Source organism: Felis catus, chromosome B3, assembly GCF_018350175.1.
Source record: "Felis catus isolate Fca126 chromosome B3, F.catus_Fca126_mat1.0, whole genome shotgun sequence".
NCBI classification, from domain to species: domain Eukaryota; kingdom Metazoa; phylum Chordata; class Mammalia; order Carnivora; family Felidae; genus Felis; species Felis catus.
Window position 1 is genome coordinate 141,115,476 of NC_058373.1, and position 71,278 is coordinate 141,186,753.

The 71,278-nt window shown below is 51.3% G+C and overlaps 3 long non-coding RNA genes across 3 annotated transcripts; 1 reads left to right on the forward strand and 2 right to left on the reverse strand.

Moving 5' to 3' along the window:
- Nucleotides 1–21,518: 21,518 nt before the first annotated feature.
- LOC123386202 lies at nt 21,519–32,629 on the reverse strand. The gene is made up of 4 exons (XR_006599978.1): nt 26,193–32,629; nt 25,520–25,695; nt 24,072–24,288; nt 21,519–23,391 (listed from the first exon to the last, which is right to left on the reverse strand). It is a non-coding gene; the product is annotated as an uncharacterized LOC123386202 (long non-coding RNA).
- A 51-nt stretch (nt 32,630–32,680) lies between these two features.
- Nucleotides 32,681–44,979, reverse strand: LOC109501021. Its single transcript, XR_006599977.1, has 7 exons — nt 44,337–44,979; nt 43,047–43,106; nt 41,468–41,558; nt 35,415–35,777; nt 34,957–35,121; nt 34,037–34,311; nt 32,681–33,349 (listed from the first exon to the last, which is right to left on the reverse strand). It is a non-coding gene; the product is annotated as an uncharacterized LOC109501021 (long non-coding RNA).
- Nucleotides 44,980–55,191: 10,212 nt separating this feature from the next.
- On the forward strand, nt 55,192–56,618 carry LOC123386365. The gene is made up of 2 exons (XR_006600155.1): nt 55,192–55,423; nt 56,418–56,618. It is a non-coding gene; the product is annotated as an uncharacterized LOC123386365 (long non-coding RNA).
- Nucleotides 56,619–71,278: the final 14,660 nt, after the last annotated feature.

Sequence of the window (71,278 nt, forward strand, 5' to 3'; positions counted from 1 at the left end):
CCTCCAAGGGAGAGCCCTTTGAACAGAGCTTGGAGAGACAAGGAGGGTTCAAACAGAGCCGGGCCGAGGGCAGCCAGCAGCCACACGGGCGTGCACAGTGGTTAGACCCCCCCCAGAGTGTCCCCCAGGCGGTTTGGGGGTGCCACAGGAGGTGGACTGAACCCTCAGAGGAGGTTTGAGGAGGACCCTGAGTGTCGAAACTCTCCCCTCCTCCCCCAAACCCGAGGTCAGAGGTCAGAGACCACAAGCCCACTTTTAGTTGAGCTGCACAGTGCTTTAAAGATATTTCTGAGGGGCCCCCCGGGTGGCTCAGTCGCTTGAGCGTCCAACTTCGGCTCAGGTCATGGTCTCGCAGGTCGTGAGTTCGAGCCCCGCGTCGGGCTCTGTGCTGACAGCTCAGAGCCTGGAGCCTGCTTCGGATTCTGTGTCCCCCTCTCTCTCTGCCTCTCCCCCACTCACGCACACTTGCAGACACTCTCTCAAAATAAATAAACTTTCATTAAAAATAATAATAATAATAAATCAATTAAAATCTGCACTTTTGCCTTTTCTGAAAAAAAAATTTTAAATGTGGCCACATTGGGGTCCCTCCCTGTCAGCCTGATCAGTCAGCTGCAGCCCCGGGCTGTCCCCCTGCCCACCCCCCTCAGGGCCTGGTTCCTCCAGTTCACCACAGTCCCCTGCATCTCCCAGCGTCACCCACAAGCACACCCTAGGGGACCTTCCTTCTTCTTGCATCATTTTGTAAACAGCATCCCCTGGCCAGCCTCACTGGGGGTCCCTGCCTGGCCCCGAAGACATTTAAATGAACCCAGTCACTAACTTCACCTTGGAGCCAGGGCGGGGGGGTGGGGGTCCACACTGGAACCCTAACTTGGATGGAATCTGAGGCTGCCTCCCAGACTCCGAGCTCCCCGACCCTGACGTGAGTTTGCCTTGCCACGGACAGACTTTAACTACCCCTCGGCCGGGTACATCAGCAGGGCCACCTCCTCAAAGGACATTTTGCACGTCCACCCCTGGCCTCTTCTCCCTCCTCCAGCCCACCCCACTCTGCCATCTCACTCCTCTCTCCCTCTCCCCTCCCAGACCCAGAATATTTGGTTGGGTTGAAACTTGGCACCAGAGTCCTGAGCCTTAAGGCAAACATTTGTCCTAGAATTTGCTAGAAATCGCTTGGCTTCTCTTAGCCGGGTAATGGCAAAACCAAACAGCCACCCCCTTCCCTGCACCTTGTCAGCACCTCCTCCCGCCTCCCCAGCCCCCATGCAGCTTGGCTGATTGGAGGCTCCCGGAATTTCCCCGGGAATGACACAAGAGCCTCTCCTGACACACAGCCCCACAAAGTCCTGGAAAGCTCAGGAGTCGGTGAGTCACTGGCCAGGCCTGCGGACCACAAGGGGGCCCACCCGTCACCCGTCAGTCACAGAGGTCGATGGGCCCCCACCACCTGCAGAGAGAGCTTCTTTGTGTTACGGGGGGGGGGGGGGGGGGGGGGGGGGGCGGGGGGATCATTGGAAAGCTTTCCTTTAAAAATTTTTTTTTAATTAAAAGTTAAATAAAATAATTAAAAAAATTTTTTTTAATTTTTTTTTTCAACGTTTTTTATTTTTTATTTTTGGGACAGAGAGAGACAGAGCATGAACGGGGGAGGGGCAGAGAGAGAGGGAGACACAGAATCGGAAACAGGCTCCAGGCTCCGAGCCATCAGCCCAGAGCCTGACGCGGGGCTCGAACCCACGGACCGCGAGATCGTGACCTGGCTGAAGTCGGACGCTTAACCGACTGCGCCACCCAGGCGCCCCAAAAAAAATTTTTTTTAATTAGAAAGGGGGCCCCTGGATGGCTCAGTCGGTTAAGCATCCGACTTCGGCTCAGGTCACGATCTCACAGTTCATGAGTTCAAGCCCCACGTCGGGCTCTCCACTATCAGCACAGAGCCGGCTTCGGATCCTCTGTCCCCCTCTCTCTCTCTGCCCCTGCCCCCCACTCTCTCTCTCCTCTCCCTCAAAAATAAATAAACATTAAAAATTTTTAAGAAAGCTTTCCCATGACCAGTGTGCATTGGCCGAGCTCAGTTCTCGCGGTCCCTGGCCGGTGCCTGAGAAACTGATGGAGGACAGAGGCTACCCACTCCCTCACCAACCAGTTCATTCGTGCATCCACTCCCTACTTCTTCATTTACTGCTGCCTAAATTATTCCCTTCCTTTTCTCCTTCACTCGGTCATTCCCTCAGACTTGTACTAGTTTATAAATAGATGCAGATACAGGCGTCGATATAAATATCAATGCAGAGCCCTGGTCTACTTGCTCATTAATTCACCCGCCATCCACACATCTGCTCGTCTGTTTCCATTCTTCCGTCCAATCGTCTGTCCACTTGTTTATACGTTGACTCATGGTGTGAGTGCAGCCACAGATACGTCCATCCGTCCACTCATCCATTGATGGCTCCATCCACTCGGTCACTGCATTCATTCGTGAACTCACACACGGGAGGGAAAGGGGAGTTCACAGCACAATAGGAAAAAGAGCGGTGAGGTCGAGGTGTGCAGGGGCAACAGGAGAGCTCCCCCCGAAGGGCAGAGCCTCCGAGGATGTGGGGGACTTACTGGGGCAGAGGTAGGATGAGGGGAAACCGTCACTCAGGGTGGTGAGCGGGCACCTGAGTTGGGCAAAGGGAGTCCCCACCCCAGCTGGCAGCTGCCCAATTAGCAACGACAAAGGCAGGAGGCTGAGTGGCGTGGCTAAGGTCAGGAAGTCTGGAGCCCCGAGATCCCAGACTCACTTCTGGAACTACCTCTGAGGTGCTGTGGGGCCTTGGGTCACCTACCTAACCTGGGTGAGCCTCCCAGAAAGGCAGGCTCATGACCCTCATACAGTTCTTTTGGGGACTTCATGGCGTAAACAAAGGATGCCCCAGACACGGGTGTGCTTGGCCCTTGTCCGTGAGCCGGTCGGCCCTCCACCGGAACAGAAGTCCTCTGGAGGTCCAGAATCCACAACTGGCCAGGCCTGGTTCCCTGCTGTCCACCCAGAGCCTAGGTAGGGCTGGGACATGCAGGATGCTCAATAAATATTTGCTGAGTGAGCGCACGAGCTAGGAAGGGATCCTAAAAATGATCGAGTCCGGGCCTTTTCAAACTTGGCTACTTTTGAGACACCACCAGGCCCACCAGACAAGGTTCAGAGCCACATCCCGCTTGACCCAAGCACCTCACCTCTATTTTTACCTGTTTCCATATGGGGCTTTTCTTGCAAAATTTAATTTGAAAATTTAATTCCCCCCTCTCTCTCTCCAAAAAAAGTTGAAAACCGATGGTCTAGTCGTCTTCTTTTAAAAATAGAAATCAAAATCCAGAGAGAGGAAGCGAGGGCCCCCAATCACCCACCGGCTTGTGGTGGGGCCCGAAGGAGAACCCAGGCTTGCAGACCCCCCTCCCCCGCCCCGTCCAAGGAGCCTGCCCTCCATCGCAACGCCCGCCTTGCCCCTGGCTTTCCCTCCAGGCTTCAGGGGCCACCTGCCCTCCGTCCCCACCCTGCACAGGACCCTTGTGGTTCCAGACAGAAGTGGAAATCAGGGTGGAAAAGGATATAACCGGGCCGCGTGGGGGAGGGAGGGGAGGGCTCGCCAGGTACACAGCGTCTCCTCAGGTGGAGGACTTAGCTGGAGACTCCACGGGAGAGCAGCTAACTCCATATGGCCGGGGTGCTGGGTTTTGAAACCCTATACATTTTTTTAAATCTATAATTATGTGGCACACACCTAATTAAAATGGACTATAATTGTTGAAATATTTTATTGAAGTCATTTTTTTTTTCCAAACGACAGGTTTAACAGATGATAAAACTTGTCTTGTGGTTAACTCGAGCTGCCAAGATCCCCGGGCAGAGAACAGGGGTGCGGCTGTCCAACGGCGGACAGTCAACCCCATATGAATGCCAGCATTCTTTGCTAAGCGCTCCTTCTGAAGGCTTCTCTCGGGCCCCATGCCAAGCGCTCGGGACGGAGACAAATAGCCTGGGTGGGTGTTTTGTGCACAAAGATGACTGAGGTTTGCTTTAGCTCCATGGAGAAATCCTTTGAAATTGTGCTCCCGGGGAGTGAGCGCAGCTAAGATCAGAGGGAACTGTTTATTCAAAAGCACAAGGAGGGGAGTGTGATCTTTACCCCCCTACCCCAGCCAGCAGCACTCTCCTCTAAAAATCCCAGCGACCAATGGGTAACGGGCCCTCGGCTCGAGGGCCGTGGTGCCTCACTTTTCATCAGGGGAGGGACGGATGCTTCTCAAATAATGCCTCCAACAGCAGCTGCAATTATAGACTGTCTCCCAAGTGCTCCGTGTTTTATATGCTTTGTTTCTAATATTTACCACCCACTTTATAGATGAGGAAACTGAGTCGTAGATTAACTGAATGGTTTCAGGGCTCACGGCGCAGAAGCATGGCCCGGGTCCTAACCCCAGCGCTGTCTAACCTGGAAGCCAGTGTTTCTCCACTACTGTGTTCTGACTCAGACCCTGACTCAGAACAGCATCTTCATTATTAAAAAGAAAACTGAATCAGCCTGAAGGAGGGAAGAGCAAGAAAACACACTCCAGGATCCGGGGGCTCCTTTTCCCCGGGTGTTCACTCTGTCTACTGGCAGGGGGGCGGGCGGGCTGGAAGAGGATGGGCCCCCCACACATCCATGAGCCCAGAATAAGGGCCGGGCTGGGGACCACGGGACCACGAACGGGTCCTGTGGCCCAGGTCTGATGCTGATCAGAGAGTGAGCAGGAGAAAGCAGGGCCCGCTTTAGGAGCCACACGCTGTTCTCGAGATTGACAATCTGCTCCATCCTGCGTTACTGTCCCAACCCAGCGGCGAGGTGGCTGCTGTCACCCCCAGGTTACAGACAGCAAGTGAGTCAACAGGTGAGTGCGACCTGATGGGGACACCGCTAAAACAAAGCTCCAAAATCACCGGGGGGTGGGGGGGAGCATTTTCATGGAGTTTCTCCCGGTTTTGTGGCTATTTTTTCTTTAAAAAAAAAAAGTGTATTCCTTCTTACTCCTCTTACTAGCTTTGTACTGTGTTTTTGTCTGCTTTCCTTTGACTTCCTTATTCGTATTCACGCAACTCATTTTTATTGACCACCTATAATGTCTGAGACCCTGTGTGAGGTGTGGGACTTTCCGTTCACGAAGGCCGGCAGAGGCAGGGGCGGGTGGGGGGGGGGAGGGGGCGGGCTGTGGGCTTCCAGAATGTCTCTGTGTTCCCTGAGAGAAACCCCAACTCCCGACTCGGGGCTGCGTGTAGATGCAGGGAACAGCGTCAGGTGGGGGCCTGGCTCAGCGCCTGCGAGCCCTCCCCTCCCAGCCAACCCCCCCAACCGCTGTGGGGGAGGACAGGGCCCTGAGAGCAGGACTCACTCTGACAGCTGTCGAGGAAGGGGGGTTGTTTGTACAAAGCAGACTGACTGTATCTAAATCCCTCCCTGGGGCACTGGTTCCAAATGAAAATGTGGCAGGTTTGATCCCTGCCACCCCGCCCCGCAGGACTTTCCCTCCACCCACCCCCACCCCGTCCTACCCGTCCTGCCCGGTGTTACCACCATGATGAACACTTCCAACTGCTCCTAACCCCCTGGTTACCCAACTGTCCCTCCCCCTCCTCCTTCACTGCCGCCCCACCTGTTGGATCTGTCCATTTCCATTTGGCACAGGGACGCGTGGGCGGTGCCCTGCCCTCCAGCCCTCAACCCCGGGAGAGCAGCAAGGGGACAATTACTTCCCAGAATTCATTAATCAACCGAGCGCCCAGGCCAGTTGTCTGGTATCATTGCCTCATCAGCCCTGAGAGATAGATGTCTCAGGACGCCCATTGACGAAGAAACTGTAGGTCATGGAGGTCACTGCTCAAGGTGACAAGTGGCCCAGCTAGGGGTGGGGTGGAATTCACACTTGGAGCCGCTTGTCCTATTTACAGTAAGAACGGCTGCCCTTTGGAATGTGCTTCCTGGCCTCTGGACACTCTGCGTGCAGGAGCATCGCACCCAGAGGACCCACAAGGTCTCAGGCACCATTGCCCCACCGTCTGCACTGGGGCAGCGACGTCGGGAGGTGGGACCACTGTGGCCTGAGAGCCCGGCAGGCACTCAGCTGTGAGGTGGGACGGGACGGCTTTGTATCCCTCTCTCTGCCCCCACTTCGGAGACCCAGGTAAGGAGGAACGGCCGGTGACCTGGCAGCGGGGGCCCTCAGCCTGGTGCTGTGGACGTTTGGGAGCCAGATAGCACATCGTCAGGAGCCGCCGCCTTGCACCCTGCAGCCCAGCAACACCCCAGCCTCCCCCACCACCACCTCCTGACCGAAAAGTAGCGACAACCAAAAATGTCGCTGGACATTGCCAACTGGTTCCCATGGAGAGGGCGCAAAATCACTGCCCACCCCCTCCTTGGAAACCACTGCCTTACAGTTTTCTGTTTCCCTTAAAGAAAGGCCATGCCATTTCCCCCAAGGGCATTTAGAAATCCAGAGTAGCTAGTGCCCAAAAAGTAAGTCAGTAGCACAGAACATGGCCCAACAAACACTAGCCAAATGTGGCGGTATTATGATGATGATAACGATGATGATGATTCTGTGACTTGTAGGTGAGAGCTCCATCACCAGCTACTGGTGGGTAACAGGACCTCGCAACCCGAGTCCTGTGGCTGCTGCACTGGACACACTGAACAAGTCTGTTTGTCTGTGTTCCCATCTCTAGAATGGGAAGCCCAAAGGATGTGACCCTCAAGGACCATTTTAAATCTCGCATTTCCAGATTTCCCAGGTTCTGCCATTTTGGAACCAGTGTTTCACACAGCAGCAAAGTACAAGGGCCCTGGGCTCTGTCCACCTGGGCTCAGATCATGGCCCGAGCACTCCCCACCTAGGCAGCCTCCAACAGGCCACTCAATCTCTCCATGTGTCTTTCTCTTCATCTGTGGAACTCAGAGATAATCTCTGCCCCCATATGTTTGTCACAAGCATCAACGGAGGGGTGATACATACACTTGAACAGTGCCTGGCCCTAATAATAGCCCCCTAAGAATTAGTTATTACCATCAGAAACACGCTGGCAGTATTTAAAACACATGACCCGCAGTCCTGATCACAGATCTTCCAAAGTGAAACTATGCGTGCACATTTTTTTTAAGTCTTTCCCAAATGATTCTGAAGTAGTAGGTCATTGGTCTAGAATCTAAGAACCAGTGAAAACTGTATGAAGTTCTCTGATGTTAGGAATGTTTCATTAATTTTTCGAGCATCCATGTGGCGGGGGGCCCAGAGGGGTACAAAGGTAAGAAATGTCCTCTGTCCGCAGGGAGCCACCACCTCATCATGCAAGGTCAACTCATAAGCCAAATGCATAGCCCAAGTAGGCTTCTGTGGCCATGGCCACCAAGAAGTTAGGGATATGTGCTCAGACATGGTAAAGGAGAGAGTGTGACCTACAGGACTGACACTTAGGGTTATGCTGGTTGTTGACTGCACTAAAGTGTCCAGGAGAAGTGACTTTATCTCATTCAACAAAAGCCACATGGGACCAGTAGAAGGCCTGCAGGTCACTGTTTAGAAGCTCAGAGTATCCATCAGCACCAGTTTACCTGCCCCCTTCTATGGAGGACGTTTCCCGAGACCCTACAAAAGGAATAGTCCACTGTGCCATGTTCTAGTAGAGTTTTCCCTTTCCCACATTCAAATTGCATTTGAGTTTGGGTCAATGCATCCCCAAGAGATTATGAGCCCTTTGAGGGAAGGTACTGGATCTTTTTAATTTAATTTAATTTTGTTTTTGTTTGTATTTATTTATTGGTTGGCTGGTTGGCTGGTTGGTTGTTTGGTTGGTATTTCCAGCACTGAACATACAACCTGATACAGAGTAGGTGCTGAACAGATGCTAGTTGACTGAGTGGATGAAGGGATGGATCAATGGATGGAAGGATGGAAGGATGGATGGATGGATGGAAGGATGGATGGATGGAAGGATGGATGGACGGATGGATGGATGGATGGATGGAAGGATGGATGGATGGAAGGATGGATGGAAGGATGGATGGATGGATGGATGGATGGAAGGATGGATGGATGGATGGAAGGATGGATGGATGGATGGAAGGATGGATGGATGGATGGAAGGATGGATGGATGGATGGATGGATGGAAGGATGGATGGTTGGATGGATGGATGGATGGATGGATGGGTGGATGGAAGGATGGATGGATACATGGTTGGATGGATGGATAATTTGATAAATAAACACATGAATTCCAACTAATTTACAGGGTCTAGGTGAGCACTGTGAGAAGGAACTACAATGCCAATCAAGAGACCTGGGTGCAAGCTGAAGTGACTTCTTGGAGGAGGAGGAAATGTGCCTTGAAGGGTAGACTTGGCTTTGGTGGGCACGGACACAGTGTAGAGGGAGTGAAGGGAACATTTTTCAGCAATCTCATGCACAGAAAGTGAGATCAAAGAACTAGAAGGTGTAGGGAGTTGTTAATTAAGGGTTCAAGAAAAACATAGTTTGACAGTCGCCATGGAAACACGATCTTCATTTGCTATCAGTCACAAAGTCAACATTTTCATAAAATCAACATAATAGTAAGAAGACACACGTTACAGCATCTGGGGGAAAGTCAGTCCTTTGCACTCTGGATTTGGTTATCTCATCCACAGTTTCCTATGAGCATTGAGGAAATGGAGGGCCACGTGTGCAAGAGACAGAGGAGCCCTGGGTGCCAGGGGTGGCCCTGAACTCACTGTTTTGCAGGTGCGTTACACTAGTGATGCTCCTTCCCGACCTGACAGACCTGGGCTCTGACTCATCTTGCTGCCTGACACTAGATAAGTTGGATTCACCTCTGGGCCTCAGTTTCTTCATGCATATAATGGGAATACAAATCTCTATTCCTCGGGACTCATGGCCCATTGAATCAAACGTAATACAACCGTTGACTTTGAAGGCCATTAATCCATTTTGGGTCTCTTTCTCCAGAACGTTCCATTAATGTCCACTCGACTGAGTTCAGGAATCCATCTCCAAAAGTCAGAGGTAACCATGTGTATTAAAACTGCTGGAATTTCCTGTGAACCATTTGTCCCACCCATCCAGGGAACCTGCCTTTGGATTTATCCAAAAGGCAAAATGTGTGCCCAACGATTTCCACCGCAGTGCTGCTCTAACAGTGAAATGCAAATTATGTTGGCGATAGTGAGGTACGTAAGAGAAACACCCATGATATAGAATATTCTGCAGAATGCAAAAGTATGAGGATAAAGCAAAGGCTTTTTAATAACACAGGGAAGGTGTGATGTAGATGTCGCTAGGAAGCTTCAAACAAAATCCATAATCAATTTCATCTTTGGGTTATTTTCCTTACTATGCAGATTTTTCTTTTGTTTTCTGTAGATGGCATCAAAGCGGAATGCTGGGACTACTTCCTCCTTCAACCCCAGAGCAGACCCAGCTCCCAAGTGCCCTGTGATCACAGCTGTGAAGAGCATGCTCTTGGCAGGACGCCACAAGGATGACAAGTGTTGTCCTTGACTTTGTCACACTGACGTGTTGTAACGCCCAGAGACAGTTCAAGGCACTGGGCACCGTGAGCAGCACGTCCACACGCAGCCTCGTGCTAGGTGCTGTGGGGAAGTGGGGACAACAGGTGCACCCTGGCCACAAGCAACTCCCACTGCAGTCAGAAGAAGGAGTGATCTGTAGATGCCATCAGCTCTTAGCGGACCCTCTCTGTGCCCTGCCTCTACCTTGCCTGAGCTTAAGTCTCATCTCGGATGCTTGGATGCGGATCCTTGGATGCGGCAGCCAGGCCAGCTGGCACGACCAGCTGTGTGAGCCCAGGCAAGTGACATGACCTCTCTGTACTTCAGTTTCCTCGTCTGGAAAAGGTGTACGGTGGGATTCCTTGGTGTATAAAGCTCTTAGAGCACAACCCTTGGCAAATGCTATGTGAGGGCATTTTTTTTAAGTTTATTTATTTTGAGAGACAGAGAGAGTGTGATCAGGGGAAAGGCAGAGAAAGAGGGAGAATCTTAAGCAGGTTCCACGTTGTCAGCACAGAGCCCATATGGGGCTCGAACTCACGAGACCATGAGATCATGACCTGAGCCAAAATCAAGAGTCAGACACTCAGCTGACCGAGCCACCCAGGCGCCCCAGTGAGAACTTTCTATTAATATAGGTTCAGAGGCAGCTGAAGTAAGATTGTCTGACTTCAAATCACACAATCCTACCACTCGACCCCACTGCCAGATGTCCACAAATAACTGTGAACCAAGTCTCTCAGAAGGGCTGGAAGAGAGGGTCCAATAGGATACTACAATGCCCGCCCCCTGGGGGCGGGGACAACAGGAGTGCTGGAATCTGACAACTTTGGGTTCCACCTCTGCCTCTGTCACTCGTGCTGGTCTAACCCTCCTGCCCCATCCCTCTACACCTCAGCCTCTGTGTCCAGAAGCTGGGGCTAGCTTCCACCCACTCATGGGGAAGTCTCCGTCAGCAATAAGTATGCATCAGACAAAGCCCAAAAATTGTGTTGTTAACCCCACACTTAGAGGCCACAGGTGTCGTGGGGACGATCCCGTGAGAGTATGTGGCACGTGCCCACATTAGGCATCGCCCAGCAGGTGAAGCTGACTCTCTCAGCTGTGAAACACTCAAAAGAGGAAAGAGCCAAAAACAGTTCCCTGGGGAAGCAGGGGTTCTAGACGGCATTGAAAGAAAACAGGACTTTGGGCCACCAGAGATGAGGAGCTGGGTCCTTCCGATCAGAGGGGCGGCTTGGGCGATGACCATCTCCACAGAGGATCTTCAAATGGTCATATTACAGAGTACCCTGCACATGTCTGGGCTAGAGCAGGTGGTGGGAGAAAAGAGGGAGGGAGGGAAGGAGGAGGGAGTATGGGAAGTGTTTGCGTCCAGCCCTTTTCCCAAAGCCCCATCTGTGGCCAGCGCTATGCTGACACGGCTCCTCCGCTGCCTGACCCCACACAGAAGGTCCCTTGTTCCCCAGCCTGCTCTGCGTGATCTCTGGGGAACATGATTACAAACCTCGACACTCCCATTTCACCCTTTCAAAGGGCACTGTTCCCACTCAGACGTCTGCTTCCCTCCCCTCTGGGACATAATGCACCCCGCTTGCCATGGGGAGATTTAGTGTCCCCCACCCCCCCCCACCACCACCACCACCCTGGAAGGAAAAATGTACCTTGAGATTTTAATTCCTATTCATGTCATTTTACAATAGCTTCATTCATTCCTACCGGCTCTATGATTTTTTTGCTTTTTAATTTATGGAGTACATTCGTAATGTATGAATTAGGGAAAGGAAGTGTTCTTAGAAAGGTCCCGGGGAGTGAGCTGCTTCATGTCTGAGGACTGAAATGTAAGTGTCAAGGAAAGAAGAGTGATGTGGGGGGCAAAGAGAGATGTGCTCTGGCCCAAACTGGCCCCCAAAGTGCTGTGTGACTTTGGGCAAAGCACTTAACCTCTCTGGGCTATTATTACACGACTCTGTCTCAAGAGTGGCTTCCCACTCTCATTGAACGGTGTCTTCGTCAACCATCACGGCAGCCCTGTGGGTTAGGCACTCATTGTCATAGTCAATACGGAGAAGCATCCTTTATGGGAACTGACCCCAGACCCTATCTCCCTCCTAGGCTCCTGCTGGGAAGAGAGCAAGGCTGAGCACCCCCACCCCACCCCCACTCCACTGTCCAGCTTCAGCTGCCAGGGCCCCTCATGGGCAGAAGCATAAGTGAAGAAATCCAGTAAGCCTGGGGAGGCCTGCGTTTCGGCCTCATAAAGCCCTCTTCCTAAACAGCTGGCCACAGCTGTCCAGAGCTAAGTCTTACAGTAAATTGGCCCACAGCCCTGAAAACTGAGGGGCTGGGGCACGGGGACCCGGGTGGGGAGAGGGAACAAAGGCCTTCCTCGGAGAATGGAAAGAGGCGGCCAATCCTGCTGCCCACTGGCTCTGAGGCCTTTCCTCTCAAGCCTCAGTTTCCCCAACTGTAAAGCACCGAGAGCCCTTCCCCCGCCATTGCACAGTGATGGTAAGGATGGGACTGTGGACGTCAGACCCCCAGGTCTAGGCCTGGCCAGGGCTGCATTCTCAGTGGGCTCCCCTCCAACGTCCAGCCCAGGCTGTCTCCCCCGCTCCCACTGCTGTAAAACTCATCCCCGCCCTCCCCAGCCAGACCCCCAGGGACATGCGCACCTGTCTCCCCTGTTTCTGTCCACACGGCCGCTCTGTGGAGGGCCACCGAGAGGGCCCTTCAGAAAGGTGAGTGAGTGCTTTTCCCAATTTGCAGCCTGTTGTTTGAGTCTGACGTCTCCCCTAAACTCCCCCCACAAGTCACAGCACAGGAGCAAGAGCTGGGTGGCTGGTCTAAATGTTCGCAAAGGCCAAGTATCGGGGCGCAGAAGGAACAGACTTAGTCCTTCCTGACGATGGTAGAAAACCATCCGTTTGTGCTGACCCGAGTTCCTCTGATTTAAACGGGCACCTTTGGGGAAGTCGCTAGTCTAATCAGGGTTTTCCCGGTTCCTTTTCTCCAGGAAAGGTCTGAGAGGTTAAGAGGGAGAGGTCGTTCTGGCATCAGGGGAGCCCAGTCCCCGCATCAACCATCCTCGGTGGCCATCGGCCTTGGCCAGCTTCTGCCGTTCTCATAGCCTGTTTCTGAGGTCCGTGGCTGCCTCGTTCTCTTGTTCTCTTTCACAAGGTCCTCCTGGCCTGGGTCTGGGCTCTCTGGGTCCTGCAGCCCTCCATCGGCAGCTGCCCACACCTCAGGGGGCTTGGGTTCCCACCCAAAGCTTCCCAGACAGGTGCCAAGCAGGGGTGCACAAGACCGAGGCTGAGAGATCCCTCGAGAAGCCACTCTGTGCTCTGCAGCCCCAGGGCTTCCTCCCGTGCCGGTCATGGGCACAGAAGCAAGGCATGGTTGTCTCGGCTGGCCCCTCACATTCATCTAGGGCTGTTCTCACACTCCCACCCACTGTCCACCTCTCCCCAAAGAGGCAGAGCATTCTGGGTGCTAAAAGTCAGGCCTTACGACACCACGGGAGAAGGAAGAAATGGCATCGACCACGGTGGCCTTGCAAAGGAGACATTCTCTTATAAAGGAGACATTCTCCGTCATCCAGAAGATGTAATGCCACCCTGAAAGGTAGAGCCATTCGTCCACACTCACACAGTCAACAAATGTGACAACCAGGCATCTCCCCAAACTCTGTTACCTCCTGCCTATGTCATGGACCACTGCACATCCATCATGGTGTCCCCAACACAGCACAACCCTTCCCTGCGTACTGGGGGGGGGGTCCCCCTTCTGCACAGATGCAGGCACTCTGCATACCCCCTATTACATCAGAGTTAGCAGAAAGTGACCCAAATGGAACGGCACACACCCCATGGGCAGAAAATGAGATGTAAAATCCTATCGGTCCCTCTGACAGTTAAAGTAAAATTTTATGCGAGCAATATACTCTCGCTCTGATTACCATGCAGTATAATTTTATTCTGGTTTTTCTGGGCCTGCTGAACCCCCTGCTCTTTTAAGTGTTCAAATGCTCTGCTTGCCAAGATAAATGATTATAATTGACAGGGCATTGTCAATCTATAGCGAAGCCGATTTCATTAAGCATGCCAAGGGCCAGCTCTGGGGGCAGGTAGCTGAGCGGAGAGGGGTTTTGATCTCACCCTCTCCCTGTAGTACAGTCCACACTGGTACCAAAGGCTGGAGGGCAAGAGAACAAAGGAAACGTTATGTCTCTGAATTCAAATCTTTCCCTTTGAAATGAGGCGTCCGGAATGGCCAATAAAACTGTGGAAATGGATTTCTGGCTGCATTTGATGTTAAGCCTTTAGTGTCAAGGGCTAGGTCTATCGGTTGCCTTTTCATTCCCCCCTTTCCATTCTCTTCTCCTTTGGCTCCTCTTGGATCCACCTCCCCTCCCCCCCGTCTCTGGGCAGCCTTGTGGGGGCTTGGTCCTTTCATAAATAATGTCTTGCGTTGGTGGATGGGCCGTTAAGTCGCATTTCTGCTTTGACACGAGAGGAGCAAATTAAGTCTTAAAAGAATAGAAACTTGCTCTTGCGTCTGTAATAGGATTCGTCTCGTATAAATTGATGATGACCCAGACGTCTCCCGCCTCAGACTTGAATACTGGGTATCAACGCATCTCGGGGTACAGAGTCACCCTCCTTTTCCACTGAGCCATCACATCCCACATCCCTGCCATCCCTTTCCACCTGGAGAAGAGGTTTGGAGAGAAAATCCCGGGTTCAGAGCCTCCTCCCTAATCATCTGTGACCGGATATCCGTGACCAGGGACGAGCTTTCATCTCGAGCAGTGAGTCTAGCCCTTGATAGGGAGAGAAGGACATAGCCCGTCCACGGTGACTTCCTTTCTGTCATCAGGCTGAGGGGCATGATGTGAAACAGAGCTCTGAGGACCCAGACCACAGTCAGTTTGGGGAACCCCCGTGGAACAGGTGGGTAGCCCCACCCAGCCTGGTTATATCCTTGAGCCAGATCAAATCATTGACCCCTTTTACATAGTGGGTTGTGGCTTCTGATAAGAGAGAGGATCAGCAAAGAGAGGAGAATAGCAAATAGGATATGGGATCCAAAACCAGTCTCCAGTCCTGACGCTGCCCCGACAGGGTGATGTTGGGCTACTTAATTCACCCTGTGCCTCGGATGTCTGCCTGTAAAATAAAGGCAGTCATTCCTCCCCTGTCCTGAGTTCTAAACGGGACAACTCCAGGAGCATTGTTGAAACGCCAGACCATGGAGTTCAAGTGAGAGCTCGCATCATTGCAAGAATATCATACGCGTTAGAGTCAACCCATCTTCATAAGTTAACGGGGGAAGCATTGTTTCCTTCTATTCTTGGAGCAAGGAAACTGAGGCAGCTCCTCTTTGGCTTGTAGCAGCCATAGAGCCAGCCAATGGCAGAGCTCCATTCCCAGCAATAGAGCCAGTCAGGCATGCTGGAAACCACCAAGAGCTCTAGATAATAACATATAAAACATCTTCTGAAATGCTGTAAACAGCTGGTAAGACAGCGGGAAGTTAGGTGGGAATCTAAGTGGAAGTGAGAAGGGGAGGAAGGTCTGTGAAGCCACACTTGCCCTGAGGGCAACTGGTATACCTGCAGAACTTGATCTGGCATCTCCAGACCCTCGGAGGGGACAGAGGACAGAGAGAAAAACCTACTCAAGGTGGGGAGTCCAAGAGGAGGCCTTCCTTATGAAAAGTCAGAGTCTCAAAGTGGGCTAGGGCAAAGTACATGGAAACAGAGAAAGAGAGAGAGAGAACAAAGCCTTGGTGCTGAGCAAAGTCCTAATTTAGATTGTCAACCAGGGACCTATAAGACAGCCCAGCCTCCCTCGCTAACCTCATCTTCCTTTACTGTCTGACACGTCATCACCCCCTGAACTACTCTGACACACTTCCCCAGCTCCTTGCCCTCCTCTCTCCTGCTGCACCTCCCACTGGCTGAACGCTCATTGGCTGGAGTGTCCACCAGATGCCCCTCTCTACACACATCCCTCCCGCCACACACCTCAACTTCACTGCACATCGGCCCCTCCCCATATCCGTTAAATCCTTCTAGTCAGACCCCTGGAAGGAAATCAACCTTGTCTGCTTAGGTGTTAGGATATCTATCAGTAAATCAATCAATCTGTCAATCATAGGCACGTCTTCGAGAAATGGCTCGTTCTACATTTTTATGGACTCTAACCGTGTCTGGGAGATAGGACTGGTCATAGGTGCCAGTGGGGAGGGGACCTCATTGGGGGGACACTGGCTCCTGGCCCTAGCTTCTGTCTTTGCTGGCCGTGGCATGGTGATGGTCCTTTTCTTAGACCCTCTGGTGGCTCTTCTCCTTTCACGGAGAGCTAAGCCTCAGATGCTAGGAAGGGACGGATGGCCTGGCCCGTCCCCTGGCTGCTGTGTTGACCTCAGCCAGGCCCAGAGCCCAGAGGCAAGGCCCTGTAGGGTCCTAGTCCCCCAACTCCCAGCCAGCGTGCCATGCACATCACACCGACCATCCCCTCCCTGTCGCTGGACGCGTGGGGCACTCAGTGGGAACCTGAAAGGGATCGGGGCGAGGAGGGGAGAAGTGCTTTATGCATCATCCTGGACTAAAAATTGTTCTGGGGATTTTTCAAACACCATTTATGATTGGATGGATCTGTAATTTCAATCTTCAAACTCTACCATTTTTTGTTTTTAACATGTAACGGTTTGGGGCACCTGGGTGGCTCAGTTGATTGAGCACCCAAGTTCAGCTCAGCTTATGATCTCATGGTTCCTGGGTTCAAGCCCCGCATCAGGCTCTGTGCTGACAGCTCAGAGCCTGGAGCCTGCTTCCGATTCTGTGTCTCCCTCCCTCTCTCTGCCCCTTCCCCTGCCTGTGCTCTGTCTCTCTCCATCTGTCTCTCTGTCTCTGTCTCTCTCTCTCTCTCAAAAATAAATAAACATTTTTAAATTTTGTTTTAAAAAAGAACATTCAGAGAAGAGAGACCACAGGTCTAGGAAGCCCTGATGGGCTCAGGACCAGGAACACCACGTACAAGAAAGCAGGAGTGGAAAGTGGGTTTCAATGACTCTTGGGTGTAGACCCTTATTTGCCCATCCCCCACACACAGAAAAAAGTGACCAATATCTACTCCCACTAAAAAAAAAAAAAGTGGGGGGGGGGGGATAATCTTTCTTAAAAAAAAAAATAAAAGGGGAAAAACTAAGAATGTTGATATAAGCCAACCAAATGCCACTGCATGTAGTTGGAGGAATAGAAACTATAGATATGTGATTGAAATTTGCAAACACAACTAATAAAACAACTAAAAGATTGTGTGTGTGTGTGTGTGTGTGTGTGTGTGTGTTTATATATAAAATGAGGTGGGGGGAAAGTATGTGGATGATGGTCCACATGAACAGATTCTTTATCTCTTATATGACATGGGGTCAGCACATGACCTCTAAACTTGATCAATCAAAAATAGGAGTATTGACACATTTAACATATGTAGACATATGGGGTTTATCACCAAGACAAACAAAAACAATCAAAAAGAGCCAACAGAGGGGCACCCCTGTGGCTCAGTTGGTTAAGCGTCTGACTCTTGTTCTCAGCTGAGGTCATGATCCCAGGGTCTTGGGATCAAGCCCCATGTCAAACTCTGCACTGACAGTGTGGAGCCTGCTTGGGATTCTCTCTCTCTCCCTCTCAATAAATAAATAAACTTTAAAAAAATAGAGTTAACAGAATTTTAAGTGCTGACTCAGGAGTAAAGGACTAACATGAAGGGTTGATGTGACAAAATGCTATTACTTTTTATTAGAAATGTGTCTCTGGATTTGGTTTTGCTAATCATATGTAGGGATTTGACAGGTACCTGTAGATATCATTTTTAAGTAAGTTTGACTTCGTGTTGCAGTCACAGGTGGCTTGAGATGGGGATGTGCCAATTGTACTTTTATGATTCTTGAGATGTTATCAGCTGAATGTTGCTGATGCGTTTGTCACTTTTGCGTCGAAATGATTTTACACTAAAATCTAGATTTCTCTGTTTCACTCTATTCACAGATCACATCCAGAAAGCAAGCTTTACGTAGAAAAATAAGTAAATGTGCTGTTTGAAAGCACATTTTGATGTATGGATATACCCCCATCGAAATCCCACCACTAAGGATTCGTTCACCCATCATTTATTGGGTGCCTATGAAGAGCAATGATATTTGCAATGCTGCAGGGGCTGACAGACTCCATTCCAGAGACACACAGGTTTTCTTTCCCAAAGGGAGAGAGACGCAGAGTTTAAGCACCCTTCTGCACACCCCCACCCACACCTTGGTTTTAATCCACCGTTTACAGAAAGGACTGAAGCCAGGGGGAATTTTAGACACAGCTGTTTCATTGTTGCTAGCTACAGCACCTAGGAAAGTCACCTCTCTGATCTGGACCTCAGTTCTTTCCAATTACGTTTGAATGACAGAGTTTGGAACAGCTGGATTCTGAAGTGCCCGACCTTGGTACGTTGAGCTAACTGGTCAACCCAACATAGGGGAGGGGAGGGCTGTCTACCGCTGGAGGCAGAAGACGCAGATCGTGTTATTACACAGGACTGTCTGGGCCTCAGTGTACAACCTGCAGAATGCCCCTGAGGCGTCAGGTGAGGCGATCCCGTGTGGTGGAAAGAAAGAGTGCAGGCCTGGGGGGGCTAGAGACCCAGGGTTTAGTTCCAGCTCCGCCCAAACTTTGCTGGATGATCCCGAACAAGTCATTACAGCCCCATGGCCCTCAGTGTCCTCACCTGGAAGATGAAAAGTTCCAACTAGACAATGCCCGAAGTCCCTTCCAGCTCTAACATGCTCTCATTACATGATTGCGTGACCACCAAATTAAATTAAAATCGGAGCTTTTGCATCACCCCGTGTGTTGGCGAAGACAAGTTAACACGCCCGTGTGTACATGAAAAAGCCTCCGACGCTGGGTCGCTCAGCTTCTTGTTGTTGTTGGGGTTTTTTTTTGTATCCTTTCCTCAGCTTATCTGCCCGTGATCAAGGGCTCCTTCTCCAAAGCAGGTGCTTATCTGCCTGCTGAGGCCAAGGGCACACCTTAGTAACCCAAAGCTTGTGAGGCAACCCAGGCGTTTCTGCCACTGCTAAGCCACCACCTCTGGCTACAACAAGGCGTTGCCTGATAAACAGACTTGCTATATACATGTCTGCCTGGGAAGCAGCGACACTGCCTGCCAGCCCGCTCCTGCCAAGGTCTGCACACAGCCATCTGCAGGGGAGTCTGAGGACAGGGAGACATGGGGGGTGGCCAAGATGCCAGGTCTGGGGATAGAGTGGGGGGAGGGGGAGATACGGCTTCTGTGGAGGGGGGAGCTTCCTAGGCACCTGGACCCGAGGGCAGGACACAGACCTGCTAGCTGAGGGAGATGGGGTCCTCCTGGAAAACTGAGGCTGGGTTTGATATCAATGCACCAGGGAGAAATGGCCTACAGATCTGGGTGTTTCTACATCCCAGGACGGCTCGTTCTCTCAAGGAAAATTTCCTGGGAGCTGATACTCACCGGGCACACTGAGGACACAGGTGAATCTCTCCATCTGGGTCTCTCCCATCAGAGAGTCCCCCGTCTGGTCACGAGAAGAAAGGGGCACACAAAGCAAACAATCATGGTATGTTTTATTCTTTCCCGGATCCGGCGAATATAAAATGAACGCCTACTATGTGCAGGTGCCATTCTCTGTGCTAGGATAATTCAAGTGAACAAGGAAGATGTCTGATGTCTCAAGGCCACCTCACTGACTTTCCTCTGCCTTCTCCCAAAGGTAACGGTCATGGCTGGTGGAGTGCTTGCCATGGACAGGACGCTTCGCTGCAGTTCCACATTTGTTAGCACCGGTCGCCCCAGCGGTAGTGATCATCACGAGCGATTACAACCCTCCCTATTTCTCATCTGAGGACACTGAGGTCAGAGGGGCCCGAAACCATCCTGACAGTAGGAGACACTGGCCCCCGGTCTGCTAGTCTCCACAGCCTGGCTTCCTTTTGCCATGTCGTTCTGCCGCAGCTCAGTCTTCCCAAATCCAGAAATGTCTTTCTCCCCGCCCTTGTTCTCAGCCTACTCATGCTCCTCTACCCCACCCCCCTGCCCGTCCCGGGAACAGCATCACGTTTGGTCAGTATTTCAGGGGAGGGGGGGGGGGGGGGTGTTGTGCTGCAGTGACGACTCTAAACATCCGTGGCTTAAAGCAACACAGATTTACTTCCCGGTGACACTCCGGCCACATGGGTCCACTCGCCGCCATCATTCAGGTGTCCGGGTTGATGGAATGTGCATCCCCAAGCGTTTCCCCGGCCAGCAGGCAGGAGCAGTGGGGGGCGGGGGGGGGGGGGGCCGCCCACCACCACCTGTGAAGTTTCTCTAGCCCAGAGGTGACATATGTCAGCTCCACTCCCTGCGCATTGGCCAGAACTGGCCACATGGCCACCCTGAACCTCAGGAGAGGAGACTGGACACTGGAAAGCAGTAGAGACGTCTCCCAATGTCATTCTTCACCCAGGTTTCCAAGCGGGACGCCCTAGTCTTCAGGGATTGCCGATTGCTTTTCCTTCCTTTGTTGGGAAGTAGGGGAAACAGACCTGACTCTGGACTTCCCTCCCTCAACCCTGAACTGCATTCTGTCCTCCACCCTGTGGCTGCCCGCGGATCTCCCTGAGCCACAAATCTCATTGCATTGCTTCCCTGCTCTTAATTCTCTTATGGTCCACTTGCGGCACTCATGATCGAGTCATTCCACCATCTATCCTCCCAGGCTCCCAATTTTCCCACATCCTCCCCATCCTCCGTGCACCGAACCATTCCTGTCCCTGCTTCTTCCCCGATTTTCTATACCTGCACATCCTCTGGGAGTGGCCTTTTCCCTAGCTCATCTGCAAAACTCCTATTCATACTTCAAAACTCAGCTCACGTGTCACCTCTCGTAGGAAGGCTTTCGCAGCTGCCCCCAGAAGAGTCCAGAATCTCTCTTGCTGCTGCCTGACATTGCATTAACAGCAGTCCACTCCCTTGAGTCAAGCTGATGTTTCTCCACTCAGTCCTCTTTCATAATGGAAAAGTGGGAAGCACCCACAAACAGCAGACCAAGCCCTGAGTTTGACCTCAGGGCTTCGCAGACCTTGCTCCGTAAGCTTAGCAAAGTCACCTCCTGCTTGCGGCTACCCCGGAGTGGAGGGGCAATGGAAGTATCTCTCCCTCTGCATGATCACATTCTGCCAGGGGCTTTGCCTGTCTGAGGACCCGCCTGATCCCAAGGTGACAGAGCTGGGAATGACTTCACCCTTCAGAAGGGAACCCTCCGTGTCCACCCTTTGGGGTGACTGCCCCTAGCATATCCTGAGACGTTACACAAAGGGCAGAATTCCCATGGCAAAACTTACGCACACAGCGGGGCGATCTAAGGTGAGAAGCGAGTGGTTGTTCCATCGCAAACAAGCCCCACGATGGGAATAAAAGCTTTTCTCCTTAGACGCCTAGATGTGGGGGAAGCCAGAGCTATGGGAAGGTTTCACATTTGTCCACACAATTCTCAGGCAAATTGCCTTCACCGAGATAAGGAAACCGAGGCACGGGTGGTGATGGGGCCCACTCGGGGCCCTCCTGTCATTTCAGATCCCGGGCAGAAACAAGCCACGAGAGCCCTCCACGTTTCTAGGTCTGTCACCCAGAAGCTCATTGAAAGGCAAGCCACGCAGCTTGATGACAACCCAGGAGTGTGCGCGTGGCTGAGAAGTGGCAGGATCGTGCAGAGGAATCCGCTCAGCCACCGAGGGAAATGAGCCGGATCTATATCCGTCCACACAAACAGATCTCCAGAAATACATCACTGGGGCAAATAGAAGTGGGCTGATAACGGTTCCTCACAGTAGGATATAGGAGACCGCGTATGTAAATATGTAAATGTTTAATCACGAAAACAGTAATACATAGTTTGGGGGAGATGGGCGTAATTTTAAGTGGATGGGAAGGAAGAACATGAAATTCATAATAACGGCCACTTCTGTGGAAAAGGAAACGGACCAGGATAGGAATAGAGCTGGGGGGCGGGGAGGCGCGCAGCTGTAGATTTATCTGTACGGTCCTTGAAGTTTTTAAAGTGTCCTCGTGCATTACTTGCAGAATGGTTCAACTATGTACATGGAAAAAATAACTGAAGGAAATATGAAAAAGCATAAGTAGGTAATTCTGGATGGTAGGAAATTGAGGCGATTGTTTTTATTTTTTTCAAATTTCAAACAAAAAAAAAATACTGTGTAAAAAAGCCTGGCTTCAGATCCCACCTCTGTTGAGATCATAAGAAGCTATGAAGCTCTTGGGTGCCTCCTTTCCCCCTGTGCCTCAGCTTCCCCCCCGGTGACCGCAGGCATCGGGTCAGACAGGCAGTCCGGCTGCTCTGGTTCTCAGCACTGTGAGCTCGCGCAGGGGCGGCCCAGATCCCTCCCTAACCAGGTGGTGTTTCCCAGCCGGACGGAAAATAGACCAGATGTTTCATGCAGAAAAATGTATGGATTGTGCACAGACGAGGCAAGAAAGGAAAGAAGACAGACAGAAGAAGAAGCAAGCAATTGAAGATCCATGCTGAGAAGCAGCCGCAGAACCTTGCTGAGACAGGACATAACTCTACCTCTCTCCTACCTGCACACACACACACACACACACACACACGGCAAGGCTGGAGAAGTGATAGCTCAGACCTCAAGCCTGTCTCTGCTGAATGGCCTCCAACAAGTTCCGCGAGGTCTCAACCGGGAAACCGGTTCAGCCTATGGGCAAGTACCTTCTTCTAGGCTCCCCCGACCACCTGTAGCTCTGCCTCCCCAGGGTGAACAGCACAGAGCAGGTCGCACTTCCCCATCTAGCAGAATCGAGACAGCGTAAGCCACTCCTGGGTGCCTATTCTCACGCCACCGCACGATCCGCATCCCACCCATCTTGCCATGTGAAACACGCCAAGACAGTCGTAGTCTGATCCAATCCCAGTGGCCACCAGCCAGGGAGGAAGGAAAGGAAGCGTGGGCCCCCAGTCCCCAGAATAACGAATATCAGCTCCCTGGCCTGCACGGCTGGCACCGGGCTGAACTCCCACGTGCGTTTTCTCACTGGTCCTCCCGGCTCCAGATGTCCCATGCAGAAAACCAGAGCAAGGAGTGCCCTGTCCCATCCTGCACCTGCCAGGCCAGGCCAGGAACCCGGCCCCTGTTCGAGGGTTTTGGCTCCAGACGAGGTGGCCACATTCACACCATTGCCATTCAGTACATTCTCAACGTTCTGAGGCAGTAAGCGGCGATCATCCAACCATGAAGATGTTTGGAGGAAGAAGAAAGGGTGCTTCGGGGTCGTCGAGCCAGCGACTGCCATCTCCCGCCTTCGGCATCTGCAGAGGGATTCATGGATGCCCACCTCACAGTGCTCCGGAGAGAAGCAAGCGAGAGAGCGCGGGTGTGAGAGCCCCGGAGCGAGAAGGTGCTGGGCCAACTCCTCCCCCTTCAGGACAGCCCCCAGCACAGTCCACAGTCACAACTGCCCCGGCCCGTCCTCTCCCGGCGGCTAAGACAGAGCAGTGGGTTCCAACGAGAAGCAAGCTTAGCGCCCCGCCGCTGGCCGCCTCGGGTCTAGTCCTGCCTGCGGAGTTGCAGGATGTGGTCAGCTAGAACAGCAAGACGCGTATGAAAGAGCTTCCCAGAGGCCTTTGCAGCAAAGCCACAAGTTGGGGAGATAATTTGTTGCCTTTGCCCTCTTTTCGCGTGCAGACTCTTACGGCTACCAAAAGGAAAAAAAAAAAAAAAAGTCGTTTTCTTCCAAAATACTCTTCCTGATCATGAAAGGGCAAGCGTGGAAATTACGAGGCCTGAGAGGCAAGCTGCTGTGCCAGCTTGGAAATCTCACCAGGACACCGGACAGTGTGCATTGAGAAAAGAATCCCAACCCGTTTAGGAGAGCACGAGGCAGTTCTTCGGTAAAGCGTAAATCATCTGGGCAACGGGAAAAACCAGAACAGCTCGCCAGGGCCGCTGGGACCTCAAACCCGCCCTGCAAACTAGCACTTTGACGGGCTTCGTGGAAATGAATCCAAAACATTTTTTAAAGGTCCCTCAAAGCACAAGGGGCTTGGAAATTAACAGAAGAGTGTCGTTTAAAAAAAAAAAAAAAAAAAGCACCCTTGGGGCTTTTTACCAAACCCGAATGTTTGCGAAAACAAAAACAAGTAACTATGGTCTGGTAGCCCAGCCATTAACTCTACAGCTCAGAGTGGACTCTGGGCGCCCAGAGGGGGCGCAAACACAACCCGTGGCGCAGCCCTCCCGGTGTGGCCGCCCGTCGACTGAGATGTCGCTACACGGGGAAGTGGCCCACACCGCACCTCTCGGTCCCTCCTGCGTGCCAAGCAGGGTGACTCTGGGGAGCAAGCGATCCCCGTGCGGCAGAAGGGCAGGCCTCACCTGTGCGGGCCCCATGCAGCCTCCTCCCCGGGGGGCTTTCCATCAGCAAGCGAATGCCTTCTCTCCTTCTCCGTCCAGCCTACAGCACCAGGACTCATTTTGTAGCTGGCTCCCAGGGCTCTTGAAAAGTAGCAGAAGTGGGTGGTGGGAATGGGCCGAGGGAAGGCGGGGCCAGGATCACAGTGGCCTCAGGGAGTTCGGACAGTGAGCAGGACCCCTGGCAGGGAGCAGAGACCTTGAATTCAGAGACTAATCCAGAGGGACATGGAGGGGATGAGACCCCACCCCACCCCCCAACCTTACTACCCCCTGTGTTGTCCACTGTGAGAGCCTGAGGGTTGCATGTAGGTTTACTGAGCAGGCCGTGGTCCTGGGAACCATGTGTCCAGAGGGTGGCAGAGGAAGCGAGGGAAGCAAGACGGGGCAGGGAGGAACTTGAACTGCGATTCGGTTGCACGTGGAGGGTCAGCTGATACCAGGGAAGTCCCAGACCCAGGCTGGACCGTCAGGGATGCGCCCCATGCAGGCAAAGAGGCTGGGCTCCTGTGCCTGACACTAACCACGCTGCTGCCCCGATGAGGGTGGGTGACCTTGGGCAAGGAAGCTTCTTTGGGCCAAGGGCAATGTCCAGAGATGACCTAGCCAACACTCTGGGCACCTGGGCAAACAGCTGAGTGCCCCTGCCCGGAAGCGGGACTGGAACACCTCACGGCTGCATCACCACCGCTTGACGTCTTGCGCTGCCTGGACCATTAGCTTCAGATACTAAGCTCACTCTCCCTGGGAACAGCTGCTCCAGGGTCCTGGCTGGTCTCTTTTCCTGGGAAAACTCCTACGAGGGAGGTTAATAGGACACACCATAGCCACGGCAGCTGCCCTGGCTTCCTGGCCACGTGTAATGCTCACCAGCCCCTTGTTTACCACCCATTCCGCTCCCCTCTCGCTGTTGGCCAGCTCTCTCCCAGCCCAGGTGGCTGGCCTGCAGTGAAACACCCCCTCTCACCAAGACTAAAATGTACCTTCAGGAAGCAAGGGAAGTAGGGCTGGGCAGAGAGAGATACTGAACTCCGATGAGCCCTGCCCCCATCCTAATTAGGGATCTGACCCTGGCAGAGCTGACCTGCAGGCTTTGAGACTTCAACGTCTTCTGGAATACTCCGCTGATCTTATAATTAAGACTTGGGCCTGATCTACAATGTTCTGCCCTCCAGGAAGACAAGTCTCCTTATATGCTGCCCTCTGGCTCTCACACTTAGCCTTTAATTGGTGCTTAATCACCCTTAGCCTCCAGTTGTCTCTGCAATGCATCGGTTGCCCCCAGCAACAAGCGTCCAATTCCATAATACTTCTAATTACTACCCCCTCCCTCCCCACCTGAGAAATTGCACCTGCCAGGGCAACCCTTCCTCCAATATCCCATCCCATGTCACCACCAGCAAAAGGCTCACCCGTCGCATTGCCGCAGCATGCCCGCGTCTACCCATATGGCACCGACTACCAGTGATGGGCTTTTTATTGCCAGTGGGTCAGCAGGTGATCTGGCTCCAAAATCCTATCCCAGGGTCCATGTCCTAGGACCTCTCCATCAACACTGGTCACCTGATGGACTCCCAGGTAATGGGCCCTGGAATGAAATGTACATGTGGGAGGCGTATTGAGGGGAGTTCTCAAGATCCACACCTGTCACAGAGCGAGTGCAAAAGGAGCGAGCAGAGCAGCGAGCTGAACTCTGATGCAGTCCCGATGAAGGCTTCAGCCAGTCCCATGCGGAGCTCTGAGTCTGGGATAACCCATCAGATGCCCTTAAGAGAGAGAAGGATGCCAGGCCTTTGTATCCCCACATGGCACAGTCACTACGTATGGGATACCCGCCCCCCCCTCCCCCGCAGTGGGGAGGGGAAATTTCAGACAAGGCGGCTTCCTTCAGCCAAGAGATTCCCAGAAAGGGACACAGCTCCGAGCCAGCATTGGCCAATAGCCCCAGTAGCCAGGAAATGAGTTCTTTGCTCCTAAAAGGGTTTATACGTCATCAATCACAGCGTCTGCTATGACATCTATGCTCCCCAGGAGATAAGGCAAAATTCGTCATGTAGTCACACAAGTAAGCATAGAATTACAAACCCTGTGAGGTGCCATGAAGGCACTGGGAGGTGCGGAAGTGTGCACAGAGCCACAAACGTCCAGCAGCGAGTGTCTCTGACTTCATCTGGAGGGTCAGGAAGGCTCCCAAGGAACAGAATGCATGCTGGGCAATCCCTGAGGAACGAGTATACACGACATCAGTGAAATCAGGAGGGGACAGAGGCAGCCAACAGAGGAGCAGAGAGGTGTGAGCCAAAGTCAAGGTCCAGGAGGGTGGAGGTGTTCTTGAAGAACGATAAGACGGCCCAGGTAGCTGGCCAAGGGGCAAGGGAGACCCTGGCCTGAGGTTGAGGCTGGAGAAAACAAAGAGACAGAGCCAGATCATAGTCATACAGGTCCTGGGACGCCACGGTGGGGAGTCTGGTCTTTATGTAATGAGCTACTGGGGCTTAATTTAAGAGGAGCGTAAGCCGATAGGCATATGGCACACTGGTCACTTTATTCGGGGTCTCCAGAGTACCTGCCACTGCTGACTTCAACACTTAGAAACGTGGATCTGCTCTGTGGCCACCAGTGTGTGCTCTGGAAGTGACCTCAGGTGACCTTAAGTAGCCCAGGACACGGTTGGGGGACAGGTCAGTGGGAACACTGGTCGGGCAGGCACCCCGGAGCAAGACCAGAGCATTCCTAGAGCAGCCAAGGGGAGGACAGAGGAGTGATCGCCACTGAGGTCCGGCTTGGGTGGGGCTACAGTTCTGGAAGGATGCATGCAGGCGGAAGAGGGCCTCGGGGCAGCTCATGGGCAGAAATGACAGTGGAGAAATGTCTTGGATGACAAGAGGGCCATGTGGAGTGCCAAGTCCCATCAAGCGGGTGGATTCTCTAGAGGAAGGAGGAGAAGGCGGTGGGGGCCAGTTCACAGAGCACATTGCACACCAGGCTTGAGCCGCCTGTCCGTCCTTCCCGTCCCTGAGAGCTGAAAGCCATGGCATTAAAGAAGGCAACTGGGGCATGCTCCCGGACTCTTGTGGTTGGCAGAATAAGGGCCCTAAAGATGCCACATCCTAACCCCCAGAACCTGCGAACACATCACCATAGATGGCAAAAAGGGGCTTTACTGATAGTACTGAGTTAAGGACCTTGAGATGGGGACGTGATCCTGGCTGATCTGTGTGGCTCAACACAGGAGTCAGATTCTGAAAGCGATTTTAAGATGCCGCCTTTGCTGCTGGCTTTGAAGATGGGAAAAGACGCTACAAACCAGAGACCTGGTGGCTTCTAGAAAACAGAGAGGTCAAGAAGGCGGATTCTCCCCCTGAGCCTCCCAAAGGGACAACGCCTTGCTGGCACCCTGTTTTAGTCCAACGGGACCCACTTCAGACCTCTGGCTGCCGAGGAGAGGTGAAGGATCGGGGGGGGGGGGAACACTAGAATTCGGGCGGCAGAGAAGGACAGGACTCTCGGTTTCTGGGCATTCATGCAGAGGACGAGACGAGGAGACTCGGGGGCTGGCCCAGAGGAGGGCTCTGTGCCTGTTACAGGCCCTCCACCAGGGTCCCACCTGCGTTCTCCCCTGCAGGTGCAGACCTCTGAAGGCTTCCGGCACCATCAACCTGTGTGGCTCATTCAACCCTCTCAACATCTTCCCTTTGCTGAGCTACGTGCACTCAGGAGCGAAGGAAGTAAAGTACAAGTCCTAAGACAAAACTTTCCCCGCAGGACGTACCAGGGCCCTTGCTGCAAAGTCACGGCCCTTGAGGACGTCAGCAACCTGGTGCTGCGAGCCCTGGCTGTCCCCACCCAGAAGGACAGAGGGAGGGAAGGAGGGCAGGAGCACAGACTGGTTTTGCCTGGCGAAGCTCCCAGCAGTGGAAAGGCTGAGAGGCAAGGAGGCTACGTGGTGACCATGACCCCAGCCCTTTGCCCAGCGTCCCCTGGTGCAGGGTCCCTGCTCGTGCACCTCCTCTCTGTTCGGGAAGGGCCTCCCTCCAACGAGGGTTGGCAGCGTCGCTCAGCTGGTGCCACGGCTCTTCAGTAGCCCGTGCCCACGTCGGCTTCCCTGGTGATGTGCCTCCCGCTTGCTCTCCAGCCGTCCTGACTCGGGCCACAGCGGAGTGACACGGGCAGCACTGTATCACAGACTTCTCCAGGCGAAACGCGCTCCCCTGCCGTCGGCCATGCCCCCCTGTGTGTGTGACCAGATGTCAGCGTCCCCCCCTCCCCCGACCCCGCTAATCGCCTTCCTGTAACTGTCCTCCAATTTGCTTTTCCTTCTGGTGCCCCCGCGCCCCACTCTGAAGTGAGCACAATGCCTGAGGTGTAGGGAGCAGTGCAGGCTTCCTTCTCCCTTGATCTAAGCTCTGAACCCCTCGTAACGCAGCCTCAGATCCCATTAGCTTTTTATGAACTGTCGTATCATCCTGTTGACCTATATTGAATAAGATCCCCCAGGCACCTGCCTCGCGATTCTACAAAGCTGCTTCGCCCCATCCTGACCTCGCGCTCTGGTTATATGAACCGACGTGTGGGGCACTGCATTCATCCACTCTCCGTGGCGCACGGGGTTCTGTGGTCCTAGGTGGTTGCTCTGTCTTCCCCGCTAGGTCCGGCCTCCTCCAGAGCAGCAGCCGTGTCGTGTGCGTGTCTGAAATGACAGACTGGCCATAAAACGTTAGGGGCTTGGTTGCAGCCATTGAGGAACGGGAGAGAAGAGACAGAATGGGGACAAGAAGAGGGGACATCAGGCAGGGCTGCAAAGGCGGGAGGAGGTGGGGGGTTGCGGAAAGAATGGAGGAGGGAATGCAGGGAAGGTGTCGCACCTGGCCGGGCACGGGTAGGTCTGAGGCATGATGGGAGGAAGCCACGGTGACAGGGGACCTGCCGAGACAGGCCGAGGGCGTCAGGCAGGCTCAGGACCATCAGGCAGAGGTGTCCCCTGAAGTGTCTGGACAGCAGAGCTAGGCAGGGGAGGGGTACAGAGACCACATGACACGAAGGGGAGGGGTGCTCTGGGCAGCACTGTGGTTCAAGGTGGTGCTGTCTGGTCTGTCCCCTCTCCTGGGAAGGCACCAAGCCTTCTCTCCGATGTAGAGGACATTGGGGGGGTCTCTGGGCTGCAAAAGCAGAGGCTTAACCCCAGGAGCCTGGGCTGGGTACCCCCCTCTGTGGGGGCCATGCAATGAAAAGCTACAGAGAGCCCAGGAGCTGGGGAAACTGAGGCCAGGGCTGGGCAAAGAGGGGAAGAAAAAGGACTGGAGAGGTAGATAAGATGGTCTGTGTAAAGCCATCAACGCAGTGCCTAGCGCTCAGCAATTACTCGTTGAGTGGTGACAGTGGGGGTGGTGACAGTGCCGGTGACCATGGCAGTGGGTAGAAGGAGGGAAATCAGGAAAAAGAAGCAGAAAGGAAATAACCTGGTGTCTCCTGAGAGCCTGTCAGGTGCTCCCAGCACTGGCTAGCTGCCTTCACCTCCTTTATTTCCATTGCTCGGCAATTTTAGGAGGTGGATAGACTTACCTTCATTCTGCAGATGGGGAAGCCAAGGCATGAAGGGTGAAGACATCGCCCAGCTAAAAATGGGCAGCACAGGAGTCAGGGTCTATGTGATTCTAAAGCTCCTGCCTGCCGGTGAGGGGGAGAGACACAGAAGGGGTGGCATGAACAGCCCCAGGGAACTACACGGCTGGACACAGAATACCCAGATATGGGCTCTGGCCCTGGGGAGCTCCCAAGGGGGCAAAGGGGAGGCAAGAGGTGGTCGGGACCAGGATCCCATCAAATGCAGACCGTGCCACAGTAGACGGTACACAGCATCCTGGGAGCACAGAGGAGATGGTGGGGGGAGGACTTCCTGGAGGAGGTAACGTTTGAGCCGAGCCCGATGTGACGAGCAAAACATTTTTCCAGAAGATGGGGGCAGATTTGGCTTAAAGCGGGACTTGAAAATTGGCAACTCTCTGGCAATTTTTTCTGCCCTCTGCCCCGCCCCTAATTCACCCACCTTCCCCAGCGGGGTCCAAGTCAACAGTAGACCGCAGGGCTGCTCCAAAGGTACCCACCTTCCTCGGTCTTTGTTCGCCCTTCTATCCAAGAAACCTTCAGATTCCATCCTCTCTGCCGGAGGACATTCAGTCTCTGGCCAGGAAAAGGGCTGCCTTAGCCAAGCCAGCTGCTGGCAAAAGGCCTCCCCCAGAGGACGGAGGGGTTCCTAGCCTGGAGGGAAGGCATACATCGATCGGCAGAGCACAAGAGGAAATAGAATAGTATCTCACCCAAACCAGTTACGTAATTTTTAAAAGGCTGCTCTCAAATAGGAAGAGCATTTATCTATTATGACCATTTTCCATTTTTAGTGGTAATTGAAGTTTTTCATCGGCGGCTCATGCTAAAAGCACCAACACATTGTGATCTTCCCCGCCCGTTCGAATGCAATTAGAGAATTTAATCAAACTCCACAGCAAAAGCAGTGCCAGCCAGGCTATTTTTGAATTTTTCCATCTAGAATCATTTGAGGACTTTTTAATTGTTAGCTGGGTTTATTTATTGAGCTCGGGCTTAAAAGAAAAATAAACAGCAAGGAGGCGAGAAGTGGCTGGAATTGCAAGAGGAACCCAATCCGTGCGATTTTAATCAAGTCTGTCCTTGTTCGCTCCGGTGGTTTACCTAAATCCCAATGAATTCAACTTCCAACCGGGTCTCTAAACATCACAGTATTTACATCTTTCATCTATTATGATATTTCAAATCAGATTGTTATAAAATTGCCCCAACTTTGGGCAACTGTAGATCATAAAATAGGAAACATTATTGCATTAAAGGAGAGGAACTGTATCTCATTTAAAACACATAAGCACATAATTTCATAGATATATATCTGTAGCTGGATATATATCTATGAACAATGAAATTGCCCCCAAATTAAAAGCCTTCTGGCTATATATTTGTAAACACAATCAGATCGCAATCCAATAAAGGGGCCCTTTTGAATTAATGTGTGTCACATGGTCTTCCTATCATTGCATTTGTAACTTTCCTTTTGAAAGCTCACTGCCTTTGTTTCCGTAAAAAGGCAGGAGTTTGTGTGTGGCTTCTTGTTTTCTTTGGCTGATGGTACACGTAACCTTTCCTGTTTTTAAGGCAAGAAAATTGGATCGTAATCGTGGAAAAGACCAAAAGAAAGAAAGTCACCCTTTTATACCTGCACTGAGGGAGAATCGCCAGCTAATTTCTCATAACTCCTGGCATATAACACTTTGCATTTTAAAAAGAAACTGTCACCTCACTCATTTTTATGATTCTGATAATGAGAATGGGACTTACATTGTTAACCAGGAAAGTGAAGTGATTTTATATGCGCATTAAAAGGGAGAGACTATTCCTTTAATTTAGCTCATTTAAAACAAAACTTTCCAAGTGACAACCTTTTAGCTGTAATTCACCCATCCTTTGCAGTTCAGTTCTCGTGGGAAAGTCATTCCTGAGACACAGGGTTCAAAAATGAGTGAGTCTTCCTCTTTCACAAACGAAGTCGCCTCCGGGGGGGACCGAAATGTTGTGTGAGTTTATTGCAAGGCATCCCGGAGAGTTCGATGGAAGGAATCTACACTGAGAGATCCAGTCACGACCTCTGCTCCGACACACGTGGTGTTTCCAAATGCCCAAGGGCCACACCACCTCAGGCGTCCGAAATCCAACTCAATAAGGCAAAAAGAGGACTCATTGTCTCGTGTGTCACCAAAATCTGTGGTGAATAGATTCAGGCATGGCTGGATCCAGGAGCTGCAGCGAAGCAATGGGAACACAGTCTATCTCCAGCTCTCGGCTCTTTTTCCCGTGTTGGCTTTATTCTTGGGATTCCTGTGGTGGTTCTTAGCAGGTCGAGGCTTCTGTCATCCTTGCTGCTGTTATACTCAAAGAAGATCGGGTCCCTCTTTGCACCGGAAAAAAAGCCCCAGTGCTCACTCCCATGGACCACCTAGGGTCATAATTCATCCCAGAAATAATCATCAGAGTGCTACAGCAATGGGACGCGCGGTGAGCCCGTGTGCAGGTCACGTGCACAATCTTGGACGAGTGGAATGAAGTCAATCCCACCCAAATGATATGGATGCAGAGAGGGTCTAAGACACATCCTCAGATGTGGCAGGGCTCCAGAAAGGGACAAACCGCTAACTTCGGAAATAAATTCTGAAGTCCATTCCTAACGTGCTGGTCCCCACACATTCACCTACAAACCAGGATCTTGGTTCAGATTTCCGGCTGGAAGGTTAAACTCCTTTGCAAGTCATTTGAACCTCTGTTTTCCTCATCTGTAAATTAGGTACGGCACCACTTCTCCCACGGATCGTCCTTGAGGTCGTGCATGTGAAGGTATTTACCAGAATGCAAATAAACAGTATTCTTTAAATTGCATTTATTTTTTTTAATAAATCATTCTAACGTTTATTTATTTTTGAGACAGAGAGAGACAGAGCGTGAACAGGGGAGGGTCAGAGAGAGGGAGGCACAGAATCCAAAGCAGGCTCCAAGAGCTGAGCTGTCAGCACAGAGCCCGACGCGGGGCTCGAACTCACGGACCGTGAGATCATGACCTGAGCCGAAGTCGGACGCTCCACCGACTGAGCCACCCAGGGGCCCCTTTAAATTGTGTTTAAATTGCACATTATCATTACAGGATACTATGGGAAGTGACTCAGTAGAGGACACCAAATCAGTGTCTAAATGAGTCACGATAGATGCGTTTATTGTAATCATACCTGCCTCCATGTCTGAAAATCTCCAAGGAAAGGGGTACCAGGGTTTGTGCACTTGTCCTTTACTGTGATGTATGGGCTCTGTCCCCGTTAGATTCAACCTGAATTGTAAAGCACTTCAGATATTCTTGGGGAAATCTGCTGGGATGGGTAAAGTCAGTTTACAGCCATGATTAGCATCTGAGTCCAGAGAATGGGTGGCCAGATAGGCAACTCCAATTTTAGAAATTAGCTTTGCCTTTTCTTCCATTGTGATGGCTTTATTTTTTGGTGGGGAATATGGGCTTTATTCAGTGAATACACTTCACATATGAGCATTGTGAAAATATTCCAGCAACACCAAAAAAGTGCAGAAGAGCCAGCGGGGGAAAAAATTATCCAAAATTCCACTACTCACGTGGCCGTGGTCATCAATATTTGGTAAACATCATCCCAGACATTATTCTGTTGAGAGAGAGAGAGAGATAAAAGGACAGGTGAAAGAATAAAAGATAGATAAGGGGATAAAAATAGGAACATGTTATGCACACTATCTTTAATATTTAAAAGTACTAAATTCTCTTTGATTTGAATTTAACAGAAGGAAAAAGGAGTTAAAGTAAAATGGGAAGACTTATTTCAGCTACCTAGAATACGGTCTCCTTGCTAAAAGATCCCTTTAAATTACGAAAAGAGATTATAGCACCCGTTGATTTAGAGTCATCTTTAAGTTACATTTTAATTTTAGACTATTAACTCCCTGCTATGAAGGAAGAGGAAATTAACACCATATACTTCCCCCCCCCCTCAGTTTTGTACCCGTTGTCTCGCTTTCTACTATTTACATTTTGTTCCGTGAGCAAAATTTCAGTTGGTCCGTCTTAATCCTTTACTGAACGGCAATGTTCCCTGTCTAACCATGATGTTGTTATTCCTGCATTACTTATTCTAGGGTGTCTTTACGTTGTCTCAATTTAAGGCACAAGATCAACCGGGGGGTTCTTTTGGGGAACGGAGCTGTGTTTATTTCCCCCCAAGGTCTTAGAGGCACTGCACTCTGCAAGTGTGTGTGTGTTTGTCAATATTTCCTTTACATCTGAAGGACAAATCTAACTTGGCTTAAAATTCACAGAGCACGCCTCTTAATCCTACCTTCACCACTTTGTAGATGTTCATTTTCCAGCACTGACTTCAGTTGTGGAAAATTCTAGGATATGCCTTTATGCCTTGAAATTTGCACGTTCTCCTAGAAGCCAATAGGGCTCCTTTCTTACTCATGAACTTCAGGATTTTCACAGCAGCGTTCATTGGTGCTGCTCATTCCGTATCACATTTTCCTTCTGAGAAGCCCGTTACTTATTTCGGTAAAGTTTTCTTCAGTTATATCATTTAACATTTTTCTGTGTCACCTGTTCTGTGGCCTCTTCCTAATGAGAGACAAGGTTAAGCATGTGTCATATTTCTCTTCTCTGTTTATGTACCATAAAGATATATCCTGAAGATATAATCATTTAATATCCTTATGCTTTGAAAGTGGATGGTGTTTTGGTGGACACAATAATTAGGGGGGCTTAACTGGCATTTGGGGGATGAGGGTTAAAAATCTCAACATCTTTCAACACGCAGAGACTTGTCCCATGACTAATGTCCCGCTGAAAATGCCAATAGGGCTCTATTAGAATTAATGTCTTGGATGATGCTTTCTGCAGTGATGATTCTAATTTTTAAAGACTCTAACGAGACTTTAGTTTGTGTTGCATTTTTCTTTTCCACAGCAAGTTTTCTTCTGGAGTTCCGCTCACTTTTTATCCTTTCATGTTGTTTTAAAATTTCCCCTTTGGGCTCTACCTTCAAAAATCGTACTTTCGATCATATTAATATTTGTACGTTTATTGATTTGTCATTATTTTTATTAATAGTATGTGTCTAAATTTTGCCACTATTTTCTTTGGACAATTAATGCTATATAGTCCTTTTATCTGCCTTTTGGTGGGGGAATTCTTTTCCTCGCTGTTTATGGTTATTTTATTTTTTTCCAGTGTGATAGGTCACAGGCCGGTTCCTCTACGTACCTTTTTGGATCGGGTGGAGCTCGTCACGTGCTGACCTGGGCCAAGGGGAGAGAGTAATGAACTGGGACATCACATGGACACAGACTGCTGTGCAGAACTCCTCTGTTCTTCCACGTGATTTTGTTTACCCTGAGGTAGGTCTCTACCTCATATCTGGTCTTTACCCTGCCAGGAAAGAGGCTTTCCTTTACCATGGGAGGCCTCTGCATTTGATCTGGAATTTCCTGCCTTTCTGTGTTCCCCCACATTGCTTTAAACCCACACTTTCCTAAACAAGGAGCTTTGGTCCGGGGCACCAAAAATAGCATGCTGGTTTGGGCTCTTCTGTACCCCTCCCCCACCCATCACTCCACAATGCCCAACCAAGTCTGCGTGGGGACATCACCTGCCCATGCCCTAGATGGTACTGTGATCATCAGTGGGCCATTGGATATACCTTTTACCCCTGGGTCACTTACTCAGGGACATATGCATCCTGCTCAAGGTCCAAGGAGGTGGATGCCAGCTCTGGATCCCCTCCTGGTGTCCTGCCCTTCACAGGTTTTGGAAGATGCACGTTATGTCCCATGGCTTGAGGCTGAGACTTTTCCTTGTTTTTAAGAAAGTGAAAAGTTGTTTCATTTTATCCTTTGTTGTCTGGGATACGTCTCCAGGGACAGTAATAGAGAAAAATGTCCTACACCAGCTTTGTTAAAAGCCTGGCTTGAGTCCTGTGTAGAAACAGAAGGGTTCCCGGTTTCAAAGGGTCTTTGTGATCTTAGATCCATTTTCCCAGATGCATGACCTCAATCCTCAGTTTCTTCACTTTATCTCAGATTTATCTGTAAAATAGGAACAGTCACTCTTCCTAAACCTCACCGAGTTGTTCTAAGAAGGAAATAAATGAATTCATGGAAAGGGCTCAGCACAGCCCATGACGGCCAGCAAGTACTCGGTAATATCTCCTACTATCGTTACGATTATCCTCACCACAAGTCCACTATCACTGTCAATGTCACCGTCCTCCTGTGGCCGATGTGCAAACCGAGATTCAGGTTAAGGGACTGTCCCAAGCTTTCACAGAAAATAAGAGGCAAGCTAGCTTTCAAAACCCACACCTAGGCTCTACCAATTTCTTCGCCCAACACTTTCAGATTCCCTAGAACTTTGAATCAAAATGCACCCATTTCATGGACGAGAGAAAGCAAAAGCTGAGCTGCCTGAGGGAGTCACAGACTCAGGACTGGAACACTGACCTTCCACAATGTGGCGCACAAGGAAAGAGGCAAATGCACTCGTTGATTTAGGCCCAGAATGTGACCTGACGGAGAGAGAGAGGACAGAGAGAGAGGAAAGGGGAAGGGACAGGAAGGAAAGTGGGTCCCACCCACCGGTGCGACCCCAGGCGAGTCCTTTCACGTGTCTGAGATCAAATGCCTCATATGGAAAACGAGGGTAATAACTGCATTGCAAATGTTACGCAAACAGTCTTGTAAAACAGAACTCACTCCTTCACCGCAGTTTTGTTTCAAAAAATTGGTATTCCATCAGTATGTGCCTCTGCAAGGTCATCTCTCCCTCTCAGATCTATCTACTTATCTGTCTAAACATCGGGAGAATGTAAACAAAACACACTCCTGTGTATTTTTCCGGGTGGCAAGGATACAGGCGATTTTAATTTTCTCTACGCCTTTCTAAATTTTCAAACTTTCCCGTAAAGAAAAGAACATGTGTTATTTATATTACCGAGGAAAACGCAAGTCTTACAAAAACATTGATTCTGCAGGGTTGTTGTAGGATGACTGAGACAATGAGGGAACGCGAGGGTGGCAGGGTTCTGCAGACACGGGTTCGTTTCCCTGGCGCTGGCCCGTGACCCCAGCGCGCTCCTGCCTTCTGCCCGTTTCCGCACCAGCCGACCGGGACCGTGCGGATTCCTGCTCGGCCTGAGGGTTGAACGGGATTCCTCGCTTAAATGTCTCACACGAGGCCAGGCACACGGTACGCGCCCCCCCCACCCCCCAAATGCCAGCTCCTTTGCCTTCGCCGAAAATTCCAGCTGGATCATCTTCGGGACGCGCGGGCCAAAACTGCGGCCAAGAATTCCTGAACAATACTGTTTATTTATACAGTAGGAAGATTGAAATCGTTATGCCTTGACTGGCAGGAGCTATTTATAGGCCCTGTTCCCAGCGAGCTGTTGGGAGCAGGGCACTCCTCGACAAATTTACCAACCCCCCCCGGCCTGGCCGTAAAACTGCACGGGTATCTGTGTGGGCCTTGGCCTCCCGACCACATGAAAGCGGAATCCCTTCCCGATTCCATTAAGCTCAAATCATTGCCTGCAGTAAACAGAGCATGAGAGGGAGGGGCCTGCAAACCTTCCAAAACGGAGGGGGCGGAGCCAAGCCGAGGGAGCCAACGCCAACGGCCTTCCGCTCAGCGCCACGTGTGGAGTCCAAAGGGGGGCAGCCGTGGATTCCATCGGCGCCCCGGATCCCGACGAGGCCCTGTGAGCCCTTCAGCGTCGCCCCCGGGGTGTTGACGGAGCACAGCCCTGGAGGGAACACCGTGGGTGTGAACGGATAGGATTGGGGCGGCCAGAGGCAGCGAAAGGGCCCGCGGGCTGGAGGAGTCCGGGAGGGCGCAGGTGGAAAGGCTGGAACCGGGAGCTGCTCGGTCAGAGCGGGAGGACCGTGAACAGGCGCTGGGACCTCATCGCGGAACCCACCGGGGACACCCGAGCACGTTAGACGCTCGGTTGATGCTGCCTGGCCGGAGAGTGATATACTTTGGGCAAAATTAGGGTGGAAGGGGGTCTCCGGAAGACAGGAAGTTGTAGCTTTATTTCTCTCCTCGAACTTGAGGTCTCCCCAGGGTGCCGAGCTGCACGAGGCCACACTGGGGCCAGAACCGGGAGGGATCAGGGCCCACACAAGTCCCTACTGCCTCCAGGCCAACTGAAGACTTTTCCGGAGTGCCCGGGGAGGCCCCACGTGGAGCCTGTACTCTGCAAAAACCTTGGCCTATTTTTCAAAGTCAGGGCATTATGAAAAACCTGGACTGTTTCTTTGACTTTCTTCCTTTCTTCTTTCCTTTTCTTTTCTTTCTTTCTTTCTTTCTTTCTCTTTCTTTTTTTTCTTTTTTCTTTCTCTTTTTCTTTCTTTTTCTTTCTTTTCTTTCTTTCTTTCTTTTTTCTTGCTTTTTCTTTCCTTTCTTTTCTCTTTCCTTTCTTTCTTTTCCTTTTCCTTTCTTTTTCTTCCTTTCTTTTCTTTCTTTTTCTCTTTCCTTTCTCTTTTTCTTTCCTTTCTTTTCTTTTTCTTTCCTTTCTTTTCTTTTCCTTTTCTTCCTTTCTTTTTTTCTTCCTTTTTCTTTCTTTCTTTTTCTTTCTTTTTCTCTTCCTTTCCTTCTTTTCCTTTTCTTCCTTTCTTTTCCTTTTCTTCCTTTCTTTTTTCTTTTTCTTTCTTTTTCTTTCCTTTCTTTCTTTCTCTTCCTTTTTCTCTTTCTTTCCCTCTTTTCCTTTTCTTTCTTTTCCTTCTCTTTCTTTCTTCTCTTCCTTCCTCCTTCCTTCCTTCCTTCTTTATCTTATTCTTTCTTTTAACTGATCCTTAAGTTCAACATGCATTTGCATTCAAGGGAAACCCAGACCACATGTTTTTAATCCATCAACCCTTAAATCATCAAATGTCGTAGGCCAATGGTGTGCAGGCCAACAGGAACAGCAGAGCCTTTTAAAGACGTTCCTCTCTCTAGCAATCAGGAAGTAGCCTTTTTCCAAGAGGAAACCAGATTTCGACGCCAAAGGGGCTGCCGTCCTCAGCCCCAGGCTCAGCACCCTGGAAAGCCAGGCAGGTTCGGAACTCAGCACGAGTGTGATTGCAATCGTGGAGCAGAAGGTATTTGGGGTCTGAGAGGCTGTCTTTTCTCCCGTCCCCACCCCCCACCCCCATTCTGCTGAAGACCTGAAGGAGAAAGGCAGGAAAAGGGAGAGGAGGGTCCACTCCCTTAAGGAGACAGGACCAGTGAGTGGGGACCCCCCTGGCAAACAAAGGCAAAGCAGATCCTCATTTCACATGTGTGACCTGGGGCGGGCCGTGGGGCCACTCAGTCTTCGCGTCATCCTCAGGCAAGTGGAAACCAGTGTGGGCTCCAGAAGACCGCGGTAAGGAGACACTGTTCAATAGAAGGGAAATGAAATGAAATAAGGTGAAACAAAGAAAAGTGCGTGGAAATGCACATCAGGAAACACACCTGGCCAGACAGAACTCCATTCGCTTTTGCCTACACTCAGAGCCAAGTCTTGCCCAGGTAGTCACAGTACCTCTGTTCCACATACCCACCCACCCGCTCTCTGGCTCGCTGGCTGGGACATGGGCAGGGATTGCACAACCAGGCCTCCGTGGGGCGAACCGATAGAGACGGAAAGTGGCACAAGAGAATCTGTCGTGCAATGACCATAACTGTCAGTATCCACAACCAGAGCTCCTCGCTAAGAAACAGTAACAACAGCCGATAATGGTCTGTCCCCATCCACCTCAGGTTCATCTTGTGGACCTCTTGCCACGTGCCCCGTTCTGTCATTTCCCCAGGGCGGAGGTCTGCTTGTGTGCCACAGTGACACGTGCCCCCTACCACCCGTGGCCTCAGACAGACAGATCCCAGCTCCCGATCTTGCCCATGGACCCTTGCTGGGGAGAACCACGTTCAGTTAGAGTAGAGGTCTCCGTGTGCACTATTCACGCGCCCCCCCAGTCCACAGCCCCCTGTCCCCAACAGCTGCAAAAGTCCGGGACGGCCTGTCCCTACTAAGTAACGTGCAGTCTGAAAATACTGACCCTGGAGTCAGACTATTTCGGTTTGATTCCCGGCTCTCATCTGAGCTGTGTGAGCTTGATCAGGTTACTTTGCATCTCTGTGCTTCAAAACCCACCCACCGTAAAACTGGATACCGATCGTCCCCACTTAATGATGGCTTTGAAAATTAAATTAGTTAGTGCAAAGTACGGAGAACAGTTCCCAGCAGATAGTGCCCCCCAAGTGGGCTTGCTAGCATGGTCAACATCATTATGGGCTCAGAGTGACAAAAATCTGTGGGCACAAAACAAGCACATAGCACAGAGGAAGCTGTCTCTTCCCCCTGCTGTTCCTTTCCCTACCCCCCCCCCCACCAGCAGCAATTCCAATGGTCCAGGGAAGCCTGCAATCATGGAATCTGAATGCTAGGAGGGGGTGAGGTCGGGTGATCCTGTCCAAATACTGCCTTTGGGATATTTCGCCTCTTTTTTCTTGTTAGCTCCCAACAACAGGTGAGTCTCCAATGCTTTGAAATCTCCTAAGAAGATTTTTCCCATGTATGTCAACAGCCCATCTCCCCAGAGCTGGTGATGCAGAGAGAACACGTTCTCAACAACCTGGACCACCCACAACCAGCGTCCTTGACCAAGCGGCCCCTCCCATCTGCTAATTGGGGCTTGGAGAGACGGCCTGAGCAAGGTGGGTGGGGTAGGTGAGCAAGAAAGGGAAGAAGATGGAGAAATAAAAGGGGAGTCGGGCCAAGAGGCACTGCAAAACTTGATCTTTTAGTTCTGCTGTCCTGTCCAGAAATGAATCATCACTATCTGGTGAAAAGATGTTTGAAGATCCTGGAAGAAATTCTGTGTTAAAAATAACAGGACTTATAGCCAGAGGAAAGGATGTGCAACCCTATATCGCGGGGACAAGAATTGTCCCCTAGCATCAGAGATCAGAGCCAGCCACGGGTACCTCACCGGAACCGAAACTCTTCCTGCCTTCAAAATCTTTTGGAAAAAATTAGAAAGTGTTGCAACGGGCCTTGTGTTGGGAGCCATGTGTCACTCTGACAGTCGGGAACAGCTCTGACCAGAGAAAGAGACGTGAGGGCAATTAGCGTGGATCCCGTCTTTCCTGTTGCTGCGGCAAGGGTGAGCACAAGTGCGGACTGGCCGGCTCATTTGTGTAGAGATAACAATCACCTCCTCCTCTCGCCCTGTCCTCACGCAACAGGGCAGGTCTCAGCATCAGGGTGAGCCTGTGGGCAACGGCTGGTCGGGCGGCCCAGCTGGTCAGCAGGAAGTAGGAGATGCAGCCCAAGCGAACCCCAAGTCCACGCGCACCCATTTGGGGTGCAGCAGTCTGCAGGGGGTGGGGGTGGAGGGTGCGCCACGGCCTCCCCCGGGCCTTGGGCCTCTGGGAGCTCGTTGGGGAAACGAGGACAGGGATGTGCCCCTGTGCAGAGGTGTCACAAGGGACAGAGTCTACCCCAGCCCCAGGCCCGAGGCAGGAACTGAAACAAATATGTGTTCAGCTGAGACTGGGGAGGTCCCTCCTCGGCACCTTAGAGCCCTGTCCGCCAGAGTCCGTGCCACCTGCTGGTCTGGAAGACAGTGGGGGGAGGGGAGGGGAGGGGAGGAGGGAAGAGGAGGGGAGGGAAAGAAGGGGAGGGGAGGAGAGCTGGAAAACTCCAAAACTTTCCAGGGGTTGGAAAACCAACAAAAGACAAGTGGTCACACACGTTGGGGGGCTGGGGGGTCGGACAAAGCCCCATGTGATGCTGCACAGCAGACCTTCTCCACGTCCTTCAGGTGCTGGCTTGCTTCTTAAATCTGCAAAAGGAGACGGCATCTTCACTGCCCAGTGGAGCACTCCACCCACACACACATCCTTCAAGGCACACACTGAAAGGTACTATCGCACAGCCCTGGGCGCACCAACTGTGGCCCCTGCCCACCTACTGGGCGAACCTCGACCCCAGAGGGCAGGAGACAGCCTGCTCCTGTTGTCCGGCGGACCCAACATGCAGTCCTGGCTGGGCCGCTTCGAGCTGGGCCATCCTGAACATTCAGGCTGCGTCACTGTGGACAAGATGTCCGTCTTCTCTCTGTGCCTCCGTTTACTCACCAGAAAAGATGGAATGATAAAACCCTGCCCCTGGGGAGGCCTAGGAGGGGAAAAGTTGAGCTCGTGGACATGAATGTAAGCATCGAGCCTGCCCCCTTACACCAACCATCCCCTCTGAGAGCCTCCCCATGTGCCTCTGCGGTCCGTGGAAGGGTGCCGGCCACTTCCCCAGGACTCACACCTTGTTTCCTGAAAGACCAAGGCAGGTCTGGACCTGGTAAACCAAATCTGGCTTCTTCATCTATCCAATGGGCCATGGTTATGAAAGAGGACAGGAAATGAGGGCTCAGTCTGTCAGCTTCAGAGAATCAAAGTGGGGTGGGGGAAATCGGCCTTTTCTGACAGGTGGTCCCATCCCACCGGGAGGCAACTTTTTCCGGGTACCCCTCCGCCCACAGAATGGTCACTCTGAGGCCAGGCCTGGGAGGCCAATCGAGGACAGAGACAGCCACGGGTGAGGAGATAAATGAGAAGGGAAGGTGATCTCACCAACACGAATGGATGACCCATCCATCAATCCAGACGCAAGGCCAGGATTTATGACAAAGTCTTTTCTCCCCACCCGGAAAATCTTCCATGTGTTAGAATTGGGCATTGTCATCAAAGCCCTCCTGATGGAACCAGAAACAAGTTCAGCCCTGAGCAGCATGGTCTCACTCACACACACAGCAAGATCTACCCTCACGAGACCATTTCGCTGTGGGGACAGCCACTCCAAGCCCTGCAAGTGACCCGTGTGAGGCCCCAAAGGGCAATGGGAAAAAAAATAATAACAGGGAGTTCAAATCCAAGCTCCACAGCTTAGAAGCCAATGCCTGAGATTGCTCACCTTCGTGAAGGTGTTTTCAGCTTGACGTGAGGTAAGTCCAGGAGCGCCCAGCATGGCCGCCTCCCCACCCCTCCCCCACCCCCAGTTTGGATGCCAGGGGCTCAAACCAGGCTCTGAGCCTCCCAGGGAAGCTTGATGGGCCCCATCAAAGTGCTTGGCAAACCACTTAGGCGTTTCCAGGAAAAAAGGGAGCCCAGCTTGAGGCCATGGAAAGCACGGTCCCCAATGTTGAGTCAGCCTTGAGTCATGAGCTAAAAACACGCTTTTGCCAATTACAGCTCTCGGCAGCCATAATTAATCCAGGGCTGATGAAAACTGTGTTTTTCACTCAACAGAGGAGGGAATTTCAGGTAATTAGGCATACCCTCATGTATCGGTAATTTGCCTCTTCACATGAGCTCTGACCGCCATGTCCAGGCCTTACCTTCAAAAAAAAAAAAAAAAAAAAACTTACACCAACATTAACCAACAAGCTATGTCTGATTTCAAAAGATTACCCTTCGTCCTTAAGTACTCTGAGTGCAAAATGCTAAATACACAAGCCCTTAATTGGTTTTTTTCCAACCCACCTATGTGAGCCTCTCTCTCGAAGAGAGCCGCTGCTCATGGGCTATGCAGCCACGTTGAACTTGCAGATGATTCTGCTCAGAGCTGATCCCAGAGCAACACGCTCTGTGGGCAAAAAAGGTGGACACGTTGTGTTTGGATCCATCATTCATTCAGTCATTTGTTCACCTCACCCCTACAGGGAGCCTGCTATGCACTGGGCTCTGGGCTCCATAAGGAGCTGGAAACCCAACTCGAGAAATTGCAACTCGAGATGGTGGTAGCCTCCGAGACCAAACACTTCCTTGTACAGGTGGGACTCCCAAGGCCTAGACCTGCTCGAGTTCACCAGCAAGTTGATGGCACAACAAGGAAGTGGAGCTGGGTCTGCGCCTCCCAGTGAGCCCAGGAGCTCACAGAAATCCCAGCCATGCCGCCCCCTCTGCTGGGCGGCAAAGGCAGCCCCTCCAGCTTCCCCTGGGTACACGGAGATCGCCAGATGTGTCTCAAGGTAGGCCAGGTGGCTACTTACAGAACCAGGTCTTTCCCCCCAGGCCCTGCCCACCTACAGGACACTCCCAGGAGAGGCTCCCGGGCTCCCATGACTCAGGTGGCTCTCCCAGGACAGTGCCATTCTCACAGCACGTTGGTGTTGCAATGCCCAGTCAGATGAGGCAAGTAGGACGTGTGATATCTGCTCAACATTTCCAGAGAGCCCAGGGGAAATTGCCGAAAGCCAGAATTCCTAACGGCTGAGGCCCAGCACCCCCAGGACCCCACCCCTGACTTTCTCCAACATCGAAAACCCCTTTCCTGTTCTTTTAATTTAACAACCTCTACAGAGAAATGGAAATAGAAATCGCAGTCTACGCTGGCTGAGCACCAGCATCTGGGGAGTCAGGGGAAGAGGGGGTGTTGTGGCCCCATTTTACACAGAAGGAAACCAGGGATTTCACCTTGGGAATCCCTTAGGGTCACCCAAGGACTGAAGGCAACTCTGGGTCTGCACCCAAAGGACGCCCTAACAATCACAGTGTTACTACCACTGACAACCTGTGGGCACACACTTGTGCTGGCACCGTGCTCTGCCCCAATGGGAACAGCTCACCCAATCCTCACAGACCACACGGAGAGAGGAGCAGAGCTCAAACCCGGGCTCTGACGTATAGGGATGCCTCACTGCTGGGTGGCACCACCATATCCAGTCCCAAGCCAGGAGGGCAGGGCTACAAGCTGGGCGTGTCACTTCTCCTCTAGGAACCCCACATTTGTGAAATGAGACCAGGACGCCTCCCTCAGGCTACAGGAGCTGAGAGTACACGGTGAGCATTCGAGGCTTCTCTTTTGGTCTCCACCTCCAAACCCACGTCTTGCTGGTCCACACGTTCCTGGACCTGGATTGGTACATCAGTTCCGCAGACACAACGAACAACAGCTCTTCCGTGAAGGCAAACACCGTGCTGTGAGCTCGCAGGCAGGTGGGCGAGCCGGCCAGCCCCTCCCCTGCGCTGGGCCCGTGGCTCTCTCCTGTGACCTGGGGCCCCAGGTAAGAAGGATCACGCATGTCCCTTCCGCTTTTATCACGCTATGGCTCTAAAATTTCAGAAGTTGTTCTTAAGTTACTTATTTCCTGATTCAATAGGCCAGAAGCATAAATGTATTCACCTCCTCCTTCCCAAAAAATGACATCAGGATAGGGCACCTGGGTGGCCTAGTCGACTGAGCATCTGACTCTTGATTTCAGATCAGGTCGTGATCCCAGAATTCTGGATCAAGCCTTGCATCAGGATCTACACTGAGTATGGAACCTGCTTACGATTCTTTGTATAAAACTGAAAAAAAAAAGACAGCAGGAAATCTTTTACTGATCACCTATATGATATGCCTGAAAAATACTCAATGTGTCTTGAACAAATTGATTCATTCACTTCTCTAATTTATGCATTCCCTCACAAATAAGTGAGTCTATGAGTGGATGAATGGACAGACAGATGGACGGACAGACAGATGGACAGATGGATGCATGGGCAGACAGACCCATGGGATGGACAGATGGATGAACAGATGGGTGGATGGATGGATGGATGGATGGATGGATGGATGGACAGTTGCATGGATGGATGGATGGATGGACAGGTGGACGGATGGACGGACGGATGGATGGATGGATGGATGGATGGACGGATGGACAGATGGATGGATGGTTGGACAGATGGATGGATGGATGGACAGATGGACCAACAGACAGATGGATGGATGGATGGATGGATGGATGGATGGATGGATGGATGGATGAATGGATGGCTGGACAGTCGCATGTATGGATGGATGGATGGATGGATGGATGGACAGGTGGACGGATGGACAGATGCATGGATGGATGGATGGATGGACCAACAGCCAGATAGATGGATGGATGGATGGATGGGTGGATGGACGGATGGATGCATGGACGGATGGATGGATGGTTGGACAGATGGATGGATGGATGGACAGGTGGACGGATGGACGGATGGACAGATGGATGGATGGATGGATGGACGGATGGGTGGATGGTCGGACAGATGGATGGATGGATGGATGGATGGATGGATGGATGGATGGACAGACGGATGTTGTATGCTCAGAGCATGGTACTCTGACAGAGGTTCACCCTGCATCAGCCACATGGTCCCTAGGTGGCATTCCCAAAACCACAGGGCACCATCTCTGGCTCTTGCCCTTGAGGACATCTATGAAGGTGTCTGAACTTTCATTTCTTTTTTACTAAAATGGAGCCTCTAATGCCTATTTGAACCAGGTAGTTGTGCAGATTCAAAGAGCGTGCCTGGCCTGTAAATACATAGTAACCACCACCATTATTGTTTATTTTTTCCTAAATCGCTGTAATTCACAGCAGAGTAATGAGTGCATGTCCGAGAAGGCAGCACTTGAGCACAGTCTGCTTCGGATGGGACTCATAAGTGTGGCTGCAGGAGTAGGGGCCTTCCAGGATGGGGGATGGACAAATGGAGGCGAGGAATCGGGGGTCAGGACAGGAGAGGCTGCGTCCTCAGTCCCTCCACCCAGGGGAACAAGGACGGCTCAGGCCACCGCGTGCTTGCCTGCCTGGCCGAGAGGAGCAGCTGGAACAGGAGACGTTTACCCCTTGGTAGGAAGTAGACAGCCCGATCGGACAGAGATGTGAATCCCAAGGTGAGAAGGTGGCATTACCTTGTTAGGCAGGGCAGCCATGAAGGATTTTGACTAGGAAAGTACTAGAGAAAACAGCCTTTATGAAGATACATTTCACAGTGGCATGAGCAAAAGATTTGAGGCCTGGAGAGAGGAGGAAGGTGCGGGATTCCAGGTCAGAGAAGAAAGGAACACAGAAGCCATGGACGTAGGACGAATGCCTGGATGGAAAAGCGATTGTGGACGTGAACCCAACAGGCCAGCTGTGGGGCAGCGGGGAGGAGACCACTGAGCACCGAAGCCAGGTTCAGGGCTGGCCACGGAGGAGCTGGTTGGGAGGCAGATGCTGAGCTCAGGACAGGCACATGTTTTGAGCCACAGGTGCGTCCTCACTACTAGCAGAAATGTGGGACAGTAGCCCCAGATGGAGATGAAGGCTGGAGATGGTGGAGTACGCCATGTGTCCACACCCGGAGCAGGGAGTTGGCATCATCCACACTCCTGGAGCAGAGCTCAGGACAGCCCAGGGATGGGGAGAGACGGGGTAAGGGAAGCCACCAGGCCAAGTCACGTCAACCTTGACTTGGACACAAACCAGCCTTTCCTTCCACCTCTAAAATAATCTTCATTTCACAATAGAAATGACGTGTGTGCATGTGTTATGTACTACTTCTGAGACCCTCTGGAGACCTCACGGTCTGGTTGCAAAAAAAAGGGACATCTTTACTTTCCTTCATAGCGGGGGCTTCTCAGCCTCGACAATGCTGATGGTTTGGACCAGATCATTCTTTGCGGTGAGTTGTGGTGTCCTGGGCACCTGCAGGGCATTGAGCACGCTCCCTACCCCTCAACAAGATGCCAGGAACTACCTCTTCCCCAAGCGTGACAACCAAGAAAGTCTCTGGACATTGCCACACATCTCCTAGGGGGACGAGATCACACTGGTCGTATATCAAGGGACACTTTCAAACTCAGGCCCTCGAACTTCACATCTAACACACGTAAGAGTTTTAAGAAACAGGAATATAACAGTAATCACAGCGAGGGCATTGCTGTCAGACCCCAGGACAGAGCTGTTCTGCGCTCCCCTGCCGTGAGGCCCTTGGCGCGTGTCTGCAACTTTCTCCTGCCCCGGGGGGTGTTCATCTGTAGGATGGGAAGGTGCAGAAGCAAACGTCCCACGTCCCACGAGAGGGGATGCCACCCACACAGTCAGTGGGGAAGGCACGAGGCCTTCCCCAGGAGGGTCTGGGCCACAGAGCTGCTACCGTTTTTCTAGCCAGAGTCCCCAGTGACTCAGCTGGCAGGGATGCCACGGCTTACAAAAGCGGGTGGATCCAGGTGAAGCAAGAACTGAAACCTTTAGGAGAGGGGCAGGGAGGTGATCTGAGCCCTTGACTGACTGACGGAGGAGCCTCACTTTCCAGAACTCTGCATTCCTCTGAACAGTCGCACCACACGTGTTAAGGGAGCCTAGGGGCCTCAGTATTCCTGGGTCTGGCTTGTCTGGAGGCGGCCAGCAGGGAGGGTCCAAGGGCCGGTGAGCTTCCAGGCTATTCCACGGAGCTCAGCCAGGCCCCACAAGGCCTCAGGCGGGCGGCCGTCCCGGCCGTCACAGCCCTTCTTGGGAAATTGCTTGGCCAAGAGCACATTGTCCAAGGCAGGTATTTTCAGGCCGATGGGAGTGGGTGTTGGCAGGAAGGAGCTGGCCAGCAAGGGAGTCATAGGATTGCGAAACAAGGAGGCGCCTCAGCAACCGTCCACTTGGCTAGTGGCAAAGCTCAGGCCTGGAGATGGCTCGGAATCCCAGGGACACCCCGAGAGCTCACGTCACGCCCACTCATCCAATGAGGAAACAGAGACCCAAGAGGCAGAGTTACTCCCCTGAGAGCTCAACCGGTGAGCGACGCATTTAGGATTTACACTCACATCGGGGCGTCCGGGGGGTGCCGTTGGTTAAGCATCTGACTCTTGATCTCCGCTCAGGTCATGATCTCATGGTGTGTGGGTTCGAGCCCCCCATCGGGCTCTGTGCTGATGGCACGGAGCCTGCATGGGATTCTGTTTCTCCTTCTCTTTGCGCCTCCCCAGCTTGTGCTCTCTCTCTCTCCCTCTCAAAATAAATAAATAAGCTTTAAAAACTTAAAAAAAAAAAAAAAAGATTTGCACTCACGTCTTCTTGACTTGCAACCTGGTACCCGTTCCCTGGCACCTCTTTCCACCTGGCTTTATGGGGAGGATTGGCTGGAGCCATCCCGTGAGCTTACGCTGAGTGCCGGGCTAAAGCTTGTCTGACGATAAGCCCAACCGTGTAATCCCAGCTGACATCTGACCACCTTCCGCTGGGCGCAAGGGAAAAAGGCACTTGGCTGTGTGGCCAGTGGGTCCGGTGGAGACGCGAGGCACATTAGAGTCATTAAAAATCATTAGGATGGTTGGGCTCTGAGGTCAGAAAAGCAGGATAAACACACTCCGGAGGAACGAGTTCTGCCTTTCCCCGCAGCTGCTCCCACTCGTCCGAGCCCAGCACCCAGACAGCCAGGCTCCCAAGAACCTGCCCCTGGGCTCCTGGGCAGTGCTGCAGGCCCCCCGGGGAACGTCTTCAAAGGCACTTCGGAGATCTGCTTGGTTTTCCATTGTCTGCTACAAACGGACCACCCAAAGGGCCACCCAAAGCCACGTCCTTGGGTCAGCTTCCTGCGGGGAGCCCCCGAGGCCACTTTCCCACCTGCCTCGCCCAGAAGCAGAAGGAGAGATGCAACTCTCAAGGCTGTCACCACAACCGTCAGTCACCGAAGGGCAGGGGGACCACGTCCCAGGAACCGTGGCTGCTCCCGTTCGCTCATGGCACCAAAACGCCTTGTACCTTGTGCGCGAGATCTTCAATCCTCCCCAACAGCCCTGCAAGGGGAATATCACCCTGATTATGCAAAGGGCCCACCGGAGGGCTGCAGCGTGGTGATGACTTGCCCAAGGTCACCGTTAGTAAATTGCAGGGATCTACACACCTGAGCTTACGGCTCCCACAGCCCCAAGCCCCTCTCTCCACCAGCCCTCACACGGAGTAGGTGTTGACTACTTGGTTGCAGAGGAAGTGAAGGAGTGAGTGAAGGAATCGAACACACTTGAGAACTTAAATTGTTTGATTTGCATTTTCAGAAAGGAGTGCATCCGTGCGGCTGTGAGGAGGCAAACAGACTGTTGATTAAATCGTCTCCTGGAATTTTTGAACTCAGTGAAAACAATCTCTAAATAATTTTGTGACTTTTGGCCCATTCTTAACACAACAAAAACATTTTAGTTAAAGTTGATTCCTAAGCCAACTTTTCTTTCCTAAGAGATGGGGAAGTAATGTTCACTGAGCATATACTATGGGTACACGCCACACTCCCTACATCCACACGCTCGAACTTCACAGTAACCCTGCAAACGGCATGGTTACCAATTTCCAGAGGAGGAGACTGAGGGTCAGAGTGGTTATGTGACTTACCTGAGAGCACACAGCTCGGCGGAGCCAGGGAGGTCAAAGGCCAGAACTGGGAGTCCACACTTGACCCCCAACCCTGCCCATAGACAACCTTTCGCGCCAGCCAAGCTTTCTCTCCTAACTTGGCAACTTGCAGACGGGACTTTTCCGGCATCACCCCTCGGCCAGTGGGCCTTCTACATACGTGCTCAGGATACCTGAGAAGCCGAGACACCCGAAATAAACAGAACCAAAGAGTCTCGAAACAAGCCATTTGGTCTTCAGCATCGGGAACGTGTAGTGTTATGAAAAGACAGCCTCTTGTGGTTTTAGCATCGACTACTGAATGGCAGGTGGAGGGTGGGGAGGAGATCTAAAACTTTGTGGTATTTAGGGCTGCTGTAGCCAGCCTCGCCTCTCCCAACAAAGGGGCCTTCTGCCACAGAGAAGTTTCCAGCGGAGGAAGGGAGTCCCAAACACTCAGCTCTTGTGGGGGAGGTGGGGGAAGGGGGTCTGTCTGTCTTGATTCTGTGCACCCAAGCACAACCACCCCCATGAACCCGATCCGGGAGATCCCGACCCTGTCCCGCCCCCCACTCCTGCCCCGGGACCTCCAAAGGCCACCTTCCCAGACACCAGCCCCCGAGGCCAGCCCCATGGCCTGTCAGGGGTGTCCTCGGAGGCTGCTGGGACCTGACTACTCCCTCCTAGGCAGTGGGAGTCTCTGAGCCAATTCCCGGCCCTGGAACCGGGCAGACAATCCCCTGTGTCTTGCCACCTTCCTACCTTGGCTGCCAGGAGCCGGCCCAGTCTCAGAGATGCTGAATAGGCCATTTGTTGTGAGATCAAAGGGCCACCTGTGGGCGCCTCACTGCTTGGAACGGGCCCAGGCCACGTCCTGCCAGACCCCAGGCTTTCCCACCTTGGCCAGGACATCTCTCCACGCCTACCTCCTACTCACGTTTCCCTTTCTAACAACGTCTAACCACCTCCCTCGGGTGCCATGTTCTCGCGGGTCTCCATGCTTCCCCGTGCACTGTTCCCACTGGGTATGCCCTTCCTTGCCTTCTGCGCCCAGATAAGGCTTAGGTACCATCTGAGGCAAAATTCCTTCCCCGGCCCCTCAGGGCGGTTAGGGCACGCTCCACCACACTGCCAGGTGCCCCCGCATTTGCCGGGCAGGGCAGTCCCCGAGGGCCCCCGGTCGGCGAGTAGTCCCCAGAGCCCTGGGCACAGCCGCCGTGTGATTGGCGTCAAATGCTAACGGACAGAATCGGGAGGCACAGAACCCTTCCAGCACGTTCTCCTCAAACCAGACAGAGGCGGTAAAGAAGGAGTGAATGGGCACGACCGGGAACAGATTTACATACAGCGTTTAAAAGGCAACTCCACCTTGAGGCTCCGGGGGGCTCAGTCGGTTAAGCGTCCACTCTCTCGGGCCGTGAGTTCGAGCCCCGTGTCGGGCTCTGCACTGACAGCGTGGAGCCTGCTTGGGATTCTCTCTCCCTCTGTCTCTGCTCCTCCTCCTCCTCCTCTCTCTCTCTCTCTCTCTCTTTCTCTGTCTCTCTCTCTGAAAATAAACATTTAAACATTTTTTAACATAAATGAGTGAATGAATGAATGAATGAATGAATAAATAAATTTTTAAAATGCAACCGCATCCTGACGCCGCCCTCCCGCCCGGTCCCGACCATGGTCTTCCTGGCGAGGACCACTACTCACTGCGCTGCTGTGCGTGTCCTCCGGTCCGTCCACGCCAAAAGCACGTCATCGTTCAGCACGCCCATCTGGTCACGTCACGCACCCCCAGTGAAAGCACACCAGTGTCCCTCCCCGGCACTTTTGAGAAACACACAGACCCTCCGTCCTCTGGCCCGAAAATCTGGGCTCCGGCCATCTTGGATCCCCTCTTTTTGGCATTTGCCTTTTCCTACTTTTCTCTCTTCTTTCTCCCTTTCTCTCCTGAGTCTCTGATGCCTTCCCATGATGTCCCTGAGCCATTGGCAGTCGCAACAAGCCGGGCCTCACCCTTTCATAACCGCCAGATGGGGAGAGAGTGTGGACAGGTGGTGAGTGGGCATTTGGTCCGGGATGACCGGGGTTTTGGATGGTTTCTTCTGCCCATCTCACCCCACTCTGGCCCCCACTCTCTCCATACCAGCCACAAAGCCCTCTTTTAGGCCTGCCTGCCACGGGCCCTTTGCACGTGCTGTTCACACCTCGTGGGATGTTTCTGCTCAACTTTGCCTTCTTACCTTCCAAGCGTTGCACATGGCCTTTCCTAGCAGGAAAAGACCTCACTTTTACCGGCATCCCCGGCTCTTACTTACTTGATAAATGACTGATTCTCTCACTGGACTATACATTCCATGGGGACAGCATTTTAACAGTCTACCTACAATATGAGGCACATAGCATTGTGTAATGCCCACATGGGCATGAATTGCCACTCTACCTTGCAGACCATCTCTGTGGAGTCAACTCTCAGAGATTCCAGAAGGCTTTAATGCACTGATCATCCCCATGTCTGTCTGCCTCTTTCACCTGTGGTCTCCCGGGGGCAGTGAGCATGACCTATCCACCTGCTCCCCCGCAGCCCAGAGCATCGAGTCTCACCCTCTGGAGATGCTCCCTGAACTTGAACTGAGAAAGCAGCGGCTACTGTGCCAAAGGCGTCCACACAACCCTGATGTTCCTTTCTTGTGCATTGCCCAGACCTGGCCCTTTCTGCCTCGTTTCATTTTTCCCTGGCCTGCCAGGACCTTTCTTACCCCAGCTCTCCCTGCCCCGGCTTTCTCTGAAAGGGATAATCTCAGCTGAGTCGGAAGTGAATTGTGGCTAGTCCGACCCCGAAGGAATGGAGACCCACTTGCCCGCTTGGGAAACATGCGTTTGCCTTGTGGCAGAGGGGAAAGCCTCTTTGGATGAGTCATTTCCCTTCACGCCGCCTCCCCCTGGCCCCCTAGCCTGCACCCTACAAGATGAAGAGCATGGGTTTAGGAAGGAGACATCCCGTCACCTTTCAAATCCCATCTCAAAAGCCGCCTGCTCCTGGAAGTACTTTGGGACCCCTGGGCTGCCCGCCCACCCGGTGTAGCACCCCTGCTTGCTTCCTGCTCCATCGCATTTGACTCCGGGCTCTCCTGGGCCAATGGAGCCCCTGGTCTTTATTCTGTGCCCTGCCCCGGGCTGGAACTGTAGACACAAAGAGGTGGCTATGACCGGTGTCCTCCAGTAGCTGATGAGTCACGAGAAGTCAGGCCACCGCCCCTTACCACACAGCGTGATGGGAGCTCTAATGGTCTTGCCACCAGGCAGAGAAAGCCGAGAAGCACAGAACGAGTCCAGGAGGGACACACAGGTTGGACAACAATTCTCGGAGGAAGTAACGTCTAAGGAGGGTTTTGAAGGGTGCGTAGGAGTCTGTGGAGCTAGCAAGAAGGTAAAACGCAGACCAGGATTCGGAGAGGATGCCAAAGGGCTCAGTCTAGCTGACTACAAGCGGTCGGGGGCAGCCCCATCATGTGAGGAATCCCAGAACGCATAGAAGAAGCTGTCCCTGCTTCTCGTTCACGTTCCCGAGGCCCCAAGGAAGGTCCAGGCCAATGCCCGAGACGCAGAGTGTTGACAGAGCCCATGTGCGCTGTCCACTTCAGTCGGGTCTTCTCCCTGCCATCCCTGTCCCCTGCCAGGGTACAAGCTTCGGGTCCCCAGGGTCCATATACATCCCCGCGTGTCCTTACAGCAACTTACAGTGTGTGACACTTAAGAGACGCTCACTCAACATCCGCTTTCACCAGCGGTCGCTTGACACGCTGGGGTTGGCAAAGCACCGGTGATGACGGTGGCGACGGGCACGTTTTCCCCGCCCTGAGCCCAGTGACCCGGTCACGCGCTAAGCACGCCATATGCACCACTCACCCGACACCACGTGACCCGACGACAGGCGAGGTAGGTACCCATCCTTATTCTGCTGGTGAAGAAACCGGGGGTCTGACGTGTGACGCTACCCTTCTGCCCCAGTTTCCGTCTCACGGTTCGGCAAACCGAGGCCATGTGCCTCAGTCAAGAACGGTTGATTCAGGAACCCCCCCCCCAAAGACCTGGTTTAGCGGACGGTGTTTCCAACCGAAGAGGGAAGGACACACGCTCGTTTGTCCCCTCAAGACCCTGTCACGGGGCATCGCCAGGAACCGAGTGGCCGACCTGCCTCTCCTTCCCCTTCCAGCCAGCTCCCTCCCCTGGGGCTGCCGAGGCTGAGCAGGGCTCCCCCTGCCAAGGTCCCAACCGCCAAGAAGGGCCTGGCACCCACTCACCCAGTCCCCACACTGCCCTGCCCCGGGGACGCGACCTGCCAGCCGGCTGCCAGGCTCCCCGTGAGGGGACAACAAAGGAATCAAAGTCGGTCCCCACCCCACCCTCGGTCCCCGCCAGGCCTCAGCTCCACTGGGCCTGGGCTCAAACTCGGAGGCTGAGAGAGCCGCTCACCTCCCCGTGCCTCAGTTTCCACATCAGTGAAAGGAAAGAAAACCCCAGGGACCCTCCCCGGAGGCCGGGAAGGTGAAGGGAAGGGAGCTGAATCAAGCCAGCCCAGCTGCGTGACAGGTTCTGGGGGGCACCTTAAAAACGCAGATTCCAGAGCCAGTCTGGCTCATCTGCGTATGCGGCCCAGGGAGCTATTTTTTTTTAAGTGTATTTATTTATTTTGGGAGAGAAGAGGCAGTGCGTGGGAGGGGCAGAGAGAGAGAGAGAAGGAGAGAGAGAATCCCAAGCAGGCTCCGCGCTGTCAGCACAGAGCCGGAGGCAGGGCTCGAACTCAAGAAGTGAGATCACCACCTGAGCGGAAACCAAGAGTCCGACGCTCAACCGACTGAGCCACCCCTGCGCCCCTAGGGAGCGCTAGTTTGAATGGAGTCTCCAGGGGATTCCGAGGGGCCCCAGGTGGGAGGCACCGAGGTCACGGGCACAGAAGAACTGGCAGCAACAACACCCGGACAACCCACCCGTGTCAGTCCTCAGGCTCGGCCGGCCTTAGCCCGTTCTCCCGCGGGGGCTTCCTCCCCCTCCCCCACATCCCATCGGGGAATGGATTCTGTTCTCTGGCCAGAACCTCAGACCTTCCACCCCCGCGGTGGCCGCTGGGATCGTGACCCTCATGAAGTCCTCGCCTAGACCGGTGCAGTAACCCCTAGCAGCTCCCCCACCACCCCCACCCCCGGTCCTTCCGTCCCGCCACGTTCCCCTTCCCAAAACACGGCCCTGCCCGCATCGCCCGCTTGGGGGCGCGCTCACGTCCGGTGGCGTCGGACTTGCACCAGCAAGGAGCTGAAGCGGAGCTTCCCCAGCCAGCCTTGGCGCTGAGCCGCGGACCCAGGGCCGCCACCGGCCGCAGAGGCCCGCCTCCTCCCTCCGCTCCTGCTCGCCACCTGCCACCAACCGGAACCTGCCCGCCCCTCAAGGCCGTCTCAGAGGCCACGCCCTCTAGGAACTGCCCCTTGGTCACTTATGGGCCCTGGGTACAAGCCGGAGCCGGCCCCGACATCTATCTCTCCGAGGTACAGTCTTCCCCGTGAGCCCGGAGGCTGCGGTGACAGACGGGCCGCCCGCCCGCCCCCCCCCAGATCCCTCCCTGGGACCCACCACAGGCGGCTGCGCCCCAGGACCCCCCACAAGTGGCCGCCCCCCCGGGACCCCCTTCCCGCCTTGGCACACGCTGGGTGCTGCTACCCTTAGGCTTTTTCCCTCCTCCCTGTTACGCCTTTGCAAGATGCCGCATCTGTCCACCCCCCTCAAGTGACCCGCTTTGAGGGTGCCCCGTTTCCTTCCAGCGCCTAACGGATACACATCCTGTATCAAAACGGCCTTGTCAAACGGGCCACCTGAAATGTCCTGTCTCTCCGGGGCACATAACGTCATTTCTCCATCTAGCTCCTGGGCCAGCGCCACCTCCCTAGAGAAATAGTTTCCGAGGCCCCTGAGAAGGCCTGCTGTGACCTCAGCTTCTGAGGAGGCCAGAAGCCCCCCGCCCCCTGTCTGAGAGCAAGAAAGCAGCATTGCCCCAGTGTACTGGGAACACTGGACCTATACCTTAGAGACTAGGGACTTGTGAGGGTCCCCAGTGCGATGCTAACCTCTAGAAGATACTTCTGCAGACCCCTCGAGTCAGGGGGAGCCCACAGGGGAGACAGAAGAGTGAAAAGGGCAGAGGTAAGAATGTCCCTGATGTATCCTCAGACCCCTGTGGGCAGACAGACACCTGAGGGGCTAGTCTCCCCCCCACCCCCACCTACCAACTCAGCGCCTCAAGGGAGCCGTGAGAAATGTGAATGCTTCCAGAGCTCCCCAGGTGATTCTGATAAGCAGCCGGCCTGGGTGAATAAATGACTTGAAATTCCTACCAACCCAGGGCATACAGTTCTATGATCTAAGAATGATCAGATTCAAAGAGGACTCCAAGTTCCGATTCCACTCTGGGCCTTGGAACAGCCCAGAGGAATTTTGACGGGAGCACGTCATAACCACCTAAAACCTTCTCTTTGGTTTTCTCAGCCTCTCTGCACTCAGAAGATGCTTGCCCCAAACTCAGACTTCATAAAGATCAAAAGATCCCTGCGTTCGGGTTCCAAAGACGCACAGACCTTAATTGCGACACCCAACCTATCTCGGGTAATAATTCCATTTAAGTTCTGTGAAACAATAAATACATGTTTGAATTAGTCCCAATATTTATTGGGGTTTAGCAAGAACCCACGCTGGTGTATATCTCTGGGTTTTATCTGCATGTCCCTTATAGAGTTATTAAAACACCAAAATATAATTTTAATAATCAGTGGGATTTTAATTAACATACCATAATGATTCCCATTCAATTGGACTCCTCAGATTCAGAAAGTAATTACTCATTCACGACACTTAATTTGAAGTGTTACCACAGATTTGTATCTCCTGAAGCCACAAGAAGTTAGATCATAATATTTCTTGTTGGAACTTATAGAGCGAGTTCACTTCAGAGAGAGAACGAAGACCGGGTTCCAAGGGAGGAGGGGAGACGCTGGAAAGAGCCGGGAACCAGCTGGGTGGCCTCAGAGGAAGACGAGTGTGGTCTCGGGAGTGAGAACACCACCCTGCTCTCACCAGCGCATCAGATCTCGGCAGCACGGCCCCGCATGCTCCCCTGACCGATGTCCAGAGGTCCCCAGTGTTGAACCCTTCCGGGGAAGGAGAGCTCATTACCACAGAAAGAAAGGCGGCCCGTGCAACCTTGGAAAGTCACTTTTCCTCTCCAAACCTCCATTTTCCCACCTGCCAAATGGGAGGAATGGGGTCTGCTCAGCCCGCCTTCTTGCTGCCACGAGTCCCCGTGAGCAGCTGGCCGACAGCCTGTCTTCACAGACCGAGACCTACGCAGACACTGGAAGTGTCGGGGATTCACACTGGAAACGTTCTGGTGCCACAACTCCCAAGGACATTGGCAGAGGCGCCAGGGCGTGAGGTCCGTGGAGGGAAGCAGACCCTGGTGGCTGGGGCGCCTCTGGATGTCAGGCCACGGACAAGACTGCCTTCAGGACCCCTGGCTGCCTCCAGCCTCCCTGCCACACCCCACCTCAGAGGCAGCTCCCGCTGGCCCCATATGACACCCATCTTGACCATGGCCCAGCGTCAGGGAACATGGTGGCTCCAGGTGCAGAGTGAATGAGAGCTGAGCCTCCGGCCTTTCCAAGCAGGGGGCACACCAGAGCTAAGAGAGAGAGAGCCTGCTTCCCGGTGTGCCCCGAGAAACACGCAGCGTGTGCGAAGGAGAGCTGGACAGGGGCGGCTACTGCAGGAGGGCTCAGGATAGACAGCAGGCAGTCGGGTCAACCCACGTCCCTCCATCTCCAAGAAGATGACTTTTTTTTTTTAATTTTGTAAATGTTTTTATTTATTTTTGAAGGCGAGAGAGAGAGCACGAGCGGGGGAGGGGCCGAGAGAGAGGGAGACGCAGAATCCGAAGCAGGCTCCAGGCTCCGAGCCGTCAGCCCGGAGCCCGACGCGGGGCTCGAACTCACAGACCGTGAGATCATGACCTGAGCCGAAGTCAGACGCTGAACCGAATGAGCCACCCCGGCGCCCCAGGAAGATGACTATTTTAAATGAGATAAATATCACTCCACCTGCACAAAAAGTATCCCCACACTGACCACTTGGGGCCAAGGTCCAGAGAGGCACCTTAGTCGCTTCTGAGCGGCGCGTCTCCACCTGGAACATTCGGCCGTATCTGAGAGATGTCTGGTTATTACACCTCGACGGCATCTCTGGCATCTACTGGTGAAGGCAGCAGTGCTGTTCCACACCCTACAAACCACAGAACAAATACTTATCTGTCCAAAAGGTCAAGGGTGCTGAGACGGAGAAGCCCCAGTCTGCAGTGGCACAGATAATGGCAGAGTTAGACTAATCCCCGAGCCGTCTGCCTCCCGAGATCGTCGGAAGACACACGGCGCATCCCAAGGCCAGACGTGGAAGGCGTTGCAAACACCAAGGCTCTCCCTCCGCGGTGGAACTTCTAGCCCGGCGCATACTTAAAGCCGTGTAAATCCGGGCAGTATCTTGCACGGCTTCAGGCTTCACTGTTAGTGCAGACCTCCGGCCACCGTGGGTTGAACATTCCCTAGAGAGCTGCCATGCTGAACCCTTTTGCAGTGGAACTGGGCTTCCCCTAGTTTTGACCCCCACAAAGAGGACAAGCCCCGTATGTTCAGCCAACTCTCCTTGCGTTCAAATCCGCACTGAACGTACATGAAAAGGCCAGCCCCTGGGAGGCTCTCAGGAAATGGACGTCCCATGAATTCCAGCAGGTGAATCCAACCATGAGGCGCGAGAACATTCTATACCATTTATTGTCAAGGGCTGGCCCAAAACCAGGTGCCTCGGGGCACACATTTTTATGTTCTTCCCAGTTTTGAAGGGCCCAAGGAAGGAAAATAAACAGAGTTGTTAAGAACTGATTGTCGTTGCACTCACTGAAAGAGTTCTCCCCCTGCAGACCCACAGGGCACACGGCAGGGGCTGGGGCTCTGGTGTGGGTAGGAGAGCCCTCGATTATGGCAAGTGAGGAGACTGGGGCACAGAGAGAAAGCATTTCCTCCAGGTGCTCAGTGGGCCGCATGGGCCCCTGACTCTTAGGACATTCCAGAGCAAAACTACTCTGATGCAAGGTGCACCCTAATGTATTCTTTTTGTTTGATTATTTATTTCTTTTGGGAGAGAGAAAGCATGCGTGGGCAGAGAGAGAGAGGGAGACAGAGAATCCCAAGTGGGTTCTGCGTTGTCAATGCAGAGCCCGACGCGGGGCTCAAACCCACGAACCGTTAGATAACGATCTGAGCCAAAACAAGACTCAGACGCTTAACTGACCGAACCACCCAGGTGTCCCCCTTAATGTATTCTTATAGGAATTTTTTGTGGCCCAAAGAATTAATAATATCATGGCCAGTTAATGTCTCTAACTGAAGGGAGAGAAGGGAGTGGAGGCAAGTGTCAATTATTCCCTTTTCACAGCAATTTCAAGGACACATTCCAGAATAATGATGCTAAAAGGAGCTCAAAGGGTGTCCAACCCACCCCCCGCTCACCCATCCTGCAGCCGAAAAGAGTGACATCAAGATTGGTAAAGTCTCGGGGCGCCTGGGTGGCGCAGTCGGTTAAGCGTCCGACTTCAGCCAGGTCACGATCTCGCGGTCCGTGAGTTCAAGCCCCGCGTCGGGCTCTGGGCTGACGGCTCGGAGCCTGGAGCCTGTTTCCGATTCTGTGTCTCCCTCTCTCTCTGCCCCTCCCCCGTTCATGCTCTGTCTCTCTCTGTCCCAAAAATAAATAAACGTTGAAAAAAAAAAAAAAAGAATGGTAAAGTCTCTTGAGCAGACACATAGTCATGGTCAAATGCCAGGTGCCCCAAAAGGAAATATTCACATGGGTAAACACAAGGAGGGTGACAGAGGGAGGGAAGGGCCGAGAGTTCACAGAACCAAAGCAGAGACACAGAGCACTGGGGGAAATCCCCCCATCACCCAAGGAAAGGATCAACAGACAGTAGGACGAGCAAAATGATGGCAGGCAAGAAACCTCGATCACGGTGACACAGCATGTGTGCGACAGGGATTCCAGACAGCCCGGGTCCGACAGAGAGTCAGAACTAACTTGAGGACCAAGAGAAACAATTTCCCTGAGATGAATATCTTTCTTTGTGTTGTTTTCACGTCGTAAATATTAGACAAAATTAAAGAGCCCAAGGCGTTAAGTGACTCTTTTTTCAGTCTGAAGGATGAAAAAAAAAAAAAAAGTACCAGCATCCACACTAACTTAACAATGAGTTGGCACCAGAACTTTCCTCCACATTCCCGAATAACGGAACACGTCAGACCATTCTCCTCAGTTGAGGGGGTCGCAAGCCAAGAATCGACCCCTGCCAAGAAACCACTCACTGCAGAAGCGAGGAAAAGGAATTTCCAAACAGCGAGGATGCTGAGGCTATATCCCTTGGTGCCTCTGGAGGAGAAAACACAAATGCCCTTCAAAGAAATTTTCTAGATAACTAAAATCTCTGTCAAGATGGCCAAGAGCTATGAATAACGGGGATGTTGAAGAGAAACGAAATATTTAGCTTTGATGGGGGAAACCAAGGCAGGAGGAAATGGCAGGTAGAACTCCGTGTCCTTATAACCTGCAGCCTCAAGTGACAGACCCTTGAGGCCAGCAGAGTAAGGTGTCTCCAGAACTCCCCACTGTGTGAATGCTAATGCTTTGCTAGAGGGAAAAACAACCTTAGCTTGACAAGAGCTAGGCCTCCAGGATCTGGGGAGTCTCCTTTAGCACATGAAAATCTCATTGGAAACTTACCCTGGACTTTACCTTCACCCCCAGCTCCCAGGTATGTAACCAGTCTCTTCTCAGGGTCTGAGGAAGCTCTTCCTGCCCATGGGTCCTGTGCCCGCGCTTGAATAAAATCACCTTTTTGCACCAAAGATGTCTTCAAGAATCCTTTCTTGGCCGTGGACCCCCATGAACCCCACCTTCACCCCAAAACTTCATCAGCCTCACTGGTGAACAAGGAAATGCAAATTAAAATCAGCGGGTCTCCTGTTTTCCGATGAAGTGGCTGTAAATTACTTGTTCGCTATAGAGTCAACGTTACTTATCCCTCGCCGCTGAGGCCAGATATGTTTCCCAACTGAGAAATGTTCAGATTCTAGAAAGGAACTTTGTCGCGCAGGGAAGCCATGAGCAATCCTCCTAGCTGTGGTCTGAAGGCTTGTCCCCCGCAGAGTGGCGAGCCCCTCTCGCCACGTGGGGGTGCAAGGAGAGGTCAGCATCCCAGAACCCCACCCAACCGGGCGGGTACCCTGACCTCAGACCCCCATCCTCCACAGCCGAGAGGAAGCAAGATTTGTTGTTCGGCCCAGACTTTGACTGCTTGTGTGTTTTGTAGGTTCTCCACCTAAGTTCTCTCTTGGAGAAATCAGGTGGGTTGAAGCGTGACCACCAGGGTTGCTCAAATAAGTAAAAATCGCCATGGGGGGTGTGGGGGGGGAGAATGATCAGAAAGCATAGCTTCATGTTGCAGACAGAATTACAGACGAAATGGCTTGGAACTTGAGCTGAGCTGAGGACATGTTGCCATTCCCCTGCCTGGAGGACGAGGAAAAGGCCACCTGGGAGGAAACCAGCCACGGGCACCCTGTGCCAAGAGGACAGAAATCTCCGTCACGGTTTCTGCGAATCTAGTTCCTTCTACAGAACACAAAAACCGGACTTGGCTTCGATGGTACACAGAAACCCACAACTTTGCCATCGAGGCTTGAAAGATACTGACTTTCTGGTAGCAGAAGGCATTAGTTCATCACCACTGGTTTATCCTCAAGCTAAAAGAAAAATCTCCTCTCCCCCCCATCCCCAGTCAAGCTAATCGTCTAGTGATAGATCACCATCTGTCACACACTGTCCTCCTGTGCAGTGGTCACTCCTGCGGTCAGGATGAAGCATCAGCCACACGGGCTCTTGCCTCAGTGGACCGCTGGGTGCAGGACAGGTTCCTCTATGCTCTTGTAAAATATCCCACACAAAATAAATAATTCTAAATCCAGGGGCGCCTGGGTGGCTCAGTCGGCTGAGCGTCCGACTTCAGCTCAGGTCATGATCGCGGTTTGTGGGTTAGAGCCCCGCGTCGGGCTCTGTGCTGACAGCTCGGAGCCCGGAGCCTGCTTCGGATCCTGTGTCTCCCTCTCTCTCTGCCCCTCCCCTGCTTGCACTCAGTCTCTCTCTCTCACTCTCCAAAATAAATAAACATTAAATAATTCTAAATCCTGCCCCCTACACACGCATACATCCCCTCAGAGCCTTGGGGAGCAGTGGAAAGGGAATTGTTTGCAGATTTGCAGAGACTTTGAGACTGTCCTTCAAGGAGTGAGGGCTAAATAATGCCTTTCAGACACACAAAGGCTGAAAGAATTGAGCACCAGCAGACCTGCACTTAGGAGGATTGTTAAAAGAAGTTCCTGGCGCACAAGGAAAAGGATACTAAATGAAAATCCGGATCCACACAAAGGAATGGGGAGCGCCAGAAAGGGTAACTCCGTGGATAAATATAAAGATGTTTTTCCTATTCAAAGCCCTCTCAAAGATAATTGACTGCTTAAAGGAGATATAAAAATGTGTTGTGAGGTTTATAGCACGAGAAGAAGTGCAGTGTGTAGCAACAATTGCACAAAGGCCAGGAGAACGCTGTTGCAGGTTTCTTGCACTGTACGTGAAACGGAACAGTGTCCCTGGAAGGCCGTGATAAATTAAAGACGCATATTAAAAACCCTAAAGCAGCAATGAAAATAACTCAACAAAAAGTTAAACCTCATATACCAATAAAGGAGACAAAATCGAATGACAATCAAAATACACCATCCAAAGGAGGGGAAAGAAAACAATGAATACATGAGACCAAGAGAACACCAAAGGCGAGATGGTAGGTTTAGACACAACCATATCAGTAGCGGCATTAAAATTAATGATCTAAACACCACAAGTAAAAGGCAGAATTTGGGGGCACGTGGGCAGCTCAGTCGGTTAAGCGTCCGCCTCCGACTCAGGTCACGATCTCACGGTTCATGGGTTCGAGCCCCATGTTGGGCTCTGTGCAGACAGCTCAGAGCCTGGAGCCTGCTTCGGATTCTGTGTCTCCCTCTCTCTCTGCTCCTCCCCCCTCACGCTCTTTCCCTCTCTCTCTGTCTCAAAAAATAAATAAACATTAAAAAATTTTTAAAAAAAAGAAAATCTCAACAGCTGCTTTTCAATAATCGACAGAACCAAGTGGACAGAAAATCATTAATAGTACCTGAACACTACTAGCCAACTTGACCTAATTGATGTTTACAGAGCACTTTACCCAACAATAGCAGAAAACACATGAAACAGTCCCCAGAATAGAACATATTGTGGGCCATCAAACAAGTCTCAACAACCCAGATCCTAAAAGTACGGTCACTGACCACAACGGACTTCAATTGAAAGCCAGTAACACAAAGATATCTAGAGAATTTATAAGAATTTGGCAATTAAATAACGTACATCTAATAACTCATGGGTCAGAGGAGAAATCAAAAGGAACATTAGAATGTAGTATAAACTGAATGAAAACAATCAAAATTTGTAGGATGCTGTTAGATAGCACTCAGGATGAAATGTCTAACTTTATTTTATTTTATTTTTTATAAATTTTTTTTTAATGTTTATTTATTTTTGAGACAGAGAGAGACAGAGCATAAACGGGGGAGGGTCAGAGAGAGAGGGAGACACAGAATCTGAAACAGGCTCCAGGCTCTGAGCGGTCAGCACAGAGCCCGACGCGGGGCTCGAGCTCACGGACCGCAAGATCATGACCTGAGCCGAAGTAGGCCGCTTAACTGACTGAGCCACCCCGGCGCCCCAAAATGTCTAACTTTAAATGCCTGTATTAGAGAAGAAGAAAGTTCTCAACTCAATAATCTCAGCTTCTGCCATAAAAAAAAATACTTGAAAAAGAACAAATAAACCAAAATTAAGTAGACAAAAAGGATATAAAAACAATCAGAGGAGAAATCAAAGAAATAGAAAACCAACAGAAAAAAAATGGATAAAACCAAAAATTGTTCTTCAAAAAGATCCATACAGTGTCTCATACGAGACTCTAGCCAGACTGATTAGGGAAAACAGAGAAACAAATCAGCAATATCAGAGATCAGAGCAATGATATCACTACAGACTCTGCACATATTAAAAATATAGTTAGGAAACATAATTTAAAAATCTTATTCCAGGGTGCCTGGGTGGCTCAGTCAATTGAGCATCCTACTTCGGCTCAGGTCATGATCTCGCAGTTTGTGGGTTCGAGTCCCACATCGGTCTCTGTGCTGACATCTCGGAGCCTGGAGCCTGCTTCGGATTCTGTGTCTCCCTCTCGGTCTGCCCCTCTACCCGACTCTGTCACTCCCTGTCTGCGTGCGTGTGTGTGTGTGTGTGTGTGTGTCTCAAAAGTAAACATTAAAAAAATTTTTAATATAAAAATATTTATGCCAACAGAATCAATAATTTAGATGAAATGGACAAACTACAAACTCACACAAGAAGAAATAAATTCCCCAAATGGCACTTTAACTAGTAAAGACATTGAAATTGTAGTCAAAAACTTCCCCAATAGAAATCACCAGGTCCAGATGGCTATACTTGTGAATCCTATTTGAACATTTCAGAAGGAGATAATATTAAACTCTCCCAGAAAATAGAAAAGGAAGGAACATTTCTCAGTGCATTCTATAAAGCCAGCACAATCCTGATACCAAAATAAGATTAAGATATTAGAAGAAAATAATAGCACAATATCCCATATAAAAACAAATAAAAGGGGCGCCTGGGTGGCGCAGTCGGCTAAGCGTCCGACTTCAGCCAGGTCACGATCTCGCGGTCCGTGAGTTCCAGCCCCGCGTCGGGCTCTGGGCTGATGGCTCGGAGCCTGGAGCCTGTTTCCGATTCTGTGTCTCCCTCTCTCTCTGCCCCTCCCCCGTTCATGCTCTGTCTCTCTCTGTCCCAAAAATAAATAAACGTTGAAAAAAAATTTTTTAAAACAAATAAAAACTTTTTTAAAATGTTTTTAAACTTCTTTTTAAAATTGGATTCAAATTGAATCCAATAACATCATGGCCAAGTGGGCTCTTTTGTGGGAATAAAAGACTGGTTTAATTTCTGAAAATCAACCAATGTCATTCGTCATATTAATAGGCCAAAAAATGAAAAAAGTATATATGATCATCTTCATGGATACATAAAAAGCATTTGGCCAAAGCAAGCAATCATTTCTGATTTTTTTTTAATCCTCGGCCAACTAGAAATAGAAGAGAGCTCAGTCAGTTGAGCGACCAACTCTTGATTTCGGCTGGGGTCATGACCTCACAGTTTGTGAGTTCAAGGCCCACATCAGGCTCCATGCCATCAGCTCAGAACCTGCTTGGGATTCTCTCTCTCTCTCTCTCTCTCTTTCTCTCTTGGCCCCTCCCCTGCTTGATCTCTCTCTCAAAATAAATGAATAAATATTTAAAAGTTAATTGATTAATTAGTTAATTAATTAAATTCTCAGAGATGTGCAAAAGGCCCAGAATGGAAAAAAAAAAAAAAAAAACTCGTAAAAAGAACATAATTGGAAGATTAAAACTACTTGACTTTGAGACTTAGGAGGCTAAAATAATCAAGACAATGTAGTATTGCTGTTGAGATAGACAAACAGATTAGACTCCGAAAATAAATCCACATAAACATAGTCGATTGATTTTCAACTAAGATGTAAAGGTAATTCAGCAGAGGAAAGATAGTCTTTTCAAAAAGTAGTGAAGATAATCATGTGCAAAAAAAGAACTTTAACCCATACCTCATCTGACATACAAAAATTAACCCGGAATAAATGATAAACCTAACGTAAAGCATTACATTGTAATGCTGTTAGAGTTACTATAATTCTAAAACTTTTATAAGACACTCTACAAGAAAATCTTTGTAACCCTTGATTAAGCAGTGATTTTTAGCTACAACAGCAAAAGCACAATGCTTAAAGGTAAAAAAAAGAAAGAAAGAAAGAAAGAAAGAAAGAAAGAAAGAAAAGAAAATCAAATTATCAGCAAAATTAAGAACTTCTTCGCTTCAAAAGACATTGTTAAGAAATTGAAAAGTCAAGGGGCGCCCGGGTGGCTCAGTCGGTTAAGCATCTGACTTCGGCTCAGGTCATGATCTCACTGTCCGTGAGTTCGAGCCCCACACATCAGGCTCTGTGCTGACAGCTCAGGGCCTGGAGCCTGCTTCGGATTCTGTGTCTCTCTCTGTTCCTCTCTTGCTCACACTCTGTCTCTCTCTCTCTCCCAAAAATAAAGATTAAAAAAATCGTTTTAAAGAAATTGAAAAATCAAGTCACAGAATGGGAGAAAATATTTGCAAACCACATATCTGATAAAGAACCAACACCAGAATTTGTAAAGAGCTCTTAAAACTCAATAATAATAATTTATTATTATTGTTTATTTATTATTATTATTATTAATGTTTAATTTAACAACAGGCAAAAGATTTGAACAGACACTTTACCAAAACAAATAAAGGAATGTCAAATAAACACCTAAGAAGACGCGTACCATCGTTAGCCATTGGGGGAGTGTAAGTTGAAAACTGCAGTGAGCTACCCCCACCTATTAAATAGAATGTGGAAGATTCAGAAGCCTTCCCCTACCAAATGTGGGTGAGGCTATGGAGCCTTAGAACTCACTCACGTTCCTGGTGGGATGTGAAGCCGTACCATCACTTTGGAAAACAGTCTCGCAGTTTCTGCATTGTCAAACACACACCTCCCATCTGTGGTCCACTGTCAGGTATTTACCCAAGAAAAAAGAAAATATACATCTGTGCAAAGACTCGTACCTGAATGCCCATAACCATTTTATTTGTAATAATCCATAGCTGGACACAGCCCAGGTGTCCATGGCAGCTGACCTGACTAACAAATTGTAGGACAGACATCCAATGGAATACCACTCAGCGGTTAAAAAAAAAAAAAAAAAAAGGAGTTTTTCCTGCTGGAAACTGCATCAGTGAATCTCCAAGTAATTATGCAGAGTGGAAGAAGCCAGATGTAGAAGAGTACAAGGGGTACCATTGCATTCAAAGAAAACTCTAGAAAATGCAAACTAATCCCCAGGACAGAGAGCAGACCAGGGTTGCTTGAGGGTGGAGGAGGGGCAGGAAGCAGAGATCGCAGAGGAGCTTGAAGAAATGTTGGGAGGTGTTGGATACATTCGCTCTCTGGTTTGTGGTGACGGTTTCATGGGTACTCGAATGTCAAGACTTATCAAAATGTGCACTCTAAGCCTGTGTGGTTTATTGCTTGTCAATTAGACCTCAATAAAGCTGTCATAGATGATGATGGACACGAGCTTTCCAGACCCACAGCCCCCACCCTTTCACCTGTATTACTAACCTGAGTCTAACACCAGAGGGAAGTTTCTAATGAATGAACCTGTCTGTCTTTCTTTTTTCTTTTTTCAATTTTTTTAAATTGTTTATTTGTTTTTGAGTGAAAGAGAGAGAGAGAGAGACAGAGCGTGAGCAGGGGAGGGGCAGAGAAAGACACACACAGAACTCAAAGCAGGCTCCAGGCTCTGAGCTGTCAGCACAGAGCCGGATGCGGGGCTTGAACTCACAAACTGTGAGATCATAACCTGAGCCGAAGTCAGACGTTTAAGCGACTGAGCCACCCAGATGCCCTGAACCTGTCCATGTTTCTGCCCGTCATTCCGTAGCACAAGTTGAAAAGAAGTCCTCAAAATCGCCAAATATCCTTGCAGCTGGCTCTGACATTTCCCCTGTGGTCCTGAATTTGTGTTCGGACTGTTCACCCAAACAGCTGGACCTGGGACTCAGACGCAGTTGCAGCCCCAGGCTTACACACAGCATGGGCACTGAGGTTCCGTCAGCTCACAAAGAACAGTGTCCCTGCTTCCTCCCAAAGTCAGATCTCCAGCCCTGTCAATAGGCAAGACAGCTGTGTGCAAAGCTGGTACCGAAACGCAGGCATTCGTACTCATGTATTTGTCGCCACAAGGGGACTTCCATTCCTCTCGTCAAGTGTTACTTTGGGCTCTGTCTTAATAATCTTGCTGACTGACTTTTTTGTTCACGCATTAGACCTAAGGCAATATCATATATATGTTTGGGTTCTTTTTTTTCCCAATCCACAGTGGATTCTGGGGTGGGGGAGGGTTTCTGGGAGAAATGCTGGCCAGCTAGAGGGAGGCAGCAGCACAGAACTACAAGGGATCTAGAGATGATGAACGAGGCCAGTCCACACATTTTCCAAGTGAGGAGCCCAGAGAACCAGAGAAGAGGCGGATCTCCCCAGCGTCACACAGTAAGTTGGTGGCCAAGATGGGACACAGAAGCTTCCCTTGCCATTTAAGGTATTCAGAATCTTCTAGATAGAAAATTGGTTTTTATAGTGCACGTGAAGATAGGTATGATATTGAAGTTCAAGTATAGTGCTCAGCAATGCTTACAGATTGCCTGCTAACAGGAACATACAGTTGCATTTGTGAAGCAGCATCGGAAGGAAGGAGGGAGGGTGGGAGGGAGGAGGGAAGGAAGGAATGAAGGAGGGAAAGCAGGAAGAAGGGAGGGAAGGAGGAAGGGAGGGAGGAAGGAGGGAGGGAGAAGGGAAGGAAGGAAGGAGGGAGAAAGAGAAGGCAGGAAGGAGGAAAGGAGCCATCAGCATTTTGACAAACTAAATTGGAGAGGGGTGACATTTTACCCTGTTTCCTTTGAGGACCAAATGGAAAGGACTATGGTGATGCCAAAAAAGACAAATATGGATTCTGAGAACACGGTGGCTTCACTGTGCAGGTACAAAACAGCACAATGTCTTCAGAGTTGAGCAGATCCAGATCCTGCAACAACCCAGCCCTTAGGGTCACTGGGCTGAGAGATTAGGGCAGAACTTCTGGGTCTCAGGTCTGGGTTAGGCCACCGGGACTGCCTCTCAGCACCACCTGCAATTCCCCCCTACAGAGTTCACCGCCACTGGTGGCTTATGGGTTTGATTATTTGTTCAGCTCAGTTCCTAGTTCAGAAGCTCCAGGGGAGCCAGGGCTGCTTATGGCTGTATCCCCAGAGCCTACAGGGCTCAAGAAAGACCTAGAATGGAATCCTCTCTAAGCAGAGGCTGCAATCAGACCAGGATAATGAATGATGATGATGGTGATGATGGGGATGATGATGGTGATAACAATGATGATGATGACGATGATGGTGGTGATGGTGATGGTGATGATGATGGTGGTGATGATGATGGTGATGGTGATGATGATGGTGATGATGGTGATGATGATGGTGGTGATGATGATGGTGATGGTGATGATGATGGTGATGATGGTGATGATGGTGATGGTGATGATGGTGATGGTGATGATGATGGTGATGATGGTGATGATAATGGTGATAGTGATGATGGTGATGATAGTATGGTGATGATGATGGTGATGATGATGATGATGATGGTGATGATGGTGATCTTTTATTGAGCTTCTATTCTACACCAAACCCCTTGTAGGCACTTCAGCTCTGTTTCCTAGCAACAGTGCTTCAAAGTAAACATTGATCGCCTCATTCCATATGAGGAAAAGGAAGCCCAGTGTGATGGAGTGACTCTCCCATGGTCTCACAGCTAACTAAACCCAGTTCATTCCCCTGCCCCCAACTATCTGGAATGGGTCCTGCATGGAGCAGGTGATCAGAGACACAGCCACACGGGAGGGAACATTCTTGCAGCCTCAGCACATCACCAGCCAAGTCAGCAGGTTGCACAGGCCTGGCCCACCCGTGGAGGCAGGTCTCTTCCGCTGACCTGCCAATCAGTCTGCAGCAGGAAGTTTCTTCTGCTCCCCCCAACCAACCTTATCTCCTGTCAGGGCTGCTCAGCAAGGTCATGATCACAACCCTTTATCAAAACATCTTCACCTCCTGGGGACACAGCCCAGCCATCTCACAACAGCAATTTCCTTTAGTTCCTTCCCCTACCACAGGCATCACAAATTAAAACCAGAAACCCCAAACTGAAACCTGAGGGAAACTTCCATATAGGGCCTGGCCTGTAGCAGAGGCCATAGAGAAATATATGCAGTGAAACTTTTCCTTCTCCTTCATCTGGTGAGCTCCTACCCCACATAAACCCAGCTCCAATGGCCTGCCCCCTGGAAGATTTACTAATGCCTCCCAGCCCCCAGTTACCACAGTCAGTGCTCTGACGATGCCTTGTCCGCTTGTCTCCCTGGATTGTAATTATCTGGTTTTGTGTCTGTCTTCCCTACCAGACTATAACCTGGAGGGGATAAACTTCCTCCTGATGCAAATGTAGGTTAACCACTCAGAATGAATATAAGATTTAATCACAGTTGATCAAGTTACTAGCTCTGTGACCTTGGTCAAGATTGCCTTCCTGAACCAGTTTGCATATCTGTACAATGGAAATAAAGTAGGTCTCCCTGTCACTGTGGGAATTAATCATTTCAAGTGCTAAATATACAGCAGCCACTTAACAAACGTTAGCACTGCCCCCTCCCACCTCCCACTTTCCCATGCCAATACCATACCTAGCACGTTGAGATTCTCACTAATGTTTGTTTAAAGAAATCTCTACATGGGTGGAATTAAACGAAATGTTGAGGTTCTACTCGATACACAATCCCTAGAAGAACAAGGAGAAATCTGACCCAAAGAGCCTCCAGCGCCCTGCCAATGAAATGGGTCCATGCAGTTAGACCCTACTGCTCCTGTTTTCTCTTCTTGGACTCACAGAAAGACTACGTTTCCCAGCCTCCCTTGCAGTGATGGTAGGGCCATGTGACTAGGTTCTGGGCAATGGATGCTGGTCTTTCTAAGCTCTAAAGCACTCCACATGGTCCTCCGTGTCTGCCCTCTACCCCTTCACTTCTGTGCCCCTGGCTAGAGGTAAAGGACTCTGAAGTAGTGAAGCGACATAATGGAAGGAGCCCAATTTCACAAGCCAATGCTAGAAGGAGCCAGCAACCTTCAGTGGATGCTAACAAAAGAAAAAAAATAAACTTTTACTATGTTAAGTCACTGAAATGCCAGGTTATTTGTTATAGCAGCTAGTGCTACCTATCTTGACTGTTAAAGAACTAGGAGACAAAAAAAGATGGCATCAGCTTTTCTATCAGTCAAGCAGTGGTGAGTGAAGAAACAGATATTAGGATGGATGGATGGACATCTAGTTATACAGGGCAAGCATTTTCTAAGACTATTGTCTGTGATAATGTGGAGGGCAGAACCCATGCCTCCCAAACTTATAGCTCCAGGGAAGA